General features: G+C 40.0%; 2 protein-coding genes and 1 long non-coding RNA gene across 5 annotated transcripts; 1 reads left to right on the plus strand and 2 right to left on the minus strand.

Annotated features, from left to right (window-relative positions):
* The first annotated feature begins 4,009 nt into the window (after positions 1 to 4,009).
* Positions 4,010 to 6,024, plus strand: LOC108046989 (endothelin-converting enzyme-like 1). Of its 2 annotated transcripts, none has more exons than XM_017127001.2 (2): positions 4,010 to 4,213; positions 4,267 to 6,024. In XM_017127001.2, the coding sequence occupies exons 1-2, from the start codon at positions 4,017 to 4,019 to the stop codon at positions 5,873 to 5,875; spliced, it is 1,806 nt and encodes a 601-aa protein (XP_016982490.1). In that variant the 5' UTR covers positions 4,010 to 4,016; the 3' UTR covers positions 5,876 to 6,024. The 2 variants fall into 2 exon arrangements, with proteins under 2 accessions (XP_016982490.1, XP_016982491.1); XM_017127002.2 differs by having other exon boundaries at positions 4,196 to 4,213; positions 4,274 to 6,024.
* Positions 6,025 to 7,750: 1,726 nt separating this feature from the next.
* On the minus strand, positions 7,751 to 57,791 carry LOC108046990 (sex peptide receptor). 2 transcript variants are annotated; one of them, XM_017127003.2, is made up of 6 exons: positions 57,513 to 57,791; positions 42,753 to 42,796; positions 20,069 to 20,522; positions 15,572 to 15,702; positions 12,761 to 12,822; positions 7,751 to 8,553 (listed from the first exon to the last, which is right to left on the minus strand). In XM_017127003.2, exons 3-6 carry the CDS (start codon positions 20,445 to 20,447, stop codon positions 7,824 to 7,826), a joined length of 1,302 nt encoding a protein of 433 aa, XP_016982492.1. In that variant the 5' UTR covers positions 20,448 to 20,522; positions 42,753 to 42,796; positions 57,513 to 57,791; the 3' UTR covers positions 7,751 to 7,823. The 2 variants fall into 2 exon arrangements, with proteins under 2 accessions (XP_016982492.1, XP_016982494.1); XM_017127005.1 differs by lacking the exons at positions 42,753 to 42,796; positions 57,513 to 57,791 and adding an exon at positions 20,613 to 20,682.
* An 8,895-nt stretch (positions 57,792 to 66,686) lies between these two features.
* LOC108046926 lies at positions 66,687 to 66,916 on the minus strand. Its single transcript, XR_001769403.1, has 2 exons — positions 66,816 to 66,916; positions 66,687 to 66,746 (listed from the first exon to the last, which is right to left on the minus strand). It is a non-coding gene; the product is annotated as an uncharacterized LOC108046926 (long non-coding RNA).
* Between the last annotated feature and the right edge of the window lie 5,173 nt (positions 66,917 to 72,089).

The raw sequence follows: 72,089 nt of genomic DNA on the forward strand, positions 1-72,089 counted from the left end.
CTGCTGTCGTGAATGGAGTCCCTAATTTATGAACCCCCTGAAAGTGCGGGGCATAATTTGCCACTTGGCCTGCCACACGTGAACTTCTCGGAGGAGCAGCACTTTTGGTGGCAAGGTGAAAAGTGCGGACTCATTACTTGACACCCGAAGCGGAATAGGCGACAGTCATGGCCGCACTATTTAAGGATGACTGATGACAAAGGCAGTTATCGGACAAAGATTGCACTCCACCTGCTCCTATCAACAGCTCGTTTTTGCACTCCGTTCAAATTAATAAGTAATTGGAAAAGTGGAGAATTGATTGGGGTATGGGGGAGGAAAAGAGTGAAAATTAAGTTCAGTTTTCGCGTTAATTCATTAAGAGAGTAGTAAAGAAAATGGGAAATAAAATGGTTGGAATAAATATATTATATTATTATAAATTATTTATATTAATATTAATTTTATATTATTTATATTAATATTATTATTATATTAAAACATTTTCTAAACTAAGAAATTAAAGTGCAAGCCTAATCCAGATAATTTGTTTTCTCCTAGCCATCGCTGCTCATAATGGCCAAAACTTTCCCCTGGCCATTTTGAATTTGTTTTGCCTAAAGTCGCCTTTAGAGGAAATTACAAGCTGAGCCAACCATAAACATAAACTAAAACGAACTGCCGAAAACGACAGACAAATGGCAAAAACTGTCCGCAATTAAACATAAAACCCGAAAGACCCAAAAATTCACCGACAAACCACTTAAAAATGTTCATTAGAGCCTTAATAAAAATAAAAAACCACAGTAACAAGCCGCTTTTATTTAAATTAAAAAGCTGGCAGAAACTTCAGTACTGATTTCAGGACGTAAGTACAAATTTCATAATAGGAGTCCGTGTTTAAAGGGAAAATTGCGATGCGTTCAGCGAAATTTTGAGAAACCGCAGGAGTATATTTACTGTTCTGCTGCCATAATTACATAAATTCTTTGGGCATCTAACCCAAGAAAATGCATCCACATTATGAACATTAACACTGCCAAGTATAATGAATAGTTTCCATTAATTTACGCGGTTTGTTATTCGCACTTCTGCGGTTAGCAAATTGAATAAAGCGGTGAGTTCCCGGAAAATTACGACAATTAATTGCAAATCGAGCGACACTTCACGGTGCCGCAGACCTTGGAAAATGCGGTTTTCCTTGGCATCTGGCAGCCAGCATCTGGAATTTGCGGTCAATTATGCCATTTCGGTATCCAAACATTGGGGTTACGTAATTAGTCGGCAACGAGACGAGTGTCAGCCACTTTGAGGCCTCAAAAGCGCTCGACTTTGAATTCCCAATCAAAGAAACTCAAATTTTGCAGTCGTTTCAATAAATAAATTACACTTTTGCAAGCATTTATGGATCGGAAAGAACTTGATTAAGTTTCTAAGAGATATTATTGAAACCAACACTTATGGTGGTAGTCCCAAGGAGACCAGAAAGAAATTGTGGCGTCTTTAGGGATCTAATATTAGTCGGGCCAACCTGAAGAAGTTCAATGGTGGAAAAACATCTGGTATCTGAGTTCCAAGTATCAATTCAACAGTATTTCCGGACTGATTAAAATTAGGCCAGCCATAAGAACGTCGGACTTCAGGACGATTTCCATTTGTCTGGTTTGGTAGTCAGATTAGTCACCATCGGATATAAAACGGGTTGGGATAGGATAGTTCACTGATTAATTTACTAGAATTAATTTTTAGCTTTAGTTTAGACCACTAAAGATGTATCTTAAACTTAATTCAGTCGTAAATGTATTTAAACCGGGATTAAAAAATATTTAAAAGAGTTTATTAATTAGAAATTAATAAATGCAGCTCAGCTCAAAAAAACTAAGCTCTCTGCTTAAAATATTACAATAATAATTTATTTGTGGGGGAAATCCCGCTTTGCAAAGAACTAATCAAAGGCTTATGGCTGCTTTTGCGGGTGTGCATAAGTCGTATTGATAATTAATTCGCGAGTGGCTGAAAAGCGTAATTGCCTTTGATTATACGCGTCCATCGATACTCGGGTATTACGGAGAGCTTACCCCAAGGCACACATGGGCTCAAGTCGAGGAGATGTATGGGATGGGTTAGGGGATAAGGCTTGGATATAGGGCGGATATGGGAGGGATATGGAAGGGATATGGGAGGGATGTGGGAGGGATGTGGGAGGGATGTGGGAGGGATGTGGGAGGGATAAGGGAGGAATGAGGGGCAGGCGGGGACTTGGACAGACATAAGCCACAACAGCATTAAATTGGCATTAGGTCAGGCCAGTGGACCAGCAGGCCTCTATGTTCGGGCTCAGAAATTGGATTGAACTTGACTTGTTTTTCCTTTTCCTTTCCCTTTTTCTGTTGCCAAAAGCAGACATTCGGGGGTCTGAGGTTGATGGGGCACAACATGCCACATTGTCGCTATGACTTTTATTTATTTTGTTAGACGCATTTTGAAAAGCCAATAAGCAGCTTTCTGATTGATTATCTGCTGCCCGCTCATTGTCTCCGTGTTGATTTCAGCTCTTATACACATACTCACGTACAGTGGGCAGTCGCTATGAGGCACTGATTAACCATAATTCAATAGTAATGCTTAGTCAAAAAGATTTAAACGTTTTTTAACTACTTTTTGAGAGTTGATCTGCTGCCAAATTAGCGAAAAATCCGCATAGCTTTATTGCAGGGGTATAATAACTAATGAGAAACATGGAGAGGTATGTCACTTTGAAATCAGATTAAATTTGGTAAAGTTATGGACTTTAGAAGTTCACTATTGTTCACCTTTCTACAATGGGTTTACTGAGAGGGCCCACTGTGAATGTAGCCCTGTCCATCATCATTGGGTCCTGTATGTTTTTGTGTGGAAGGCGTCAATCAATTTTGAGTGAAATAAATGAGGCTTGAGCCGCATTTTGCGTGGCCCACACTTTGGGGCCGGCAAAAAGGCTTAAAATTGTAAATTCCTTCCAGACACATATTAACTCGTTGCCCCGTAATAAATTGCTGCCATCTCATCCAAAAAACCTGAGACGGGTTCCAGGTTCTTGCATACTGATCAGATTCCCCTGTCCGCCCGCTTTCCACAGCTCCTTCAGCACAAGGGAAAAAGTTGCCGAAAATCTCATGACTTTGATGAAAACTTTCAAGTGCACTGGCATTTTCCCGGCGCCCTCTCCCCACCGAGTTTTGCCACCAAATATTTGAGCACTTAGCCGGCCTGAGCAGCGCTTTTGGCCAAAAGTGCATTAAATATAAATGAGAAAGTGTCGCAACCCTATTTGCAGCGATCCTTCCCGCACTTAACCCCTTTTTGTGGCTCCGGAAAGGCTGCCATTTTCCATGTGTGCCGTGCGAAAACTTTGTAGTTTTCCAAATGCAAAATGCAAAGTGTTCTTTAACGCTCAACTTTTCCAAATCACAATAAGAGTGGGGTGGAAAAACTCTGGTTTTCTCATAACTCTCTGGGGTTTATGAAGTCCACAAATTGCTGTTGAATTTACTGGCAAATGCTTAAGCTGTACACCAATTTATGAAATTTAAATGTTACACTAACCATAACTAGATTGAATATTATTTATCTATTTATAGTTTTCTCTCAAAGGTTTATTATTCAAAAAGTTGAAGCCCAGATACAATTTTCGTAGAATCAAATTGGTTTACTCGGCGTCTGTAATTTATTTTAACGAGAAAGGATTAGAGATTGCAGTTAAAGGGCTGCTTCGATAGAATCCTTTTGATCTGCCTTCTGAAATCAGCTGTCGAGACTAAAAGACTGGGCCCCTTTTAATGTTAGCTTCACCAAATTTTCTTAGCAGGGACTTTATATGTTTTAAAACCGTACCTTAGTGTATTAGTTTCACTTACCTGATAAGAATCAAACGTAAATGCATCGAGGGATTCCCGGGCTTCACAATCAGTCGATGAGCTTTCGATCCGGGGAGATAAGCCGCTGATTTTAATTAATTGAGTTTCTAGTTTATTTAGTTGAGTGCAACGCCTCTCGCCATGCGTTTCATCCCGAGGTGGGTGGCCATTTCCCTGGGCCTGCTTCCCATCCTGGTGATGTCCAATCCCTGCCAGGATTTCTATGCCACCGTCTGCGGCAACTGGTCGGCCCTGCATGCCGACGATCCCTACCGGAGTCTGCTGGACCAGCTGGACTACAACTATCACAAAGAGTTGGCTGAGTTACTGGAAAATGGGTAACTATCCCCAAGACCAAGTTTAAAATGAGTGAGGCTTGAATTGGTTTCAGCAAACAGGAAGATGAGCCCCACTTTGTGCAGCTGATCAGGGACTTCTACGGCTCCTGCCGACGACCCCAGACCAAGGACCAGGCGCTGGGGATCCTGGAGAAGCTGATCGGGATGCCCAGTGTGGACGATGGTGAGCTGACCGTGGGCCTGACCGCCGCCTTCCGCCTGCAGGTTCTGGTGGAGATGGAGGGCGACAGTATGTACAGCATCTGGAAGCAGTTGCTGACCCGCACGGATTTGGAGTGGAATCAAAATGAGACGAACAGGGATCCCCTGAGCCGGCAGCAGTTCGATGTCCTGTGGGAAGGTGAAGACCATCAATATAAGGAGTTTTTTTGGCGGGAGTTGAGCAGGCTGGAACTGCAGATAATGACCTTTCGAGCGGATGATGAATACCTGGAATCGTGGGATGTCCCAGCCTTCTGGATGCTGCCCTGGCCGAAGGTCAAGCCCACTTACGGCTACATCTGGTGGTTGGCCCACCTGCTGGCCCGCACGACCAACCGCTTTGTGCTCACCTACATTCACCTGAGGCTAAAGCTGGCCGAAGGACCCACTGCATCGTGGCTCATTGAACGCGCCGAGTGTGCCGAGCAGGCCAGACAGATCCTGAGCCATCCCTCCGTTTGGCTGATGGAGCAGAACCATCCGCGACTCAAGGAGGAGCCCGTCCTGCAGGGCATCTTCCAGGAGCTCAAGCAGCGCTTTGGCCAGAAGCTCCGTGCGAATAGGAACAACTTCTCGAGGCACACACAGCAGTTCCTGCTCTCCAAGTTGGAGCGGATGGTGCTGCGCCTGAGTGTCCTGCCCAGGAACTGTTCGCAGAGATCCCTGCAGCGACGCATCGATGGCCACTACGAGGGAGTGCACATGGACCCAGACGACTACTTTGGCAATCTCTTGGCCGGCCTAAGGCACTCCGATTCGCAGCAGGACCAAACCAGTATAATCGCCATGATCACTGGGCTAACTCCTCGGAAAATGGCCTCCCGGAACAGTCTGTTCCCCGTGCAAGTGCACGAGTTCGGCAGCTTTGCCTCGCCCTTTTACCTGACCGAAAGCAACATGCTGATTGTGCCCCTGTCCCTCCTGGGACCGCCCCTCTACTCACCCGGCCAGCCGGAGGTGCTCACCTACAGTGCCCTGGGCTTCATCCTGGGCCACGAACTGACCCACGGCTTCGGCCCCGACTTGGTGACCTTCAACTCGCAAGGCAAGGTCAGCCACACCACTCGCAGGGAGCTGGGCAGGAACAGGAGGTTCCAGCAGCAGCTGGACTGCCTGGACCGGAAGTTCGGGGGGAGACGCGACGAGAAGTTCTCGGACGCGAATGGCCTGGAACTGGCCTACTCCGCCTTCTTCGACAGCGCCCAATCGGATCGGAAAAGGGATCGGAGTGGATCGGCGGGCCAGAAGAGGGGGTTCTTCCTCAACTTTGCCCAGTTCTTCTGTTCCGATGTGGAGCTCCGGGAGGACAATGATGACCATGGCAGCGATAGGAAGAGGGTCAACGATGCAGTGGCCAATTTCGAGCCTTTTCAAAAGGCCTTCGGCTGCCAGAGGTCAGGCAATCGCAATCGCAGACGGCAGCAGTGTCGATTGTATTAGTTCAAATCAAATAGCCAACTTACTCATCCTTGAATACACAATAAAAATGCCTGTGCTTTCCGGAATTACGAGTAAACAGCAATCTAAAAGTGTGCCCCAGTTCAGGGAAACACACATTCGAAGGCAAAACGCAATTGAGTGACATTTAATTAGTTTATTTATTCATTATTGGATGCACCGTCGAAATATATGTACAAAAACAAACCGTAATCAGATGAAACGGAATCCGAAGCTGTCGTCACCAAATATATATATATAAATAGTTAACACATTCCATTCAGACAGACAACTTTCAGCTATAGTTATGGTTATAGATTATAGTTTAGTTTCAGTTAGGGTTGTGGTACTACAGTTTCTTCTTTGCTTAGTCATCTAGCTAGTGTACACTTAAAACATTTAAACTGGAAACAGCAATTGTAATTGTAAAACACTTGTACACATATCAACATTGAATTCCAATTGTTTATTCTGTTCTTAGACTACAAAAAAAAATGTATGCGCCTATGATCTATAACATCGAGTTGAAATTCGTTACGAATGATTTGTTATGTTATGTATTCCTTGTCATTTAAATCGGTAAACTCTGGGGCTCAAAAGGTTTACGAATTTAAACGAGTTTCCAATCCTACAGCTACCTACACTTAAAAACTGTGATTAAGTTACAAAAATATTTTACAAATGGGCGCACAAAAGGCTGCACAAAAATAAGTGTTTTTACTTAAGCCTTGTTTCAAATTTTGTGTAAATACCTTAAAAGCTAACATTAATCATCATTATTATTGATTACTTGAATTCAGTTTTGTTTATATTCCGGTAGTTGTAACTGGTGAGTTTCCTGTAAGTATTTATTTCTCTTATTCTTACTATTATTTTATTATTTTATTATTGTGAATTATGCATTCGCCCGCCAGCTTCATCAGCTATCACTTCTTCGAAATCCCCCACATTCTTAGACTTATCATGTAGATTCTGTAGATTCTTAGCCAAGAAAATAACATGTTTACGCTTAGTCTTTAACATTTAGTGAGAACATGACATCAACGCACAGCAAAAACACGGAGTTAAAGTGGATACACCAGTGTGTTATTGGTTGAACTCGAACAGACAAATTCGGAAATGACCAAGTTGTATTTATTCTACGATATCTATGTTCTTGAATTTTCAAATTGCCTATAGTTACGGAAAAAGAATATCGCTCGATGAGAAACCACCCCAAATTCAGACTGAATGTTTTTTAATATTATTTTTCAAATATCCATTATGATTTTATTTATTTTTCTCAATTACTGACTCTGAAATATGTATTAGCGTTCTTGTCTGTTTTAATCCCAGCTGAAACCTTTCTTCCTCGCTCTGTTTTTAAAATCCATTTATGTGGAAATTTGTAACAATTTCAAACTAAAGTATGATCAACCGTAACTGAAAACTTTTAAGAGGTAGTGGTTTTTTAAAAACGTCCAACCTGAGTTGTTGGAAAACCATTCAAATCAGTCAATACACCCATTCTAGTGGCCACTGTACTCCGACGGATCTAGACTATGTTTGATAAAATATCGATTCTTGCCAATCGATGGCATCAAAATGGGTTTTACTGACAAAATATTTGAATATAATGGAAAACTCTTCAAATTTGTCTGCACCTAAAATGGAAAAATAATTAAAAACGACACCTCAAAATACTAATGATAACATTATTCAAGGAAACCATAACTACCCATTAGGACTTAGAGCTCTAGACATTCCACTCCTCGGCGATGATGTCCATCGTGCTGATCCTGCGCTGCTGGCTCTGATTCTGAGTGGTGACCAGATGCTGGTGCTGCATGGAGGGCTCCCCACCGATGACCACCGCACCACCGCCGGCGATGGTGGTGCACCTGGTGGTGGTGGTGGTGGTGGTGCGACGGTGGTCGCTGCTGCCCCGCCGCGGCACCAACATCACCAATTACTAGAGGACCGTCTCGTTGGTGTTGGTGCAGGTGCGGGCTCCGTTGACGATGGAGTACTTGGTGGAGGTGTCCTTCTTGGCCATCAGCCGGCCGAGGAATATCTCCTTGAAGGTCTCCCGGAACTGGCGCGACATGCCGCAGTAGATGCCGAAGTTGATCGGGTAGCTGACCACCAGGAAGAAGTTGGTCAGCATGATGCAGATGTTGGCCAGGCCGTAGTCGAGGAACTCGATGATCAGGGAGCTCACGATGTGCATTGCGGTGACGACGGCAATGGGGATCTCGGCGAGGAGGAACACGGACACCACCACGATCAGCATCAGGGTGGTGCAGTTGGACTCCCGCAGCTTCTTGCACTCCTTCTTCCGGTTCTCGCGGAAGAGCAGCTTGCGCCGCTCCTGCGCCTGCCGCATCGCCGCGAAGAGCAGGATGTTCAGGGTCACCAGGATGATGCAGGGCAGCAGGTGGACGAACAGCACGCGGAACAGGTAGTAGCTGGTGTAGTACAGATCCACCCCGATGTACTCGTGCACCCACAGCGCCGTCTCCAGGTGGCACACCTCCGTCGCCGCCCCGTTCCACTCGATCTCCAGCGGAATGTACGTCCTGTCGAAGAAGCGGGGCAGCTGGTGCAGGAAGGCCAGCAGCGCGATGTACGCCGTGCACCGCCTCACCCGCGGCATCGTGCACCAGGTCCTGGCCATGGGGGCGTGGCACACGTAGATGTACCTGCGGAGTAGGTTAAGCAGGAGATCGGATTATAGGCCACAGAAAGGTCATTGAAATATTCATAGGGAGAAATAATGAGTACTAAGCCATTAACTAACAAGTAAGGAAGCAGTTATTAAAAATAGACTACATTTCGATTTCTATGCCTATATTTCTTAAAACAATGAAGCTATGTCGATTTTGCGCTACATGTTGCCATCGTTTCTAAGGCAGCCATATGATATTGTTGTCCGATTTTAATTTAATTAAAAGTGTAATTCCATAATATTTGAATAATATTAAATCCCAAAGAACAACAGAAAAAATTTAAAAACAACAAAGTTATAATTTTTTTTGAATTGTTTTTTCCTATTTTTCCCATGGGAGCTATATGATATAGTCGCCCGATCCGGCTCGTTCCAATTTATATACTACCTGCAATAGAAAGACAACTTTTGGGAAAGTTTCAGTCAGATAGCTTTAAAACTGAGGGACTATTTTGCGTAGAAACGGACAGAGGGACATGATCGATCTCGTCTTGCTGATCAAGAATATATATATACTTTATTAGGAAATTATAATACTCTCCGCAAGGGTATACAAATTAAAAGTACATGTTTAATAAGAAAAACTCCTCTAAAACATGCCAATCGCCGATCAGAGTTTTGTTTGCGAATGGAGCCACCAAACGGAGAGCAATGCTCACAGCCATTAAACACCAATGGACTTTATCTGGCATTATCTGGCATTACCTGCTGCCTGGTCTAATGTGGCCCCCCTCCCCTCGTTTATCCGCTCCTGTCAGGGCATTAAGACCTGGTAACGAGCTCTCTGCATTTGCCTAATACATTTTTATGGCAGGGCAACGTCAACGGAAGATAAACCGATTTCCCCAGGTGAGAATTTACGATCGCAATGTGGTGACAACGAATTGGGCAAATCCTAATTTGAGCCACCATTCCGTTTCCTTGGAAAAGCCAAGGAAGAAGCAATCAAAGGCCATCTGAAAAGCTAATCAAGTTGGCGCTTTGTAATTTCATAATTTGAGTAATTCGTCAGGGGTCGTCCTGCCATGGAATAAATTCGTTTGCTGTGAGGATTGGGCAAAAGTTTGCCGCTTTATAGTTGGCCAAAATACCACCCATCGCCCCTTGGTTTTCCAATCCGAAAAGCGAACGAACTTTGGCCCCGGTGGGTGGCTTGGGTTGTGGGCGCCCTCAAGGTCCTTGGTCTTGGCCTAATTTATGCGCATAATTATGGCCACGCCCATTGCGCTGGCACTTGAAAATGCTTTTCAATCAATCTTTCATTGAACCTTTGTCAAGCGGGGATTTCATTAAAGTTGAAAGCAACAGAAATAGCAACAAAAACGGAGGAAGAAGGATGAAGAACGATTGCCAGGCGTTTACTCCTAAATGGAATCGAAATTAATAAATTAATAACATTTGGCTGGCTTATGTTTTTCCCCCCCCCTCCACTCCTATTATCTTTGTCATTTTAACATTTTAGTTAATTTGTCTCAACAGGAAGGACCCAAAAAGGGAGAGTGCTGTGAAAGCAACCCTTAAACCTCAACGCGTCCAAGAAAACTAAGCGACACAATAAATCAATCAAGAACAACATCTCCCGAAAAGGACTAACCGATATCATCTATAGGAATCTGCAGCAGATGGACGTATTGTGCTATAGATAACGATTTTGAATGTAGGAACAGTGCCAAGGATATCCCTTTCATTCCTTTTAGCGGGATTACCCTTTGATGCGAGTTTATTTTTTTAGCAAATGGACTTTAAGTGGGGAGACCTAAAAGACAAAAATGGGTAATTTATTTCTAAAGCTGAAGAAAAATGATGTAAGATTTATTGAACCTTACTATTAGGCTATTTTATATAATACACAGAAAATCTGCCTCAGCTTAAAAACCAAATTTTGAACATAGTTTTAATTAAATTAAACCACGAACCTTTAGAGCAATACCACTTTGAAATCGGATTTCTAAGAAAAGGTTATGGGCTTAGAAGTGCAGTTTTTTGGCACTTTTCTGCAAACCTATTTTTCGTAAATTTGGAAAGGGGTAACATCATTAAAAATGACGAAAAATCGACCAAAAAAAAAAAAGGAAAGTAAAAACACAGATGTTTAGAGAATTAAACCACAATTATTTTGAGGTATGCCACTTTGAAATCGGATGTCTACAGGAAAAGTTATGAGCTTAGAAGTGCAGTTTTATGGTACTTTTCTGCAAACCTATTTTTCGTAAATTTGGAAAGGGGTAACATCATTAAAAATGACGAAAAATCGACCAAAAAAAAAAAGGAAAGTAAAAACACAGATGTTTAGAGAATTAAACCACAATTATTTTGAGGTATGCCACTTTGAAATCGGATGTCTACAGGAAAAGTTATGAGCTTAGAAGTGCAGTTTTATGGTACTTTTCTGCAAACCTATTTTTCGTAAATTTGGAAAGGGGTAACATCATTAAAAATGACGAAAAATCGACCAAAAAAAAAGGAAAGTAAAAACACAGATGTTTAGAGAATTAAACCACAATTATTTTGAGGTATGCCACTTTGAAATCGGATGTCTACAGGAAAAGTTATGAGCTTAGAAGTGCAGTTTTATGGTACTTTTCTGCAAACCTATTTTTCGTAAATTTGGAAAGGGGTAACATCATTAAAAATGACGAAAAATCGACCAAAAAAAAAAAGGAAAGTAAAAACTCAGATCTTTCGAGAATTAAACCACAATTATTTTGAGGTATGGCACTTTGAAATCGGATGCCTGTAAAAAAAGTTATAGGCCTAGAAGTGCAGATTTTTGGCTCTTTTCTGCACACCCATTTTTGGAAAAATTGAAAAGGGTATCATACTACATAATATAAAATTACGAAAAGTCGTACAAAGGGTAATAACCAAATTTCGAACACGGATTTTTAGGGAATTAAAGTACAAGCTGTTAAAGGTACACCACTTTAAAATCGGGTTTCTGTGAGAAAAGTTATGGCCTTTAAAGCAGAGCTGTTGATATTTCGCTGAGATTGACCCCTTAGATTTCCGGTCAGTTATTAATAACTGATGAATGTTTGCCCTTAAAGTGATTTCAATCACACAACTAATAAGGAAGACATTAAATATTTATAGTTTCTTAAACGTTCCCCCACTCAAGTTCCCCTTCAAAAGTATGCCAATAGGCCTCGCATAATATACATGGCTACCTATATATTTCATACACTTTTTGTTGTATGAAATTTTTATGGAGAGCGTCACTCACTCAGTTCGAGGCACTCGAGAGCATTATGCGACCCACTTCCCCACATTGCCCCGACCATCTGAAAGGGCCATAAAAACACTTGAAATACAATAAGTTGACAACAGCCACGACAACAACAATAATAACAATAAACGCTGAATGTTTTTATCGCGCTATTTGTCCTCGGGCAATTTTCAACGCATTTTAGAGAGAGTTCTACCCCGTTCCCCCGTTTCTCCTTCATTTTTTCATATATATATTATTTAGCTATTTGGTGGTGCATAAACCAGCCAGTAGCCCAGTCACCAGTAGCCAGGAGCCCAGTCACCCATCCACCCCCTCGGTTTCGACCACTTGAAAACAGCCCAAAGTCGCATAATGGCCCAAATATTTATGACTATTTTTTCAGCGCTCTTCAGCCAACCCTCAACTTTGCAAATTTATTTGCAAAGCTGTAAAATTTATGATCCCACACATGAGTTAATAGAACAAAGCGCTAGCCAGGCCAGCCAGCCCCATCATCTCCAGAATTTTTTTTTGGGGGACTCTTGAAGGGAGTATTCTATGAAGACAGGGTGAAATTTATGATTCGTATTCGAAATTAGTTTATTGTTCACATTAGTGGCTACAATTTATGGGTTTAGTGGCTGAAACAATTGGGCTTTAAAGACCAATGCGCTGTGGTTAAGGGAATGAGCTAGCAATCGATTGATTGTCTCGCTGTCTGCCGAAAGTACAACTCGCATCACTCATACGCATCACTCATACGCAGCGTTGGCTGCGCCAAGGTAAGGCCATTTGTTTGTTTTTTCCCCCTCAAGGCATTGACATTTTATTTTTACCCACACAATAACTGATTTATTGCCGCCATTGACAAGTCGACGAGTCAGTCATTCAGGCAGTCGCTCTTTCACTTACATCTCAAGTGGGAAACCAGCTAAGGGCGGTCTCACTTTTATTGGCCTAATTGCATACTTACCTTTGCACGGCGAGGGCGAGAGTTAGCCAAACGGAGATGGTGTGGCACATGGCTGGCATAATCTGTAAGCAAAAATATGCGGCTATGTAGTATGTATATATATGTATGTGTGTTAAGCAGAAGGTGGTGGCAAGTGCGAGCAGCAGAGATTATTGTTGAAATTACTCGGTTGTTCGGATTCTTGCATACTTTCGGGGAGCAAAAAGTAAATAAGAATGTTTTTGAGACAGGAACTTTATGGTTGAAAAAAAACCTTCATCTTTAAATAAGTATTTTCCTGAATATTACATTATTCATTTAATATTTATGTATATTTAAAGGAGTGTGTTTTACGGAACCATATTTCAATGAATAACTTATTGAATACCTGTATTTTGTCAAGGGTAATAATACTAATACCATCGATGCCCAAGGGAATCGGGCAATGCAATGTGTCTGCGATAAATCACCAGTCGGCCCAAGGACCTAGAAAGTCATTTCTTGGGCTGTCTGCCAAATCGGATTTGATGTACTCAACTGCATTAGCCAGCAGTGGGAATGCAGAATCCTGGTCCTTGGAGCTTTGGTAACTAGCAACTAGCAACCTGGATGGCCATTGGCCAGTGGCTGGTTCCACCTGGACAGGTGTCTGCTCCATTTATGGAGCGTAATGAGTGCGGCTCTGCGGCAAACAGGCGCTCCATGGGAATGACGTCCGACTTGGCCATATAATGCACAATCTGTGGCCTAATCCGGTTTATGTGTCTGACTGGGCTGCAATTACACCGACATGGCTAGATAAACTCGACTGGCTACTGGATATTTTACAATGAAACGGTTAACCCCCTTTTTGCATTAACATGGCCATTATGCGCACCATTCGGAGCGGGAACGTGCTGCCGGAGCATATAAATTTGGGGAAATGAAACGGAATCTTCAACTTCGAGGCTGCAATGGCCGCCTGGTGGTTATTACCAAAACGAGGAGTGCCGCTCTGCTGGATGTGAGTTGAATTTTATGGCAGTCATACGCAGAGATAGTCAAAGGACCTTGCCAACCCCACCACCCCGCCCACAAGCGGCCCAGCCAATCTCCACCCCCGTTCCTTGGAATCCATCTACCATCTACCATCTAGACAGCCAGCCCAGCATGGAATTTAGCTGCTACAAATCCCCGGAGAGTCCACTAACAGCACGTAGCTACAATGAGCCAGAACAGTGGTGCAAAAGCTGGTGAAAACTTGTTTTCTTGTGTTTAATCGGTCCGAATGGAAATAATCTTTGCGAAATGAAATGTCACTTGTTTTAATATTCAGAAGGGTTAGAGGGTTTTCTTTGATTACTTTCTATTTTTTTTGATTTTTCATATTTAAGTACTCACAGCATGCACAATTATATACTTCTGTATTTGTTTTGGTGGCTCATATTAATTATATATAAGTAAGTAATCAAGCGAAATACCCTGCACACACTTCTAAAAACCAAACTTGTAGTGCATGGAAAATGGAATTCTAAGGCGAAAATGGGTTAATTCCACTTAACGCCCTTGGCCTTCCTTTTGCTCCGCTTAGTGAACCACTATGCCTTCGGCGCTGCCAGGGGCTGCGGGCTTATGCTTATGGCCAAAAGGGGGTGGGCGTTTTATCAGCTTGACACTACTCCATTGAAGTGAGTAAACAGTTTTGCTTTGCCACCCCCACACCCCCCAACCCACAGCAACCCAGCCCAACCCCCAAGCCCCCATTCCACGCCCTTCGAGTGCCATAAATTGAAAATGTTGATTAATCAAGGCAAACGTGCAAAGGGCAGGAAAAGCGAGGAAAACAGGAAAGCGGGAAAGCCCGAGTTTGCATGGTAATGGTGGAAAAACGCTCTCGAATGAATAAGTGTTGTGAATGGCTGAATGAATGGGTGGATGGATGTGAGTGTGAATGTGGATGTGGATGGGTGGGGGATTCCCCGGGTTCCCCCGATTCAACGGACTCCGAGGGGCAGCAGGTGGCAAATGGCAAGTGGCACTAGCAGCGTTTTTCATTCTTTCATTATGCTGACAGAAATGACACACACAAAAGGGAAAATCACGGAAAATGGGGAAAATGTAACGTGGCAGCAAATGCGATAACGATAACGATAACGCGACGGGATCCAAAACAAAGCATCGTACATCAGCCGGAGACAAAGGAAAGAGAGGGGCAATGAGACCGAGAAAGAGACGGGGACACAAAGTTACAGCCGAGCATTTTATTTAGGTCAATGAGCGGCGCGTCTTTCGGTAAAATGTGGGCGAAATGGGGGCAAATGGAAAGTGGTGGGGGGGGGGTATGCCAACGTGGCCAGAAGCCAAAACAAACAGTTTTTCGCTTTTCCCGCTTCTCGACCAGCCTTGGCAATTAGTTTGTGGCAAGAAAACACAAGGAGAAGAAGACACTCCTCACACAAAAAGAAACATCTGACAATGTTCCCCATAACAAAATCCATCTTCAGATAAAAATGTACTACATTTTGGATACCTATAATATCGTATTTGATGAATATATTTGTTTTGATGACTATAATTTTTCTAATTCGTTGCAATTCATAAATACATTTATTCTCAATTAGAAAACAGTCTACAACTATCATTACTACTATATTAAATATTTTACTTGCAATCTGCCTTCCATTTATAGTTTTTCAACATTAACAATTTTAAGTCTTTAAATCTTTTGGGTAAGCTTTGAAATTCGTCTAACAAACGTATTAAAAATGATTTTCTAAAGCCCCAAAGTTTCGCGGAGTGGAAAAGGGAGGTGACCAATGGGTGGCTGGATATCTGGAGTCTTTGTTGACTTACCTCATTGAAAATGCTGAAGGCCAGACACATGGAGACCGGATGCAGGGGCTTATAATGATTGCCGAATGTGTACATATACCAGAGGCCCGGTGCCGGAAATATAACAGTCAGCATATCGCAAATAGCCATTCCTGAAAAGAGAGGGCAAGGGGGGGAAATGGAAAGTTTAAATTAGAAATTATGGTAATGCTTGTACAAATCAATTGCGATTTTCAATGTGAATTCATTGTGTGATGGGACAGTGCGGATGCCAGCATCCCAATGCTGATGCCCGGCTGTCTGTACAAATTTCGGTCGCATCTGTAATCTGATTTCAGGGCTTATAATCGATTCGCTGATCAATTATTTACGGTTCCGTTGCAAAATGGGGTAAATTGAGTGTTGATTCTAGAGTTCAGGGTTCATCTGTGGACCAACATTTGCCAATCCAAATAAGGAATTGTGTTGCCATTCATTAAATTTCCAATTTATTTAAATAAGTGATTTATCGACTTTATTCTGAACAAAAACATGAATACTATTTACATAATTAATTATTATTAATAGTCTTTTCAAAGGAAAAATGTGTTTTTAAAATACATGAGGTGGTTAACAAAAAGAAGCCCAAAAACAAAATAACAAAATATGCCTAATATTTGGTCCATGTCCTCTAAGCCTTTCAACTAATCGACTTCTGTCCCCTTTGCCTTTTCTCGGCCCTCTGACATTTGAACCGAGCGAATGTATTTAACTGACTGACGACACACCCTGATGACTTGACCTTTGTGCCCTCATTGGACGTTGGACGTTGGACGTTGGCTGTCCCGCTGTCTGCACATTTGGCTGGTTACAGAGAGAACAATGAATCTTGGAGGAATTTTTGGCATCATTTGGAACTACATACAAGTATATCATACATGTATATCTGATCATTACAAATTTAAAGGCGATGTATACACTCATACCAAAATTAACCCTAAAAACAAGAAATTCGCCCTATTTTTGTCTTCAAAGGCATCGCACCTTAAATTTTAGGGTAAATTTTTCTAAAATTAAGGGCGTTCCTTTCTAAAATCTAAGACAAAAGGCCCTAAAAACAAGAAAAACTTTTCTGAAAAATAGAAAAATATTTCTTAAAAGTAGGGCATCTAACCATAAATTTTAGGGTAATGATGTAATTGTATACAATATATTACCTATATTTAATTTACTATTCACATATAATATATGACTCTGTTAGAATATAAAAATAATATGATTATAATCAGAATTTGTGGGAGTAATGGTATAAGAAAACATTTATTTGTAATTGATATCCATATATGTGCCAGGAATATCTAAAGTAAATAGAAGTCATTTGAAATACAGGTCAGATTCGCAGTGTTTCACACACTTTGCTCGTGTATTTTGAGCCATTTCTGTTGCGGTTGCCCCTGCTGCAGGGCCAGAGTTCATTTCACGTTTGGTCCGCTGTCATTTGAACCGAATGCGATTAGCCTTGGCCTGCGCCTGACACCCGGGGGCGGGGGGTGATGGTGGGGGTGGTTGGGGTCCGGGCGGCGGTTAGGTTGCCCTTAACCCATTGACAGCCAAGGCGCGCGAGAGGAATAATTTAAAATTTAAGCCTTGTGTTTAACTCCGCCTTTATTGGCGGCGGATCGAATGTTTCGATGGCATTTCCCGCCGTTCAGCCATCGTGTAAGCCACTTACACTTACACTTACTTACAGCCAGCTTCCAGCCTCAGTTTTGTTTTCAGTTTTAGAGTTTCCATAAATCAGCGGCGAATTCCGCGCACGCAGACTATTAACTTGGTTATCAGGGGTGAGCAAGTAGCTATTTTGTAGCCATATTTCCATAAAACATTTTTTTGGAGAACTGATTTTATTATTGCATTTCAAAGAGCTACTATATAAATTGTATATATATAAAGAAGTATAATCGCAAACGATTTAATTTAATTTAATAATGTGTTTTAGAAGCCCTACCCCAAGTGCCTGTTTTTCAAGACTTGACTGCGCAAACGACTTAATTTTTTCTCCGGACTTTATATTTCTAGCATGATCTGCAGTCAGCTCTGAGTTTGCTATCGCCAGTCGGCAAGCCATTAGCATTACACACGCTATTAGAATATCTCAGCATTAGGCGAGGGGGACAGCCGCAATGGGATCATATGGGGGGCAGATGGAAGGGGCACGCACATCGCCAGCTATTTGAAATCTCACAAAACTTCTGCCTGATTTAACATTTTGGCACATTAAGCGCCAAAAGGGGCGACGTGCCGAGGCCGCGGCATGAAATGACATGGAATAAAAATAAATAATAATCATAAAGGCGGCGTCTGAATGGGGAAAATCAAAATGGGCCCAGTTCCCCAAAGTCAGGGCAAGATGGGGCGATGTCGAAAGTCGTGTCCTTGAATCGAGTAATTCGGCAGTCGAGTGACTTGCATGTGGCACGATAACGCCAAGTTCATGCAAACGACTACATGGGGATGCATTTGGGGGCATACGAAAGTGCATTCAACATCAGTGTGGGAATTTAAGTTCACTTTTAAGGCCTGTTTAGAAACAAAGGGTTTTATTAAGGTGCAATTCGGCGCAAAATCGGTAATTTTGTAAGAATTTTTATTGGCGATACGGATAGTCTCAGCTCAATTTTGGTGCAAATTTTTTGCATGTGATAGGGCAACATTTAAACAACATGTGTGAATTTTTTCATCCAAAAATATTAAAAATTGAGTGAGATACAGGCAATCTCCGGCGGCGCCTTGAACAAAACACATTTTGCGATTAACACAATATTTCTCGAGATATTGTGCATACAGAAAAAAAATTTAAAAAAAAAATACAAAACAAGAAAGGAAAGCTAACTTCGGGCGGAGCCGAAGTTGATATACCCTTGCAGAATACTCTGTAAATTATATTCTCCAAAATTATTCATATGATGCATTCTTAATACTCATAAAAAATCCCAACTTCCTAACTTTAAAAACACCAAAGTTATGACATTTCCAATCGTTCAGTTATATGTCAGCTATAGGATATAGTCGGCCGATCCTTATGAAATTCGGCATGTCGGATTGATTAGCCAAATATAAAACCCATAGAAAATCCCAACATTCTAACTTAACAAACACCAAAGTTATGGCATTTCCGATCAATCAGTTATATGGAAGCTATAGGATATAGTCGGCCGATCCTTATGAAATTCGGCATGTCGGATTGATTAGCCAAATATAAAACCCATAGAAAATCCCAACATTCTAACTTAACAAACACCAAAGTTATGGCATTTCCGATCAATCAGTTATATGGAAGCTATAGGATATAGTCGGCCGATCCTTATGAAATTCGGCATGTCGGATTGATTAGCCAAATACAAAACCCATAGAAAATCCCATCTTCCTAACTTTACAAACACCAAAGTTATGGCATTTCCGATCGTTCAGTTATATGGCAGCTATAGGATATAGTCGGCCGATCCCGGCCGTTCCGACTTATATACTGCGTGCAAAGGAAAGAAGGGTGTGTGCAAAGTTTCAATTCGATATCTTTAAAACTGAGAGACTAGTTCGCGTAGAAACAGACAGACGGACAGACAGACGGACAGACAGACGGACAGACGGACAGACGGACATGGCTATATCAACTCAGGAGGTGATCCTGATCAAGAATATATATACTTTATAGGGTCGGAGATGTCTCCTTCACTGCGTTGCACACTTTTGACCAAAATTATAATACCCTCTGCAAGGGTATAAAAACAAGAGAGAACGCTATAGTCGAGTGCCCCGACTATCAGATACCCGTTACTCAGGTAAAGGGAGTGCGAGGGAGATGGAGATAGAAACTTTGATCACGCATAACTTTTTAACGAATGGTCCGATTTGAAAAATTTCTTCTACATTTCGATAGGTATTGATAAACACAATAAAACTGCATTTTTACTTTTCCGAAATATTTAAATTTTTAAAATCGTATATAAGCGATTGTGGGCGTTAAAGGGGGCGTGGCACCTTTTTGAAACAAACTTGCGCTGCGTAGGAACTCCTAGAATCTGCATGCAAAATGCCAATCTTCTAGCTTTTATAGTTTCCGAGATCTCAGCGTTCATACGGACAGACAGACAGACAGACAGACGGACAGACGGACAGACGGACAGACGGACATGGCTATATCGACTCGGCTAGTGACCCTGATCAAGAATATATATACTTTATAGGGTCGGAAACGCTTCCTTCTAGCTGTTACATACTTTTGCACGAATACAATATACCCTTTTACTCTACGAGTAACGGGTATAAAAATTAAAATACTTTACCCCTCCCTTAATTGAATGGCCTTGATTTCAAGTTGGTTATCCTGTCAAAGCACTAACTCTCCATAAAAGGGTTTCGTATTAGAAAGACCCCTAAGATTAAAGTCCCCCATAAAAAGTGATTATTTAATAGAGTGAGTGCATATATAGTTAACCGCGTAATCAATTCCCCACACCTATAAATGTTATATAGACTCACCCATCAGCACAAAGTTGGTGGGCGTGGCCATGCTCTTCTTGCTCAGAACGAGGACGATGAGGGAGTTGGAGATGATGGTGATGATTAGCAGGAAGGGCATGCAGTATCCGTAGAGGGGTGTGGCGTAGTCGAGGGGGGAGTCGCAGGTGAGGTTCCAGTAGCTGATGTTGTTGTCCACTGAGCGGCAGGAGCCGCCGACCATTTGCTGGTAGTTGGCATAGTCCAGGCTCTCGTTTCCGTAGTCGGGGATCGGGACTCCCAGTCCCAGGTGCGACTGGTTGCCCGGCAGCTGGCGGGGATCCCCCAGCGCCATCTCCATTTCGGGACTGGCGGAGGGGGCGAGGCGGTACTGGTACAGTACGTCCGTGCTGTTGTCCATGGCGAGTGGTTTCTCGAGGGGATTCCCCAGCTAATTAATGGTGCTTTGCTCAGCACTCAAAATGTTGCATTCATCCTGAAAAAATACAGGTATAAGGGGTAACTTAGTTATAATTTCTCACTGAGGTAGTTGAACAACAAAGGTTATGCTCTTGAAAATATTAACCATAATAATATTCAATATTCAAGAGCAGGGATCACTATATCACTATATATGTTGCCCTTCTCGAGTTCGGAGCTGCACTGATCTACGGAAAACTAAATCCACAGCCAGCAAAGCTGAACTTACAAAAAGATAATGCCAAAGATAGTAATGTTAGCTAATGAGAGGGGCTCATAAAAGCTTTGAATGGAGCTGCAATGCCTACATTGTGCTAAAGCTAAGTAAACATCAGTCAGAGGCATTTGCATTTACTAATCTTATTTGGCGTCTGCTTCCAAACAATTATTTGTATTTACTTTCGACGACATTGTTGTTATCCCAAGTTTATGTAAATGGGATTCCTCCCATAAAAATCTTCTAAAATGTAAATTAGAAGAAAGAGTTTTGCATAGTTTGTAATTGTAATGTTCTTCCAATGGACTTTGCTCTATTTGCAAGTTCATTGCGACTAAGCAGTTCCAATGTCCCAAACTCGACGAAATCTTGTTGGTGAAAAAGTTTTGGCATTTTCCGCAGCATTGTGAAAATATGCCATCTAAAGCCCAAAACGCTTCCGCTTTGGGAATTATCCAATCGAAAAGGGCAAACTTTCATTTATCTGAGCGATTTCGATTTGCTAAAAGGCTAAAATGATTTTTTGTTTGCCAGCTGACTTGAATATTCAAATCTGTTATGATTATTTTAGTTATTCTAAAAGCGTTCCTTGTTTGAGTTTTGCTGCCTGGGGAAATGCATGCTAAATCAAATAAATTTGGTATTTCACTTTTGATTTGGCTGCGTGATTGATAAATTATGAAGTTGTTTATTAAATAAAGTGATTGCTTTGTTTTCTTTTGAATCTACATACAAACACATTTTATATTTCGAGGCTTTAAACATTCGCCCGACTTTTAAAACATTAAACTCGGAATGGGTTATGGCCATTTCTAATCACTTTAATCGTGAGCTATGTTAACCATTTCGTAAATAACCCGTGACTTCTGGGCAATAAACATTATGTCAGAGATGGCAACTTTTCGGGCTTTTCGTCCCCCATTTTGGCCATGATCTCAGAAGCCAACTAATAACAGAGCATTCCGCATGTTTATGTCATGTTTATGCTGCCTTTTTAATGGTTTTATTTTTCGCATTGCCAATCCGAGAACTTTCTCAATATTTTCGGCTTGCCGTTTGCCAATTTCCACTTCTTTTTTATCATGGCCACATTGACCCACATAAGCGCAAGAAGAAGAAGAAGAATGGGCCCAGGGGTCAGGGGTCGTGGGTTGTCTCCCAAGAAGAAAATTGAATGTGGCCGAGAGACCGAAAACTCATTCATTGACATATTTCTCTGGTCGCAGCATGTTCTACATGCCTAATGCGACTTAAGTGGGCCATTTGAGCGTGGACAGAAAAGATGAAATTAAAGAGAAATTGCGAAATTGGATTGACAATTTCACCTATACCATGGCCCCTTGAAATTTCACATTAAGCGACTGAAAGTTTTAAGTTTATCTAATATAATGATAAAATTGCGAATTAAAGAATTAAATACTGACAATTTCAATGAACATAAATACGACATAAATCATTAAAATAAACATTTTTTGCCGGTTATTTGGTGAAATGCCTCAATTCGGATTTACAAATTTAATTTATGTACAATGGCTGCATCTGCAGTTTATTTATTTTAGATTAATTTGTTGAGCTCATCAATAATGCGAGCACAATGCGTTTGAACACAATTGAATGAATTATTAAATTAGTTCCGGCTATTTTGACGCGGATTGCTGGGCATTAAAAAAGGATCAGAAAATGCGAGAAACATCCAAACGGAATAATCTACTTGCCATAGATTGCCGACTGCCAATCAACGCTAAATCGAATGTCGTGGGAGCATGCAAATGCAATCAAGGCCGTCTGAAATGCCAGAACGGAAAGGAAAAGTCCCTGGGAAATCCCACGGAAAAACGCTCCAAAACCCATCACATGCAGCCGCAAAACCGCAGTGGAAATAACTCAAATCCCGGGACATCTCGACTCGTTAACCCACTGGCACGCTGAGTCCTTTTAATTAGCCCTAGAAAAGCTGGCTCTGAGTCGAAGGAAAAGCCCGGCGGGAAATTCCACTACCAAGCTGTCAGTCATCTGTCACTTGCTTTTCCCTTACAGCTTTAGTTTTCTGCACAGCGAAAAATATAGTTAACTATGATATAAATGTTTATCAACCTTCTTTTATATACTTAACGGAAAGCGATTGGTTTCTATGTTGTGAGCCAATTAACAATATCTAGATGGAATAAGTAAAATCCATAATCCCTTCCAAACTTACTCAATCTGTCAACTCCTTTTGCTCTGTCTCGTATTGAGTGGAATTTCCCTGCCTTCGCCTTCATTTTCACTACCAAAAAAAGGGTGCCAACTGGTGGTCGTTTCCCAAATTAAAGACACTCGAGTGGGCAAATGGCGTCCGTTTAATTAACTTAGGTGTTGCATATCGATTTCCTGGTGGCGCACTAATTATGCCCTCGGCCTGGCTTTTCTTTTGACACACGCTCTGATCTATTTTCCATCTCGTTTTCCCACCAGCTTTTCCGCCCCGCCCCGCCCCGCCACGCCCCGCTTTTCACACAGACATTAGCCGCCATCTTTGATCCATTACTACATGAGCGAGGAACAGGCGAGAAGACGTTGATGGAAAACTTTAACTAGGACATCGCAGATGCGAATCTCACTTGCAAACAACACGTGCACACTTTCGATTGCACTTCCAGAAAATATTAGATCATTGGGTTATATAATATATTGTGGCATTAAAACGAATTACAGAGGCATAACTTAGGGTGACAATCATTTTGTCTGTGTGCCATAACAAGACATATTGAAATATATTTTGTATTTATATATATTATTTAAAAATATCTTTATATTGAATAAATTTCCAATGCAACTTTGGCTATATGAAATCTTTTTCATTTCATAAATATTTCCATTTAAAAAGATAACAAATTTTGTCTATGTTAAGGCTGTAATTTAATACACCCCAAATAAAATTTGAAATACTCCTAAAATGATTTCTGTACTTATCTTCTTGCTCTAGCATTTTTTTCTGTGTACACACGTACACTCACTAGCACGCTCTCACACTTTTGCATAGTCAAGTCATCATCATAAAGCGATTAGTGAAACTAAAACTGCCATTAAAATGCCTTGGCTTCCGCCTTCATCGCCCTGTCTCTCTCTCACACTATTCCTGCCTCTTTCTCGCTAAGGACATCTCTGTCCAAATGAATTTCCAATATATAGTGTAGTTTCGCCCACAAGGAACAGACTTCAATGGTATCAATTGAGCATTACCTCTGAGCTGTGAGTAATTGATGATGAGAAGGACATTTGAACGCTTTTTACTACTTTTTAGGCTTATCTTAAAGTCGTATTCATTTTTTTTTTAAATGTTTCGTTATGGTTTCAAGAATTTATAATTCCTTGAAGTTAAAAACCGCAGCCAAAAAAAATCAATTCCATTTTCGAAGATGTGCAAAATGCAAGGTAAAGGTTGAAGCAATGCATCGATGTTTGTGACATTTTCACACCATTTTACACAGCCCGGCCACGCCCCCTTCCGCCCTGTGCCGGCTTCGTTTACAGGACTTGTTTTTATGGGGCCAACAGCAATGGCACCGAAAAAAGTCGATCAAATAGAACGATGTCGTCGCAAAATCGGGGGAAGCGTGGGTTGTTGCTCTTGGTAGATGAACTTAATTGTACTTTTTAGCTGGGCAAAAAACAGAAAACAGAGAACAGCATATTCCCCCGAAGGCCTGTATAGCTGTTCTTGGCAAAATAGGGCGTACTAAAAGTGGGCATGGTCGTTGCCCCAGGGCCAAATGAATGAACGAGGAGGGCGGTGGCGGGGGCGGGGGCGCGGGTGTGTGGTGTGTGCCTTCGAATGGCTTAAGTAATTTTCCATTTTCCATTTAGGCGACTCTCTTGGCATTTTTGTCTCTTGCCCTTCATTATACCCTTGCAGAGGGTATTATAATTTTGGTCAAAAGTGTGCAACGCAGTGAAGGAGACATCTCCGACCCTATAAAGTATATATATTCTTGATCAGGATCACCTCCTGAGTTGATATAGCCATGTCCGTCTGTCCGTCTGTCCGTCTGTCCGTCTGTCCGTCTGTCCGTCTGTCCGTCTGTCTGTTTCTACGCAAACTAGTCTCTCAGTTTTAAAGCTATCGGATTGAAACTTTGCACACACCCTTCTTTCCTTTGCACGCAGTATATAAGTCGGAACGGCCGGGATCGGCCGACTATATCCTATAGCTGCCATATAACTGATTGATCGGAAATGCCATAACTTTCGTGTTTGTAAAGTTAGGAAGTTGGGATTTTCTATGGGTTTTATATTTGGCCAATCAATCCAACCTACCAAATTTCATAAGGATCGGCCGACTATATCCTATAGCTGCCATATAACTGATTGATCGGAAATGCCATAACTTTGGTGTTTGTAAAGTTAGAAAGTTGGGATTTTCTATGGGTTTTATATTTGGCCAATCAATCCGACCTACCAAATTTCATAAGGATCGGCCGACTATATCCTATAGCTGCCATATAACTGATTGATCGGAAATGCCATAACTTTGGTGTTTGTAAAGTTAGAAAGTTGGGATTTTCTATGGGTTTTATATTTGGCCAATCAATCCGACCCACCAAATTTCATAAGGATCGGCCGACTATATCCTATAGCTGCTATATAACTGAATGATCGGAAATGCCATAACTTTGGTGTTTGTTAAGTTAGGAAGTTGGGATTTTCTATGGATTTTATTTTTGGCCAATCAATCCGACCTACCAAATTTCATAAGGATCGGCCGACTATATCCTATAGCTGCCATATAACTGATTGATCGGAAATGCCATAACTTTGGTGTTTGTAAAGTTAGGAAGTTGGGATTTTCTATGGATTTTATTTTTGGCCAATCAATCCGACCTATCAAATTTCATAAGGATCGGCCGACTATATCCTATAGCTGCCATATAACTGAACGATTGGAAATGCCATAACTTTGTTGTTGTTAAAGTTAGGAAGTTCGGATTTTTTATGAGTATTAAGAATGCATCATATGAATAATTTTGGAGAATATAATTTACAGAGTATTCTGCAAGGGTATATCAACTTCGGCTCCGCCCGAAGTTAGCTTTCCTTTCTTGTTTTTTAATGTTTATTTTCCTCGGCGTTTTCTTCTCCTTTATTTTTTGTGGGTGGTGCTTTCTGTTGGGATCTCTTTAATTTGTTCGTTTTGCAATGAATAAATTTCACAGCTAGCGGGCATATGAAAAATCATGTATGCATGTCAGTGGCGAGGATCTCTTAATTAATTCCCATAGAAAATAAATGGAAATATAAAAAACTTAAGTCAGTAAGGTGAAAATATAAAATTTGCTGGCATTTTTTACATATCTATTAAATTTTAAAAACTGTTATAATTGATAAATTGTTTGTCAAATTATTATACGCAGTTTTTATGTTTTTTATCACTGACTCTCATCTCTTATAAAAAGTATATCCAAATAGCAATGCCACAAAGTCACTTCTCCTTCCTTTGTTTTCCCGATAACTTATGGACCTAATCATTTTTAATCGTTTAGGAGATAAGAGGTTCTGCATTTTTCCGGCTTTTCCCACTTTTCCTCGAGCTCAAGCAATGAGATAAAGCAGCGACATCAGGCCGAGCGGCAAAAAAGAAACTTCGCAGACATGTTGAATTAGTAGTTCACATACGCTTTACCTCCGCCCCCGCCCTTGCCTACGATTTTCCACGGCTTTTCCACCGAAACGCTTAAGGCGTTTAGAGTTTTGCTCGCCGTAATCGCCAAGGCGAAACTTTTTCGATTTGGGAATTAAAATAAAAGGGCATCAACAACAATAGCTGGCTGGCCTCTGGCTGAGGGGGATTTTCTTTTTCCCCTCTTTCCGATTTTTCCGGCACCCTAGCTAAATTTCCGCCGCCACCCCCCGATGAATTTCCAGACCCCTCTGGCGATCCTAGAGCCGAAACTTTTGCCGGCCACTCTGCACGCATCGCTAGGGCTTTCCCGCCACTCTCGACTTTAATGGGAAAATCCAGGGCGTATCCCCCGCCCCACTTTCTTGTTCCTCGTGGAAAAGCCGCCTAGATAAGTGATAAGCCGCCACACACAAATTGGCAGCACCACCCCGCGAATTCCCCTCTGCCGCATTAGGGGCACCTTGCGTGTCTGGGTCGCATAAAAAGGATTAGATGTCTGCCTCGACATGACAGGCCTCGAAAAAACCGAAAAGAGAAAATCTCAATCTGAATCGGGAAATTCGCTCTATTGGGAAGATCAGTTTTGGGGGGAGGTGGGCTATATCCGCACACTTTACAGCTACATTTCACTTTTGCCGCCGGAAAAAAGCCTTTTAGCTTCCTCAGGAGAAAGCACGCCCCACGTGAAATATTTTTTTTTGGCCACAAAGGATATTATCCAACACTAACTTATTTACTTTGCTCTCCTAAATATATACATATATAAATCTATGTTAATATTTGGCTTGATTTTTCAATTTGGTAATTAAAGTTATAATATTTAAGTTATATGTACTGATACATATTTAAAAAACATACATATTTACAAATTTAACAAGAAAGGAAAGCTAACTTCGGGCGGAGCCGAAGTTGATATACCCTTGCAGAATACTCTGTAAATTATATTCTCCAAAATTATTCATATGATGCATTCTTAATACTCATAAAAAATCCCAACTTCCTAACTTTAAAAACACCAAAGTTATGGCATTTCCAATCATTCAGTTATGTATATGGCAGCTATAGAATATAGTCGGCCGATCCTTATGAAATTTAATATGTCGGATTGATTGGGCAAAAATAAAACCCATAGAAAATCCCAACTTCCTAACTTAACAAACACCAAAGTTATGGCATTTCCGATCAATCAGTTATATGGCAGCTATAAGATATAGTCGGCCGATCCTTATGAAATTTGGTATGTCGGATTGATTGGCCAAATATAATACCCATAGAGAGTCCCAACTTCCTAACTTAACAAACAGCAGAGTTATGGCATTTCCGATCAATCGGTTATATGGCAGCTATAGGATATAGTCGGCCGATCCCGGCCGTTCCGACTTATATACTGCGTGCAAAGGAAAGAAGGGTGTGTGCAAAGTTTCAATTCGATATCTTTAAAACTGAGAGACTAGTTCGCGTAGAAACAGACAGACGGACAGACAGACGGACAGACAGACGGACAGACAGACGGACAGACAGACGGACGGACGGACAGACGGACAGACGGACATGGCTATATCAACTCAGGAGGTGATCCTGATCAAGAATATATATACTTTATAGGGTCGGAGATGTCTCCTTCACTGCGTTGCACACTTTTGACCAAAATTATAATACCCTCTGCAAGGGTATAAAAATATAAATAAAGTTCACACTTTTCCAATCTCTATATTTTTATACCCTTGCAGAGGGTATTATAATTTTGGTCAAAAGTGTGCAACGCAGTGAAGGAGACATCTCCGACCCTATAAAGTATATATATTCTTGATCAGGATCACCTCCTGAGTTGATATAGCCATGTCCGTCTGTCCGTCTGTCCGTCTGTCCGTCTGTCTGTCCGTCTGTCTGTCCGTCTGTCTGTCCGTCTGTCTGTTTCTACGCGAACTAGTCTCTCAGTTTTTAAGCTATCGAGTTCAAACTTTGCACACACCCTTCTTTCCTTTGCACGCAGTATATATGTCAGAACGGCCGGGATCGGCCGACTATATCCTATAGCTGCCATATAACTGATTGATCGGAAATGCCATAATTTTGGTGTTTGTAAAGTTAGGAAGCTGTGATTTTCTATGGCTTTTATATTTGGCCAATTAGTCCGACCTACCAAATTTCATAAGGATCGGCCGACTATATCCTATAGCTGCCATATAACTGATTGATCGGATATGCCATAACTTTGGTGTTTGTAAAGTTAGGAAGCTGGAATTTCCTATGGGTTTTATATTTGGCCAATCAATCCGACCTACCAAATTTCATAAGGATCGGCCGACTATATCCTATAGCTGCCATATAACTGATTGATCGGATATGCCATAACTTTGGTGTTTGTAAAGTTAGGAAGCTGGGATTTTCTATGGGTTTTATATTTGGCCAATTAGTCCGACCTACCAAATTTCATAAGGATCGGCCGACTATATCCTATAGCTGCCATATAACTGATTGATCGGATATGCCATAACTTTGGTGTTTGTAAAGTTAGGAAGCTGGAATTTCCTATGGGTTTTATATTTGGCCAATCAATCCGACCTACAAAATTTCATAAGGATCGGCCGACTATATCCTATAGCTGCCATATAACTGATTGATCGGATATGCCATAACTTTGGTGTTTGTTAAGTTAGGAAGTTGGGATTTTCAATGGCTTTTATTTTTGGCCAATCAATCCGACCTATCAAATTTCATAAGGATCGGCCGACTATATCCTAAAGCTGCCATATAACTGAACGATCGGAAATGCCATAACTTTGGTGTTCTTAAAGTTAGGGATATTTTATAAGTATTAAGAATGCATCATATGAATAATTTTGGAGAATATAATATCAAGAGTATTCTGCAAGGGTATATCAACTTCGGCTCCGCCCGAAGTTAGCTTTCCTTTCTTGTTTGTCTTTATACAATACCTAATAAGTAAAAAAAATGTCATGCCATCCGTCGACTGCCTTAAAGCGAAATATATTGCCTGTAGTTTTTTAAGTTTCGGCACCACTGCGGATGAGCAACCTGTTTGAAGGTTTGTGCAACATTGCTCATCCGCAGTGTTGCCCTAAGGGAAACAAGCTGCCGCAGTAATGAATCCGCCCAACGGCTCTCACCTTCTGCTGCAGCTCCCGAACAAATGAATCATTCAAATAGAATTGTATTATTTAAGCAGCTGATGCAGCTTCTCCATTTTATTACCAATTCAATTTGAATACCATCGGCTAAGCCGTAAAATGGCAGCCATCCGGAATCCGCCTTTTCTCTACGCCGGAAATGAAGTTCGAATAAAACCAAAGGCACACGGCTCGCGGGCGGTTCAACAAACCCTGAATTTATATATTTATTTCCATATATATCGCGACGGTGCGTGTGGAATGCAGTTCGTTATTCCAAATGGCACGCATTTACATTGCAAAGCCGGCTAAGCACTTACCGTTACCGTTACCGTTACCGCTACACTTACACTTAAAGTTACCTTAGCTGTGCCGTTAGCAACTGCAAAATATGCAAATGGCCGCCCAACAACGATGGCAGCACCGCGAAGAAAAGGTGTCAAATAATGAGAAAATAAGTAGACCGAAAACCGATTGGTGCTTGAAGATTTCGTAGGGATCAAGAGATATTGGGTCTGTGGCATGTGGCATTCTACCAAAACTGATAACCCTTAGTAAAACACCTGAGAGTCCTTTGATTTAAAGTAACATTTCTACAACAGCGACTTTCATTACTTGTTTCGGATCCTGGAAAATGTGAGTGTATTCAAAGAAGAATGGTTTGGATCAAGGTGCGACCCACTTTCAGTCGGAGGCGAGTGGATTTCTTGGCCAGCTTTAATATTTGATGTGGCGCCGCAAAATGAAATTATAAAATGGGGGCAAAATAAAGGGGGCCAAGCGCTATTCTAAATCTATTTAAATGAAATGTGGCCTGCCGACTCAAATCACTGCGGGTTGGCTTTCCAGTCAAGAAGAGTATTTTAATATGCTCATCACAAGTTGCTGTCAAGCTGTGCAAATCACTCCATTCCTCGCTTATTATTTACAGAGTTTCCCAGGAATTCGCCAACAGTTATTAAGCCAGGACTCGAGTAATTTAGCAAGCGTAATTGCCGTTGTCAGAAAGTTCCCCAGTGTTTGCCCGGCTTAAATCCATGGGTTTATTCTGTGAGTGCAGTGCGAGTGTCTTTCCCCTTCGAGAGCCTTTAAATTTCGATGGGTTCGCCGGGGTTGCTCTCCGTTTTTACGTAATATGAGTTTAAAATTTACCATTAGTGTGGGTGTACTTCTGAGAGGCAGTGTCACCATTGCAGACGTTGGCGGCACGTGCTGGATATGCATAACAATGATTGGGACACTTGAATGATCGACTGAAATATACTTGGCACTCCCTTTAAATCACAAAAAAAAACTGCATTGAAGTATAAGTCTTAAGTCATTTTTTAAAATGCCTAAAAACAGTCATATTATTATGTGCTTTAAGAATTCTTGGGGTTCCTCATTATTTATGTTGTTTCTTTAAAATCCTACCTCACTTTAGTTGTTACATAACAACATAATTATCCTTATCTCAATTTTAAAATATTAATGCTATAATATATTACATATATAGGATATAATCATGCCCTTTTCATTATCTTCCAGTACAGGGTGTGCTGAAAAGAACCACTAAAAGGGGAAGAGGAACACATCCGGCAGACATCCAAAGGCAAATGCGTCGTTAACATATGTTGTAGTCGAGTTTCGCAACCAAATTTATCCGCATGTGTATTCCCATGTGTGTGTGGGCTTTTTCTATAACAATTTGCCAAATGTTTGTAGAAAATGTACGAGTTTTTCATACCTCCGCAGACGGATGGAGGGAAAACCGGGGGGGAAAACGCTGCTGGGAGCCAGGCTAAATCTTTTCGGCCGTCTCCATTGAAAAGTGGCTAAAGTGTTGGGCGCACTGAGTGCAGGAAAAGCGGAAAGCCAGAGGAAAACAGTGGAGAGCGGCAAACAAGCTCTCAGCTGAATATATGTGGTAAACACTCGCACAAGCCGCAAACATGTGTGCAAAAGTTAAACACAAATTTAAAGCGGCACGAGCTTTCGCAAAATATAATATGTTGCCAACTCGACGAATTAAACTAAAAGTTGACAGCCACAATGCAAATAAAGGATATATCACGAAACTTTTAACTGCAACTTTTCTTTGATTGTAAATAACATATAACAGTTAATACTTAATTAAATAAGGACTTTTGAAACATGAAACTATTTTAACGGAAATGTGAACTCTGGCATTTAACAGGAATTATAGTTTCTAAAAAGTGTATGCTTATTATTTCCCTTTTGAGTCTGCTAATAAGGTAAAGAGGCAAACAATTTAAAGTCCTTTTAATGTTAGTAAATAAAATGGCGCATATATACACTTATCGCAACTGATGACAGGATCGGGCAATTAATCTGCACATAACAAGTGAAAAGTTTTCAAAGCCCCAGAACCAGCCAAAAAACTCGCAATAATCCCGGCAAACTTGTTCACAAACTTTTTGCCTTTCGCTAGTTATGAATCGAGGACGCTAAGCCCGCTGCCAACTTTCCCGTTTCCCAAATTCAGGGCTTTGTTATCCGGTTTTGGCCTAAAAAAAACACCCAAGAGATGGCAAGAAATCCTAATGTTTCACAACATTTTTGGCTTCTGTTGCCGGCCACTTGGTGCACAGAAAAAAAAGAGAATATATATATATATATATACTATATATACTATTGCCTCCAGACAGGGTTTAATGTGCTGGAAAGCCACTTGGCTGCCAAATTGAAATAGTTGCCAGTTTCCTCGGTCACCTGTTCGATTTTACGGAAAATTAAGCAGCCGTAATAGGCGAAATTGGCCTAAAGATCTTACCACTAATTGAAAAACTGATCGCCGGCCATGAAATGTTATGGGCCGAGATTTATCAGGGTGTTCCCAGGTGCCATATATATATATATATATATATATACTTTTATCTATGTGGCCCACAATTTAATAACAAATAGTGTCCATCAAGCAAACAGACAGCAGCCAAGATTACAGGGCCAAAAACACATTCCTCCGCATTTCTAAACGTCACTCACATTTGACAAGCATTTGATAGCAGATGATACGAAAATGCTTGATGTTTATTTTCTCCTTCTGGTTTTTCATCGCCCGATTTATGGCTAAATAAAATATATTTCCGAGCTTTGTCTCAATTAAACCAGCCGACAGCAATTAAAATGCATGCTCGAAGGAATGAAGGAATTTGAAACCACACGTAAAAAATCAATAAATATGTAAACACCAGTGAAAAAATGATTCCTGAACTTTGCCACAAAAATGTTTCATTGAAAACGCACAAACTGTAATCTAAAACGCCAGCTGGAAGCGAACTTGAATTGAATAATAGATGGACGGGTTGGAAATAGTTGACAAAACCGCAGGAAGGGCAGCAAACAAGCCAACTGCACTCAAATAGAAGTGTGAAATTTAAAGTTCAGAAATTTGACATGAATGAAGTTCTTGTTTAAGTCCCATTGGGGAAAATTTGAGCTATTGTATATGTGGGAATAGACTCGGACTATTTTGCGAGCATATTTATGTATTTAAATATACAATTCTCTGTTTTCCCTGGAATATGACTGTGCAAGACTGAAAGTCATTAAAGTTTTTTTCCCTGTAGTCTAACTTAAATGCTTACCAAATAATCTCATTCGCTCTACTGCAATTTGGATCCCTTTCACACAAATCTCAGTTGCAGTAAAAACAATTGAACGCCATTGGCTCGTTGACTTGGCCAAAAACCTCTCCTCTGAAAAACCGCAGGCCCATACCCATCGCATATGTAAAATAAATGAAATTCAGCAAATTATGAAAATACTGCCAGCAATGTTTTCGTGGCCAGCAAAGTCTGACTATGAGTTCAAATTTCCTTATATTATAAGTTTATTCTGGCAGAACTTCGGTAGTACACTCTACATTAAACACTTTGATTTGTAAAGCCCTCATTATTTATTTTTCACATTCAATAGCTGCACAATTAAATTTTTTTAAGAAAGCATATCATAAGATTCCCTATTTGTTGATTTAAATAAATAATTATATTTATATTCATAATTATGCACACATATTTTGAGCAGCATACATGCAAGAGGTATTCGTATTAACATCGATAAAATCTATGTGCTTGGCCTGCTCAATTTCGTCTATTTATTTTCGAGAATGGGGCAACACTCTAGTCCTCGAAATTGAATTGCGTCAATGGGCTTAGTAAATCAATTTTAGGAGACGCAGTTGGATAAACAAAGAGATATGCTATAGATAGGCCATAAGTACATATAAAGGTGTATTTCGGGGCATTGCGGGCGGTCAAAGTGGCAAGCTATTTACGATCTCACCGGAGATATATGCCCGGGAGCCGGGCTATATCTATATCTATATAATTTGATTTAATTAGTTTATGCCCCGCTCGCTGGCTGCCAATTAGTCTTCCTTCGTTGGCGCTCTTAATTTCCCTCTGACTGATTTTTGCTATTTTCACTCCGACTTTATTCCGTTTGCCATTGGCCGCTGGCCAGCTGAGCTGTGGGCCAACTTTTGATTGACTTGGCCCCATGTCTCCCTTTTTGGCCAGAAAGCTGCGAACAAAAGCTGCGAGTTGTGCGCCCAATTGGATTTAATTATGCAAAGATATTTATCTAGCCCTCTCCCATTCTCTCCCGCTGTTATTGTTGTGGGAAAAGTGGGAAAGCGGGAAAGCGGGAAAGTGGGAAAGTGGGCTAGGGGCGAAATTGGGAAAAACGGCAAGGAGGAAAAGCCCTCAGAGGCGCACAAGTTGGGATACAAAAACATCTAAATCCACTGCAAGCTGTTGGATATGCAAGAAAAACTTTTACTATAAATTGCCCCTACAAATTGGAATACAGAGATCCGCAACGAAACTTTACAAAACAAAAAGATTTTATTGGCCAGATAGGGAGTAAATATGTTGAAGTTCCTAATACAAAATGGGTGATTTAAAATAAGACATTTTATTTATGTTTTTATGGCTTGTTTAAAAAGGGATTTGCACGTAGATTTTACAGCTTGAGAAGGGGTTTTTTTTTTGCTATATCTTTATTTTGCTTTTTGAGTACAAAAACTAAATGAAAAAGTGTTTTCTACATTCTCTGTCGACTTAATTAATGTATTTATACACCCAAATACTGGAGCCAGAGCTCCGTTTTCCTGGATCCAACTTTAAATGAGACCGAGTGGCACACCATCTCATTATGATTACGGCACAGATAAAAACATACCTTCAAGGGAAACCGCTCCCAGCGGAGATGTACTATTATTCGGACTCAGCATCGCTTTTGTCCAAGGGCGAAACTCATTTCCATTGGCCTCCCGAAAAGAAAATGTTGGGATTTTCCAAAGCGTATTTCACAGTCGAACACTCGCGTCGCCCGCTTCATTTATTATTCTCGTTCGGTTTACAAGTCGCAGTGGCCCCAAAACAGACCCCAACCAGGGGCTATATCCAGAGAAACATCGCCGGAACAAAGGGCCAGATGGAAGACCTTCGAATATTGTCACGAATTGTGGGTGAAATGAACTACAGTCCGGGCCACGTGTCTGTCGAGGCGGTGGGTGGTGGGGGTGGTGGGTGGAGGGGGTTGGTGTGTCCTGTGGGCGGGAAGCCTGCTCCCTAATTAAGTCAAAAGTAAACATGAAAAAGATGTCAGCCAAGTAGAAACGAATCAAAATGGCACGCTGAGAGCAATGAACTAAATGTGCTTCTACACAAGCAAAAATGCAGATCAAAGATCAGAGCAGAGATCACTTATTTGCTTTGAAAGTTTTCTAAGAAGGAGCAGCTTGAAACTAAAAGGGAAAGCGGAAAAGTATTATCTCAAAAAGAAGTAAAATATAATATTTAAATCCCCTTTTATATGAAATAATGTAATTTAAAGACTATTATATCATTCAATAATTTTGGTTTTTAGTTCTAGATGTGTATGTCAATCATATTTGATCATATTTTTAGAAGCTGAACATTGTTTTTCCCCGTGTAGTCTCCCCTTGGGCCGCGCTTCCCAGTGGCCTGTCCATAAATACCTGGCAGGAGTATCAACTGAAACTGACGAGAATAATAATAACAATAATCAAAAGGAGCAGTTCGGCAGACAGCTGGCCAACACGACTGACCAAGGCCAAGGCACTGGGCTCTGGGACTTGGCAGCAGTTTTCGCTTTTCTGATGGCGAACAAAATCACTTAAGTCTCGGCAAACTGCTCCCAGTGGCCACATAAATATGAACTTGAAACCGAAGACGGCCGAAACAGGCTAAAATAATAAGCCGAGGAACAGCTAGACTAACTGAATATCAATTGCCCTTCTTGGGAGACATATTCGCAGGACTCGTGTAGTTATATTTATGAAAATACAAATACATTTGTAAATATTCAACAATATTGCTCTTTGACAACCGAATAGCCAATTTTTAAAGTATGAGAGTATTATTTTCATACTGCAAGATAAAATATTCAAATTTATATATTTATTCTAAATAAAGAGAAATAATTTTGAACTATTTTTTCCTCAATTTTTTTCGAAGCTTACATTTTGTACCAATCATTCGGTGTACCCCACATAGGGAAATCCATTGAATGTTTCATGAACTCGGTTAGAATCGGGACATAAGGGACTTCCCCTCCATCTCCCAAAGCTCTACAATTATTTGGTTCACAATCTTAAGTTACTTCTCCTGGGGGAGTGTTTACTGGCAGATAATAAAAATAAAGGGCACAATCGACCAAGACTAAACTACACACTTCGAGGCACCAAAACACATAAAGATAATTAATATACAAGGCGTTAAGAAATTTTAATTGTGGTAATACTGTGAATTTTAAACATAATTGAGCATAATTACGGTCGTAAAGAGAATTCGCAGCTTCCAGATGGGGAATTGTAATTTAGGATGAGCCCAACAGTACGTATTTGAGAAGGTTTTCAATATAAGTCTGCAAGAATTTAAATTTAAGATTGTTTTTTGGGGAGCTAACTGAATTAAATATTGTTTACCATGCACGTTGAAGCCGTTTGTAGATGCGGGAATTTATAAATACGAATGAATGAATGGTTTTGTGTCATATTTCTTGACTTATTTCTGCAGCAACATTCAGTTTGTTTTACCATTATATGTCACTAGCACACACATTTTCCTCCCACACTTTCTGACACTTTTCCGATTTTCCCCTCCGGGTTTTTGTTTGGGGTTTTCTTTGAGGCTTTCCTCTCCTTTCCAGCCATCTCTCTCCATTGCCACACATCATCGGAGTTTTCCCTAACTAGTTTGATGCCTCATAATGAGCATTTGTCGCAGGCCGCATAAGTACGTGGCAAACTGTGAGACGAAAGCGGAAAAACCGGGGAAAACCGGGGAAATGGCGGGACAAGGCGAGAAAAGTCAGTAACCAGCAGACCCAGCTGCTGACCAAAATCAATCGAAGTGAATCAATTACGCCATTTGGCAGTATCTGCCTCGAATCTGCTCCCTTTCTGCTTCTGTCTCTTTCGGCGGCCCTCTCCCCGTCTCTATCGGCGGCCCTCTCCCCGTCTCTTTCTGCGGGCCATGCCCCTTCCCTTTCACTCCTTCAGTCCGTCACTCAGGTCCGAGGTCGTCGGACGAATCGGCCTGAAGTGAAGTGTATATCGAGTTTGGTAATCGTGACAAATTCCCCCGAATGATGCGCACACACACTGCGATTCCACTTCATTGAAGCGTCGGCATCGAAAGCCATCAAAAGCATCGAATTGTGCGGCATCGATGCCAAGTGGGCATAATTATGTGTACGCGTATATATATAGTATGTAAAGCATTGCCACTGGGTCCATGAACTGTTAATTTCTATGGAAATGTCATTTGGTCCAGCAGCTGCCTTTCCTTTGCCTTTGTCTTTGTCTCCGATTTTGACTTCTGCTCATTTGACTTTCGCCCAGGGTTCACTTAACCAATTTGGAGCGATTTATTTCGGGGGAAAGTACATGCGAATCTTGAATCTTTTGAATTCTGATTGAATTCATTTTGTATAATTTAAGTATTAATATTTATACTTATTAAAAATATATATAGGACTTAATTACTGGGCTCACAATTTGCCATTTATGTTTTTGGTGACCTCAGCGATCTAAGGTATACATCCTATTAAGATTTTAAATGCTGTTTCCTTTTTTCCTAAGGATGCTTCCACTTTCCCACTTCTATGGGGTTTTAACTGGCGTTGCTTCTGTGTTTTCCTTGCCTTTTCTAGTTAGCTGATGTAGCAGTGCTTCTATTTTTCTGCTTCGGCTTCAGAGTTCCTTCTTGTTTGCTTTTGTGGTTTTTTGCTTGTTTTTCTCTAACTGATGTTGTTGTTAGTGTAGCTGATGTTTCTGCTGCGCAGCAATAAATTTTCTGAGAATTTAAAAATGCAAATTAACTTAAATATAACTATTCCGACATATGAAAAAATGATTCGCTCGCAAAAGTTTGTACAAAGAAAAAAACAAACAAGCGACCATTACATATATATTCCTAAAACTGCACATTTATTTTCATTTAGTATTTGTGATTTTTCTGTGTGTTCCTGCTGCAGCTTTGATTGCAGTTGCTCCTCCAGAAGCTCCTTGCTCTCCCCCTAAAAAGCCGGGCTAAGCTGATTCTGCTGTTGTGGACCTCCTTTTTATAGGCCAATACCACAGAGGATGTTGTTGCTTCGGGCCTTCGAAGTTGTTGCTGTTCGCTCCGCTCCGCTGAATGTTGTTGACAGGCTTTCAAGGGACTCAGAACCTCAGGACCTCAAGACCCCAGGACAACCCAACACCCCTCAGTATATATGTATTACGGCAAACTTGGCATCCATTAAATTGAGTTTTTATATTGAGACGCTTGGCAGACGACCGGGCTAGCGGTAATTGAATTAGATGTCCCCACTCGCCCCCTATCTCATTTTTTCTTAGTTACTTGCCGGCAATTAAGTACGATTTATTAATATTTTTATGACATAAAAGTACCGGCGGTGTTCTCCTCATTTAAGTGGCAGTTGTCGTTGAGTGTAAACACAAACGGCCGTAAACGAGGCAAAATTTAGATGCAAAATGTTTACAAGCATAGAAAAACGAAAGCTCCACTTGTCACTGCTGCAAATTAAGTACTTGGTTGCTTACGTAAATATTCGTGAAGTCAACTTATCACCGAAGCCCATTATTAGTTAGGAATTCAGTTCAATTAAACCAAAAACCAATTAAGAAACATGAAAAAAGGTTACTTTCGATATCCCGACTAGAAGATACCCGCTATTCACTGTACAAAATAAGAAACACATTAAAAACCAACAACAAGTTTTAATTATATGAACAAACGGTTAACGGATCATCTTTGATATAAAATTATATTTGCCTTTATTATATTGTGATTTATCCATTATTTTATCCATACAAATTAATTGTAAATTGGCTGTTCTGACTGTCTCAATAATAAATGGTTCTCTTTTTTATGATTTTAATATTTGATATAATTAAAATGTGCAGAGAAAATACTATTTTTCTATGTTCTCCAACCATTTATTAATATAGGACCATCAAAATCTGCACAATTCACAATGCTCTCACAATTCTAGTAAATATGAATACAATTTCTTACCTTTTAAATTTCTCGAAAGTATATTAAGCACTCAGATATATTCCACTGTGAGCCTTTCGCTCGAAAAAAACGTATTTCTTTGTCCGTCAAAAGCCCAAGCTCAACTAAATGCATACTGCATCTCAAGATTTTAACTGATAAACGAGCCAATATTTTCTAATCCTCCCGTGTCACCAGCTTATCAAAAGTAATTTAAAATATGACGCAATGTTTTATTGTCCACTCGGAATCCTCGCACACCACTCTGTATCTTGTTTATTAAGTCATCAGTTTATCGCATAACTTTATGCGGAAATTCTAGCCATTTGATTTACACCTTTCAACGCCTCGAAGTCTATACTTGAGGCGAGAGCCAAGTGATAAATATTCCACATACGCAGTGGTGAGCGCCCTAAGCCGAGACACACTAGTAAAAAGTCCAACTCGAGTGTGCCAGTATATCCGTGGGCAGTAAAGCAGTCACTTTTCAGCAATTTATTGTCGATCATATGCACAGATATCTCCATTGAGTCGTATAAAACGAACAGTGACTGTGAGTGGTTTCGGTGTTAACTGGAAAACTGCTTCTGGCCATTGTTTGGAGTGCCTCTCAGTTTTAGCGGTAAAAAATACACAAATATTTGAACACCGTGAGAAATGTAAAACAATTTGCTGATAAAATGTTCATTTTTATATTCCACAAAGGACCTAAGTCAGTAATACAAATTCGGTTGGAATTGGGCTTGAAAAGATTTCCCCAGCAGCCCCGAATAAAACCGTAAAATCTTTGCATTTTCTCTGACATTTTTGGCGGTGTTGGCCAGCCACTCGCCAGTTGTCAGCCTATTTGTTATTGTTGACCGATATTTCCTCTTTTTTTGGGCCTGTCCAGTGCGAGCACTCAACAAATATGCAGGCTGTATGGAAAAGATAGCAACGCGACATCGTGTGCACTGTTGGCAGATCCCCCGAAAAAAGGAGGCACTGGAACAATAAGGCAATATTGGATGGGCCAGCGGCATTTCCCCATTTCCCCGATTTCCCATTTTCCGCTTTTCGTCCGGCATTTTCAGCGGCCCCCGTGGAATCTGTGCGGGCATGTGGGGATGTGTGTGTGGGTGTGTGTGTGTGTGTGTTTAGGGAGATTTGCCTTAATTAAATTCCGGCATAAAAGGATTTTTCTTTGGCCAGCGCTTTAAGCTCGCCTTTATATCTTTTGACAAAAGTCTTAGCGGCTTATTCGAGCCAGCCTGCAGCAACAGATTTTAATTACGGCTATAAATCATAGGCAAGTCAGAGGGAAACCCCGAACCGACCCTCTCACTCCCCAGATCTGTCGTTCTAATCGCAGCCATATGGGGATTCTGCCACCGAGGTTATCTCATAGTTGTCTATCTAACATGCTAATACACGTGAAAATAAGTGAGATCTTTTTATCCCTTGAAGAGGATATTATAATATCAGTCACAAGTTTGCAACGCAAATATGATATATATTCTGGATCTGCAACAATCAGCTTCATTGTTTTTAAGCATGTACTCATACAAATTGAAATATATAATACTAATTTTTTTAAAACAGCTGCAAGGGTTCCTGAACATTAGAATGTCAAGGTTACATCATTTTAAAAACATGGATATATTTCAACTAAGTATACACAGTTAGCTTATCTTCTGAGTACATTTACCTCCTAATTTCCAATATAAATTTCATTTGAATCACTTCAATTATTCCCAGTGTATTTCTATTTCAGGGGCTGTAAATTACCAGTCCGAATTACTGCCGTTTCATTGTTCCTGGGGCCTGCCAATCATTCTGATGCCTTCACAGTTCGTGGCCCTAATTTACAGCACACAAAAGTTGCGCATTAAAAAGTTCACTTAATAGTTGTTAGTTATCCCTTAACCAGCACTCCGGATGCTGGATACTGAATACAGGATCTAGGACCCCTGACCTCTGACCCCTCTACCCAATCGCAGCCAAAACGTGCTGGGGATTCGTCAGCAGATGGGGTATGCTTTATGGCTTCATTGCGGCGCAACTCGGATAATTATTGCAAACTTTTCGGCACGAGCCAGTTTTCAGTTTTTAGTTGGGACTTAACTAATGGAGGAAGTGTGAAATATTTATTTTTTTTTTGTGGAGTACGTATGTTGAAGTAGATCAGTTGCTAGCCAGTTGCTTCTATATTTTCTTTTAAGGTGTTCTGCTAACACATGGAAAATTTATATATTATTTTCTATTTAGACCCAGTTTAAACTTAATATTTGTGTAAAATTAAAAGCAATGTTGCATTACTTTTAATGCAGTTAATTAATGATCTTAAAACTTTAATCGGAATCACCCCCTTTTTGCCATTTCTCAAAAGCTTAGTAACAGGAAAACATTTTTTTCGACAACTCGGAATCCAAATGATTCCGGATGAATCCAAAGTCATGTTCAGTTCGATGTCCCAAGTTTGGGGCCATAAAACTGTTTGCTAATTGCATACAACACCCACATCTTCGCACTTTACAACTTTTTTAATGGCTGTCAGCGACGACTGAGGAATCGCACATATATACATATATATAGTGGCGAGTCGACTAAATGCCTTTTTGCGGGATTATCTGCGGCGAAAGATCTTGGCCAGACTGGCGCGTGTTGCAAATAAATTCCTCGTTTTTGGTTTGGCCTTTGTTTTTGGCTATTTTTTGTGGCAGCAACAGCAACAGCACCACTTGCCACTTGTTTGCTGAAAATTTTAAAATAAAAAACTTGCACAACCGCTCGTCAGCAGCAAAGGTCACGAAGCCGTTTCGTTTGGCATCTTACCACCCACCGCCCGCTGATCCACCCACTGTCACGCCCACTGCCCACCGCCCACCGCCCACTTCGAAAGGGGCTGAGACAGATTTACAATTGACCAAAAGTCATCACACCGTCGACTACTTTAAGTTCATTCCATTTTATTGTTGTCTTTTGGCAGAAGTATTGACGACCACATAAAATGCATAATTTGTATGATTTACATAAAAAATACATACATAAATTTATACTACATAACATCATTAAGGGATGTCTTTGATTGATAACAATAATAATACAAATTTAAAGCCCAGTAGATGGCAAAATATTAGGAGGTGTTGTGTGGAAAAATAATTATACAATTTCTAATTTAGCAGACCAAAATCATTCCGGAACCAATTTTCTTAAAGTCTTCACTACCTGTGGTACAACTTTTGTGAACATTTAATCTTTTATATATATATATATATATAGCCACTTTACATATTTTCAAATATAATTATACAATTTCTAATTTAGCAGACCAAAATCATTCCGGAACCAATTTTCTTAAAGTCTTCACTACCTGTGCTACAACTTTTGTGAACATTTAATCTTTTATATATATATATATAGCACCTTTACATATTTTCAAATATTAAGTTTTCCTTTTTATGTTCACTACAAATGTTGCAGTTGAGTTTCGAGTTTGTATTCATTTTGATTGAATTGGAGCCTCCGATTTTATTTCGCTGCGCCGCAATGAATAAATACCCGTTGTGGACTTAAATATAACGCGCAAATTGAATTCAGTAGTGGGAAAAGTAATCATCAAAATATTCAATGCTGTTCACCTGGTTTTTATGCAATCCGATGTAAATTCATTTATATGTTCGAAATGTTGTTCCTGGTGAAAATAATACATATATACTGCGCTTACCTTCTTTAAATTGTGGCTGTTAGTTTTCCTTTGCGAATTCAGGGCTGCAATGGAAATATGACAAAGTGATTTAGTTTCCAATTTACAATTAATTTACAATTAAGAGGGGTAAAAGCAACGACCTCTATGGCAGGACTTTAAGTATCGCGGGGATGCATAATTTCGGATTCACTTGATGAATCTTCTGGGCATCGAAATTGGGGTCGATGACTAATGTGCTGCTCGGGGTGATTTGTAATTTATTTTCGTATTTTCGGGTGTGCTAAGAGCAAATAAATCGTCGCAACCTCTGGCCCCGGCTAGTCATTACATTTTAAATAGGGTCAACAAAATATTTCGGGGTCCTGCTAATTGCTACAAGCCCCGCATTTCTTTGGGCTGCACTCAAACACTCAAATGGCCATAAATTTGCTCCGTTTCGGGCAAAAGAAGGGTCAAAGTGTGAACATGCAAAACACAAAAAAAAAAGGAGCAAAGAATCGGTGGAAAATCAACACTGAAACACTGGGGGAAAATTCCGCTTCTCTGTTTGGTTCGCTGCCCCGCCCATTTGCCATCTCGCCGCCCCCTTCTTCCCTTCAGCTATATTCATTTTATTTTTCTCTGTCAAGTCGCATGTCACTCTAACAGCAAAAAGTGTTAATCGAACTACAGAAAAGGTTGCCAAATATTTATACACATACAAAAGTGATCAAAATTTCGTTTAGCTGACAAAGTTTGCAAGTCTGTCTTTTGGGTGAGCTTAACAAGTTAGTTTTTGCAGATTGCGCAAACTTTATCCTTAAAAAATTGCCCATACGCCATGTGGTTCCCACAAATCAAATGAGTTTTCCCAGGCTAAGCAAGTTATTGAATAGTGTCGTTGTAGTAACCGTCTATAAGTGCTAATTATCTTAAATAAATTTAAGTTTAACAATGCAATTTGTATGACATTTATTCAAGCAAGAAAAAACAAAACTAACGCAGTTAACAAAACTTGTTCTCACAACTATTTTCATTAAACTTTATATACCTAATTATATCCATGAATATCATCTTATATATTTGTTTTTTCTTAGCAATCCAACGGAATATTCTGCCATTCAAATAGACTAAAATGTCAGTCACAAACTTCTAGTAAAATTTGGCTCCGTTTTTAGGGCGACGTTCATTCGGAAAACTATTCCTCAGCCCGCATTTAATTGCTGTCCCAGAAATCAGAAAGTCGAAAGCAAAATGCTTCAAGACGTTGTTTGATTTCGTTAAGCGATTCCCCAACATGATAGTAATTGCACTTTTCTGGCCCCCGGCGACATTGTTTCAAATTGAAACTGGCAGATGGACATCTAGACAGGATCCAGGGAAAGGGAAAGGGACAAGACAAGTGCCAGTTGCAGGGGAAATGGGAAAAGGGAAAGTTGGGGAAAATCTCTGCGTGTCTATGAGACTAATGTGCAGACACTGCGATTTGATCGGTCAGTCTGGGAATCAGGGAATCTGGGGAATCTGGGGATAAGGTAAACAATTTGCATGAACGCCTCCAGACTCCGGGCATATTAGCAACGTTTGACCAAACATTACTTGGCATCTCAGATGTGTTAATAATACAATTTCATTTGTCTGCAGAACCGGGAAGGGGGTGGGGGAGGGGGATGAGCGGAAAAGTGGTAAAACGGGCGGAAAATTTACGATGCGTGCAGTGGGGCCTCAATGTCCTGGACAACGAGCGAATTTCTGTGGCCTCCTACAGACTATTTTTGAAAAGGGTTTGACATTTAAGGCACATTCGCACACACATGGCCCCAAAATGACAAAACGATGTCTAAACGAGCTCCGAACGAGCGGCAAAGAAAATACTCGCACACACAAAAATAAACGTAAAATAAAATAAATAAAATAAAGCAAAATTCGGTGGGATGGCGCAGCTGTTCGAAAGGGGTCGCAAAATCGGTCGAGGGCTCCGAGGATATCAATTCCTCTGGCCAGTGCTTAACTCACACGAAATAACCCCCAGAACACACATCTCCATCCGCCTGACCATCCTGACCAGCGTATACAAAATTGAACACTAAACGCAAGCGAAAACCGTTTTTCCACAAAAAGTATAATAATAAGAAAACAGTGGTTGCAAAGTGTTCAAATAGAAGTAGTAAATTAATTCATGAATGCTTTTGTGTTGCTCTATGGTAATAAAAATGTTTATTTTTATATTTGAGCGATTAAAATATTTTTAATAAGGCCAAAAGTATTTTAAAAATCAACGAAACACAAGATCAGGTCCACTGTTATTTCTTGGGGGCATTCGGGAAGGGGACTTCAAAAGGATATGCAGAGCGGAGCGTGTTATACATTCATTACACACACTCGCACACTCACACACTCGCACACTCACGCACTAAAAAAGGTAAACGGACCTTTTTGTTAAATGTCTCAATTGACGCAGAAGTGGCGGGATGAGGGTTCGTTTGATGCTTAATGTGCTTAATGTTTTATGCAGGGCAGTCGGACAAAAAAGTAAAATAAAAACAGATCACAAGTGCCACAAGTAATACGTTTAATTTATTCATATAAAGACGGGCCCCCCAATGTCCACTTGGCAGGCGTTATAAATGATGGCACAATCTTTTTCAAATTTTGCCAGCAATGCACTGAAAAAAGCATAACAAGATGTAATTGTACTAGTTTCTTATATATGGATAAAATATCATTTTTTCATTTGTATACATTTTTCAAATGGATATCTCATTTTAATATAATATTAAACACATATTTACTGCTTTAAATAGAAGCTAATATCAAAATGACAATTTTAGGTTCGAAATGTAGACAGGCACAAATGTTATGACAGGATAAAATGACTTCTTAGTCCTATTTTTGTGCAGTGCATAGTTTCCTGCTCGTGTGTGATATTGTCTCCTTTGATTCCTTTCATTTCGCCTTTATTGCTGATTACATTATTTATTTGTGGCCGTGTGCAATCTCCTTTTGTGGCACCCTGGCCCCTTAATTTTTGGTCACGCAATCCTAGGTGATACAATGAGGGGCGCTGGGGGCGTGGCAAATGTGACAGCTCCAAATTACACATTTTTGAATTGAGCAATTTGTATCTGGTGGCCCGTTTGTTTCGCAATAATGCCAATAATAACAATGGGCGCGTGTTTGCTTGTTCGCCACTTGATAAATGAGATGGCCATCAGGGGTTAAGGGGGCGCAAGGGGGGTTAAGGGTGCCAAAGGGGGCGATAGGGGTGCGGCTGCCCCCGAAGGTGTTAACTGTCATGGTCGCTTGGGCTTTTCCTATTTTCGGGCTTTCTTTCCTTCACTTTCCATCACTTGCCTTGCACTTTGTTGGTTTTGGCCTTTGATTAAGTTGTTGGGCGTGTTTCCCACTGCCAGCAGCTGCTCTTTGGGCGTGGCCACACCCCCCGACCACTATAGTTTTATATATATAGCGTATACTATATAGGTCGTCCGGAGGCGGGGTCGCAAACTATTAGAGGGACAACCGGCAATTTGAATTATGTAATGGCGGGATACAGTTTGGCCAGAAATTCAAGATTAGTCGGGGCTTTAGTTAAAGCAATTAAATGTTAGTTCAAAACACCACCATATTCCCGACTTTCAACCCGAAAGATACCTATTTTATTTTGATTTTGTTTTTAAAGTAGATCTTCTGATTTATTTGGTGTGATTATATAACTGAAAACCAATTTGGAATCTGACTGCCACGAGCCATTTTACAAAGGTAACAAAACACTACATTTCCAATACCAAAAAATATTTATTTAAAAGCATTAAGTGAAGTCAGCCATTTAAGTCGCCTTAAAGATTTTCTCGTCTCCTATGCAGCATAGCAAATTTCCTTAAAAGAATATTGAGTAAACATTTTCTTTAATCCGAATGGAAAAATATTACAGCACTCAGCTTTAAGCTTTATGACTGAAAAGGTCAGATATAATATTCCCCACTAGCAGATTTTCTATGCATTTGTAATGCCTCGTAATCACACATTGGCAAAGAAACTTTACTTAAAGCAAAAATTATGCAAGGAAAGGCACTCGAGCCAATCGAAGTCCTCCCTTTCCCCAAAGTTTCACTTAGGCGCCCATTAAAATCGAGTGTAACAGAAACAGGATAAGCAGATTGCACTTAAACTCATTTGGACGGCAATTGTATGAAGAGGCCTATTAGTCGAGAGCACTAGGATATATCGGCTCAATATCCCGGCAAATCGAACGAAATAAATATGTAAATTGCAGCAACAAAAAGCCAGCAGATATCGGAGTTGTGGGAGTGGGGTATGTGGAACAAGTGGTGCGTAAAACTGATGACTAGACACGTTGACAATCCAGTTTGCCAACGACGACAAGTTGGGCCATTAAAATGCCCGGAGACTGGGGAATAAAAAAACAAAGGCAAATGAAGGCGCTGCCCTTGAATGTTTAATAATATCGGGGCGAAAAAGAAACGAGACTCAGACGCAGCATATCTGCAGGATAACTTCGTCAAGTATCTGCCAGATACGCGTGTTTGTATCTTAATGACGCACCCATAAAGCGAACAGATTAGAGAGGTGACTTTCATATCGACAATGTCGACTATTTGGATTGTTGCTTTTGCTGTGCTTAACTTTGGTGATTTCTTTGATTGATTTTGCTAAATTCGCATCTGCTTTATTTTAATGATTAATATGACGGTACTAATATAACTAATTGTATTTCTTTTCTATTTTTTAATTGACAAATATGGTTTAAGCATCAAATAAATTACAGCCTTGACTATTTATTAAACTAAGGTCTTAGCGTTCGGTCAACTTTGAATGACGAATATAAACTAGTGCTTTTATTTCCTTGGCACTTGACATAATAATCAATCTAAGGTTGCAGCAGTGGAGACCGTGGAATACCTTCCAGCAGCGCCCTAAACTTAATTTTCGGCTTTTATAAGTCGTATCTCTGCTGGCAATCAGCTCTCGTTGCAACAAAGTGGCACGCAGCGTGTTGCACATTGCTGGGGGAGTGTTGCAAGTTGCTGCTGGATTTTCCGCGGGCAACACGCTCATTTAACAGCGCTTCCACTTGGCGATGTGCGTAATTTTTCAACTGGTTTGCCCTGGCTTTTCCGCTTTCCCGCTTCTCCGCTGCTCCGCTGCAATCTGCAACTTTGTTCGGCTTGCCCCTGTTTTCATCTGGGCTCCCCCAAAGTGCTTCCTCTCAATTGTTTTCCATGCTATTTTCCCCTCGCAAGTAAATGTTTTATTGTGCTCTACGAGGGTCTGAGTCTGACTTGTATTAGCGTAATTCCCGGGCTCATCTGGCGGCGAACTGTGATTGTTGTCCCTCCAGCAAAAGTCCCTCCGTTGGCAGCAATCTTTGGAGTTCATTAATTTTTATGCCACAACTTGGCATTCGAGTGGATGAAGCTTAGGTTCGGCCAGCTTACTCGAATGCAAATCTCAGGTCGCCTTTGTTGCTGCGCTAATAAAAAGCATAATTCCCGGGAATTTTCATATTTATGGGCAATGGCCTTTCCCTCTTCGCCTTGCCACTCGCTCTAAACCAAATCCTGCGGCGCGTGTTGCCACTTCAAAATTGTTGCAGTCATATACATAATGCCGGGGAACGTGAAACTGTTGCAAAGCGCAATAAATTGTAAAAAATATATTATCCCAGCACGAGCACTGACAGCGAGACGACCACGCTGCGTATGAGTGATATTTGGCGAGGAGTGAGACTTTTTTGGCGAAAGTGAAAGTGAAAGTGAAAGAAAGTCGCTCGCAGACGGTCAAATACAAATAAACTTTTGCCAAGCTCTGACAGCTCGGTCTTGATTATAAGCATATTTATTTGGGAAAGCAGCCGAAACACATCAAAAAGAAAATTTAAATAGCAGGTGAAATATTGGCGGAGAAATGCTGAGAATTAAATTTTCATCTTTTAAAAAACTATTTAAAAAGTTTGAATAACAACATCGAAATTTGCATTTCAGCATTATATTACATTGTTATTACATTTTTGAGGTGATTTCTTCGCTTTAGCCTAGTTATTATTGTCGAAATTTCTTTAGCTTGTGTGAAAGCGATAAATAATTGAATTTCCCGCTAGGCAGTGTAATGTCTCGAGCACAGATGCACTCCAATTACACTTTCCACGGCCTTGAGGATTTTGGTTGGGGAAAAATGAAAATACCTGCGGCACGATTCAGTCACCTGGTTTTTGGGGTGACAACTTGGCTTAAACAGAAACTGAAACTGAAACTGAATCTGAAACCGAGTCTGCTGGTAGTTTCCGCTACCTGTCTCGTGAAGAAACGAGACACGGCAAAACAAATGTCGCTCAATTACGCCAAAGACAACAATAATAAACAGGTGACAGACAGGAGGGGCGAATGTGGCGGAGAATGTGGCCAAATTGAAGCTGCCAGAACGTTAACAAGGCCAAATCACAGTCGAGCCTGCGAGCCATATCTTTCCCCAGATATATCTGCCCCGCATACTATATACTATACTGTATACTATATGGATGTCTGCGACAATGGCTGGTTATATCATACATTCTCTCCGCTTTCATTTCGCCCGTTTGCCAAGCTCATATGCAAATTCAGTTTTGCCTTTCATAAAACCCGCACATAAACTTTTTTATAATGCCTGCATATGCCAATGAAGAGGTCGTAACATCCACCAGCAGCTACAATGACTGGGGGTAATGGGAAAATGGGAAAACAAGAGGAAAAGCCCTTGCTATCAGTTGCCCGCCTCAATTTTCCTCGCTCACTCACTTTAATAGTTGATGTTTCTTCCGCTCTCTTAAGTAATTAAAACATTGTTTAAACTTATACTCAAGGCTCGTGTTAAATGGCGATGAACACATTCGTAAGTAAGTAAATTAATAAGTTATCTGAGCAAAGAAATATTTCTTGGCTGGGACAGCAACTTTTTGGACCGAGCTTTATATGTGTGTTAGCCAGATAATTGTAACAAGTACATAAATTTCCTGGCCAACTAATTGGCTCACATAATTGTCAGAGGGTGTGTCGGTTGTGGTTCCCTTATTTGTGTGGCTATTTCCTTGGTTTTTTTTCTGCCATGAAAAAACCTCAAACAAATAATTGACGCTCTCCGTTCATAAAACTTGCCACTTTTCCCGCACTTTCCCGGGATTTACCACCCCACTTTCCTTGCACCCAAATTAATACATTGTCTAAGTGCTGCGGTTACTGAATTCTTGTACTTTTGTTTACTCTAGTTACATTTTATGCACAGTTTATGTTTGCCCGCTCGCAAATTGTTCTACAAATATAAGTTTGGCTGCGTTTATATTTTTAAGGGGAACGTTTATTGGTTCGTATCTATCTGCCCGCAGCTCAATTTTTTATGGTGCGGTTCTGCTCGCTTTTAATGGCATATTGCGTAAAACTGTGGCGGTAAGTTGGGTTTATCGTTTCTTTGTTTAACATTAAACAGTAAGCTTACTCAGCAATTAAACTCAAACTGCAACAAAGTTGCATATGCATATGTTTATTAAAATAGGATCTTATGTTAATATATATAGTTCTGAAAAATATTTTAAAAAAATGATTCAACTACCTACTCAATAATAAATTATTTATCTAAGTTTTTAGTCTTTTGTTTGCAAAATGTAATCTTTACTTTTAAGTCCTGTGAAACTTTTGGAAAATAGTTTTCAACCACCTATCAGATTCCACCATACCTTCGAACTTCTAACATCATTTCCTCCCTGGGAATCGGAGAATTTAATAGCTCCAGGTCCATCAGCATTATCTTCATAACTGCCACCATCATTATAATGATGTAGAAGAGCAACTAGGTCTTAATCAAGCTCCAAGTTTTCCCTTGGCTTTTTTGGGCAGCCAGCAGAGGTGGAGGGAAAATGCTTTTCTGCATTTTAGTTGCAGCCAGTTGGCCAGGATCCAGGTTTTATGGCCAAATTAATAAGTTTGATAAAAGGCAGACAGTTCCTTTGTGCGGAAACTTTAGTGGAACAAATTAAAATCAGTCTAAGGGGACTGAGTGTTCCCGAATCAGAACTACACTAACACATTAGTGTTAAGACACTTGTCGACCAGCAGCGGAAAATCAATGTCGTAGGCCAGGTTACGCCCACCACGTGGCCACGCCCACTGCGGCGAAGGTCACGCAGGTGGTCTCATTTAGCCGGCTTCCATGTTTTCCACCTGCATCCCTTTTATCCCTTTCATTCCCGCCAGGTGACAGTTTTTAATGAGCATTCATTACGAGTCGCAGCCAAAAAAAGGATATCACTCAGGGCATATCAGGCATGTAATGTGTTGCTTGAAAAGAGTTTTCAAACTTATACATTAAATATAAATCAAGCGTTATATTTCGCATTTTATAAACGTTGTACCCTTAGTACATATTCATATTTTCATAAATTCAAAAAGGATACCCCTAAGTCCAGGCGCAAATTGAAATGGTCGTGGAAAAAACAGCAAGCCAAGCCAAGCCAAATTGTTACACATACGCCATGTGCGCCAGAGGAAAACTAAGCGACAGCAGTTGTTGCTAGTTGTTGGTTTTTGTGGCCCAGTCAGCAATCTCAACTAGATATTGTTTATGTTAACAGCTTTGTGTTTCTTTTTTGGGCGGCAACCGAATGTTTGGAGCTTAAATTTGTGTGCAGCATGTTAAACATGGTAATGCTAATGCGCTAATCGACATTAGATGCAGACACTGGACCAATTCCTTGGCGAATTCAATTAATGTCTGGCAACGAGAACTGATAAACTCCCCAGTAAACGCAATGAAATTTATGGGTAAACACACAACCAAAGGACATAGTCCATACGCATAAATCAAACAAAACATCAATAAATCAGAAACTGTTGACGTCCCATCAAAACATGCCCACATGAAGGACCTCAACTGCATTCATGTCCAATTGTGTAATTTAGTTTGCACTGAGGGGTTAAAACGGGGGCCAAAGTAAACCATAAACAATGGCAATTAATACACATTTTACATTGACAGCAATTTATTGGCCAAACAACAAGCCAACTAATCGGAATTGCGATTGATTGTAAAATACATCTGTGCATCTGTGCGCTTCTTATTATTTTATCTAAACGTTTACAAACATAACAAGCTCGAAACATCATAATCAAGGTATAAAGTGACAAGGACCCTAACAAAACAAATAAAAGAGGAACAAAGTTGAAAAGAAGACGGAATAAGAAAAGAATGAACTAACAAAAAAGGGACTATTTAAAATGAAAAGTTGGCAATGAGAGTTAGATGACTCTGTTCCTTTTAACTTAGAAAAGAAAATAAGAAAATTTTGCCAATTTAAATGGTATTATTCATGAGAATTCTTGCAAGAAAACATACGAATTTCGGACAGTTTTTGTCTACCTAATGAATTAAATAATATTATTCCTTAATAATAATTTAAAGTAACAAGCATAACAATAATGATCTAGTGAAATATATTGCTAATAAAGTTATTTCTTAGAGTGCCTTTAATTGTTAAATGAAAATGCTTTAAGGTGATGAAACGATAAAGTTGACGTTAAAATAAAACGGTAATCGTGGTTGGTAAAATTTAGGGAAAATCGTTAGATGGAAAATGGAATCAGAGTCCGAGGCCAAACACTTTATTATATGTGATGCGTGTGCGTGCCAAATATGCGTTGGCGTTTCTCCGCCTGACTTTCTGCCTTTTTTTTCTATGTTGGTTGCATAATCAGTAATTTGATTAAGTAAATGATTAAATAAAATTGATGGATTGGATAGCCACAAACACCTTTTTTCCACCGAAAACCAAATGATGAAAAAATCCCCCTCGCTACCGTCATTAATTTCTTTTTTCGTTTCAGGTTTTATCTTCGCTTTGCACATTGATTAATTCGATTGTTGATTCAATTAATTTGTTCGTCATGGGTACAGTGCGTATGCGTAATATGGTTATTCATCCGCCAAGAATCAAATATATATGCAGCTCCGCACAAGCTTTTAAATACGAAATAAATGCGATTCGCCCACAAACTTTGGTCTAATGATGTGCTAATTATATGGCCTTCGACACATCTGAATTTAAGTCTCGAGTATGTACGTATAAATATTTTATTGCTTATGCTCATAATTCAGGTGAATTAAGTCTATTCTCATGAAAGGTAAAATATGTCATATGCACATATGCAATGCAGAATAATTACTTTCAAAATTCGGAGGAATTATTATAGCCTTACAAGTTCTAAGCCCTTAAACAATCTTAAGCCGTATTTCAACATGCATGCATTATTCACAATGCACTTGTCTCACATTCACTACAAATTTGTATGCTACACATGCGTGCACTCGTTAATTAATTAATTTTGTGACTGACTTGATTGTGTTATAGTCCTTTGTCCTACAGTATTGTAATTGTAAACGGTTCTGGCAATCTATTTGGCTTTATTATGGTTCTATTTATTTCCTCTTACAACAAAAATATGAATTTCTTACTTGGCTTGCTTTTAAATTATAGATTATTTAGATTTAAGATGATTTTGTGGCTTAGAATAAAAGACAATGAAATCACAATTCAAAATGAACTCTTGTATCTATCTTTTCTAAGATTTCTGAATAGTAATGGCTATTTTCAGTGGGCAATTACCTTAAAACCATCTTGTCCTTTTAACCTTTTACACATCCAAAAATATTATTTACCGTGCAAATCTGCTACCGGGACTTTCTTTGTCTATAGTTTTCAGTATTCTCTGAGGATACGGTAGGAATTCCCGCAGTGCCCCTCCCCAAAAAGCAAACGAAGGGCCTTGGTGGCAATCTTAATTCCAGTCGCAGTGAAATGCTGAGACTGCCTGGCGAAAAAAAAAGGAAACCCAACCTGTTGCCAACCAGCTCCTCCAGAGGATCCACCGAAACCACAAGGTTTCCTGCCCCGCCGCTTTCCACTTTTCAGGCATTGTTCGGCTGCTCCTCATCAAAAGGAAAACCCAGCGAATTCCCTTTCCCATTTCCACTCCCATTTTTCACTTGGCTGATGTTTTCTTTTCATTGGCATTTGTTGAGCCGTGTAATAATTGCTACACTGCGTCCTTATGTGAACTTTCACAAAAACTCAACGGTGCACAAGAAAAAACCGGACTCTTATAAAAACTTCTAAATTGTTTGACTCAATTTATAAAAAGTTGGCTTAATCCAATAGAAAACCTACTTCGAACAAAGCGCTGTATAGCTCTATCAATTATATTACAAAATATTTATAAAATTAAAAAATTAATATATTAATAGCTAACTTAGTTTTAGTGTACATTTTACCAAAGAATTTAATGTGGGACAAAAGCAATAGTTTTTCGTAGTGCAACTGAGAGGTATAATTAGCCCGAAGAAACATAGAAAGTTTGCCTCATTGGCGGGGCATTTCCTGGTATTTATATTGAGGAGCACTTTCTCTTCCTGGCGGCGCTGGGAAACATGTCCTTGCCAAGGATGATTTTGTTGCCGCTCGAACACTTTGATGTCAATGAACCTGGAAGGCTCTGGATTCCTCCTATGACAGCATCGAGGTTGTTTACAAAGGAGCCCTGGAAATCCTTGTGCACGCGCTGCTCAGTTTTCGATGGCTCTGCTTTTTCGGCGACACTAAATCTGAATTCAATATGTTGTCGGTTTAACATATTTCATCTCTGGCCAGCCTCGTTTGCATAGTCGCTCTGTGTGTGAGTGTAGGCAAACAACGTGTTGTGCCAATATTGACTGGGCCCCAGGCTCTTCTATGAAAACACACACACATTCACTGAGGAAAACAAAAAACGAAAGACACAAACAAATGGCCGAGCAAAAAATTGGGCAAAAAAAATTATTGAAATATTGCGTTTCTCTGCCTTGTTTGTAAAGGAATTAAATTTAAGCGATTATATTACCAAGGCCAGTTCTTGGCTCTAACGTTTCACCGGGGGCCATTGATTGGTAATGAGATCACAAAGTTGATTTTGATTGCATCGAGTTTATGTTTGAGTTTCGATTTACAGGCCAGATTTTAATTGGTTTTTTAACCCACTTCTATTAAAATTAATTCGTGGCCCGTAAGAGTAACTAACTAACACATAACCTATTTATAGTAAATAATCTGCATTAAAATTGTAAAAGAAGAAAATTAATTATAAACAGGAGTTTTGACATAGGTAGCGTTTTTCAAAGGCTAAGTGTCATATTTAAATTGATGGACAAAGAAAATACAGTTCATTAATTATTTACCTTAGCGGCGGTTTCTAATATCTACATTATTTCACAAGCAGAAAATGATCTGATTATCTGAGTACTAATAACTAATTCCATATTTTCGTTAAACAAGTTGCCCCATCTAAGATCCTCAGCAGTTATTAGCGAGTACATTAACGCTGATAGTGGAAACGGGGGAAATAACTTATTAGGGATCCCTGTTATAATGGCCAGATTAGCAACAATTTACTTCCAGCCCCACAATTGCACTTTTAACACTCAATCAGGAGGGCTCGGGAGAAATCCTCAACAACAAAAAAAAAAAAGAGAATCAACACAAAGACAAACTTTGGCTGTAAAGCATTTAAAAAATTAATTGTAACCTTTTTCTTGTGGGTCAGGCGATGCCCGATAAACCTTTCGCCGGCATTCATAAACAACCGGGGCCAGAAGTCATTAAAATCATGATTAGCAGGAGCCACAGGTGCCATTAAGTGGACCCCAAAAGGAAAGTGAAGGAAAGGCGAGGAAAAGCGAGGGAAAGCGAGGGAAAGCGGGGAAAGGCGAAAGAAGGCCTCGGGATCACAAGGAGCTTTGTTTGTTTGCCGCTCGACTGCGTGCAAATTTAGCTGGCATAAAAAAGTGGCCAACTGACCGACCGCAAAACCAAACAGAGGGCTCTTAATGTTTTTCTTTCAATAATTCGGCCCAAAAAAGGGGCGAATCGGCCGAGTTCAATGAGGTGGGTGGAGGTGCAAGGTCACAGGATGGTGGCCAAAAGGGTTTCGGCCATCCGAATTGGCTTCTCGACATTTGCCTTTGTGCGTGCTGCACTTTCCCCGGGCTTTTCTCCTTTTTTTTTCTGGCTTAACTCCTTCATACTTTTGTTTGCAACCGCACTTTCTGCCTTTGCTTTGTCCGCAGGTCAAAACTCAAAAGGTTTTTCATGTTTTTCGCCATTTATTCGGACATACCATTATAAGTACTCCATTTAGGCAACGGAATCTGACCGCCGCTGAAAAGCCCAATTTTTTGCTTTTCCAAGTTGGTGCAGCATCAATGCGAATCGATTGAATGTCGGCTTAATTATGTAAAAGAAGCAAAGAACTTTTCCTTTGACATTAATAACAGCTCTTCTCCAAATGCATATTAAACAAACCGTATTTATTGGGAAATAAGTCGAGCAAGTGCCAGTATAAAAAATAAATTAACTCCTGTTCGCAGATTAAATGACAAGTCCCTAATTGAGTATTCGCCAGTGATAGTTTCTTTAATGGAGCTTTTCCTCTTCGATCCTTAACTCTTCATTAATGTTTTCACATGAATGGGTGCAATAAAATGTGAATTGGGAAAACCAATCGAGGGAGAGCAAATTAATTCATTGTCAGTGCAGCCATTTTCCCATTTCCACGACCCCTGATTTTCCATTCGCAGCTGGCCATTCCCCCTTGACCTAATCGCGCTCTCAGCTAAGTGCATTAAATATAATTTTAATAGGTTTCCGACTCTGATAATTGCCAGTTGTCGTTGGCCTGACCATTGTGGACTCAAAAATCGATGCCACCCTGCGGGAAAGTGCGGGGAAAGTGGCAACGTCTTTGGAAAATGCTGGGGCGAATCGAAAGGAAGCCCTGGCCGGCATCCTGTCACATGAAAAGCGCACTTTCGACAGTTACCAACACAACAAAGGAGCAGACTGTCAGCTACAGGAATATTGGACAGTCGTACACTGGAAAAATTAAGAGCCATGTGCTATTTCACTTCCGCTGGTTAAATCTATTAGTGCAATTTTAAACTCATAGTCATTGTTAGCTTTGAATTGTGACATTAAACACTTGAAATGTATGTTCTCTTTATCAAATACTTATGTATTTGTTAGTTAATAGGTATTAACAAATATTAAAAATAATGCTAATAACTATTTGCCATTTTTTCAGACAGCGTACATTCTGTTTTAACTCAAACTTAGAGAAAAGTCAAGGCAAGTGCAAGTTTACTGCCTGATAAGTTTCAAACTGGAAATTCTCTAGTTCTTATGTTCCTTTCATATTAAGTTTCGTTCTTCACTGTGTTTTTTTTCCTATTTTATTCAACTTTAAGCTGTTTTGCCAGCGTTGACTGCGAAAAGTTTGCGCCGGATAAGATCCACAAAACTATGCGGGCCAAGAAGTTGGACAAAAACAGTTTAAAAATTCAATATTTTAACTTTCGAGAGCGGGGAATTCCGAGAACATAAAGCAGCGAAAGATCTTTGGGAAAAGTCAGGGCCACAATTATTTTGCCGAGTTAAAATCAATTTGTAAACTTTGCACAAAGGGCGGAAAAACTATTGTTAAACCCATTGGGCCGAGACATATTATCATAATCTAGGGCAGTAATTCCCTGTGATTTGTAGGGTCCACTTGATAAATGGCCAGAGATTCTGGACAAGGAAAACATTTTCTTTGATTTCGCCGAGGAATTCCGGAGCTTGTTTATGCCTTCGAGGGCCAGCTATAAATATTTGCCATTGTTTGGCTGTCAGTTGGCGTTTCGCATGCCTATTGCGTTAACAAAAAATAGCCTGGGAAAAGCGATATTTACCTGATAAATTCCCGGCATTCAGGAAATTTTCTATTTATTTTTTCATGAGTTTTTATGGTCACAAAGCACAGAAACAAAAATGTAGAAAAAAATGTATTTATTTTGTATGTTTTTTTAAGCTTTCTCAATTTGTTGAAAAGTTTTCCACATTTGTTATGTTTTTTTTTTTCGGTGATTTTGAAAAACGTTTTTCAGTTAGCCGGAATTCGGTTTTCGGTTATTGAATTCTGTTTTTTTTTTGGTCTCCGGTTTTCTTCTCAAGGCTGTGTGTTCGCCTTAAAAAACCCGCAACGACTGAATCAAAACAAACAAATTTCTTTGGTTTTATTCGAAAAATTGTTGGCGGACATTTCGGCAGCGGCTTGCCGTTCGTTGGCGTTCGGAAAAGCGTCGGAAAAACCTCGATGGAGTGTTCCCAGCTGCTGGATATCCGCCGCTTTTTATCCGCCTGCCTTGAGTTTCCACCTTATCCGCGCGTCTGCGCTTTTCCTTGCTCGGCGTTTTTTGTTTACATGGCCCCTGCTTGACTTCACTTGTTTTTCTTGTTTTCCCAGCCGTTATTGTTGCCCGGCATTGTTGCTTTTGTTAATCGTTTTTAATCTCTTAGCGCCGCGCTTTGTTTTTGAGTTTTTCTCAGCTGTTTGCCATCGACCAGAAAGTATAAAGGTGTTTGACACTTGGCTGTGAAATCCCCAAACCATCAAGAGCTCGTGAACATCCAGCCTTAACCGCATCTCGGCAGAACTTACTCAATCAAAGGATTTCCATCGTCCTGCAGGCGAACGGCAGATGCTCTTCTCGATTTTACCGAAAAATAGAAAAGGTGGCTTTGTGGAAAGACCAACTTTGAGTTATTAAATGCTATAAACTTTGCAGTTATTTGGCTTGCTAAATGATAAAATAACAGTCGGTTTTCCTCAACAGTTTATCCAAACATTTCATGAAAAGCCAAACTCGTGAGCTGTGTTATGATACGCTTTCGCAGGGCATCGGGAAAATTTGTTTTATGATTTAAGCTATGCGGCTGCTTTTTTATGCTTTTTTATGCTTTTGATTTTTTGGTCATTGACTTGCCGGGGAAATTCGCAAAATGGAAAAGTCATTAACTTTTATGTAGCGCAGAGAATGTCGAAATGCAATTTCCTTATCAGTTTCGTTCGGGTCCTTTGTCATAGGTCCTTTTTAATTTCATTGCATGTGGCTGGATTATTTCTGGGCGATTTCTATTGAACCCTGATTCGATTTGCCACTGATTGATGCTTTGTTGCTGCGGATTTCTGCTGCCTTTCACTTGCGAACCAGGTGAACAATTAGAAGTTCAACGACTCGTCTGCGTAAAATTCCACTCCAGGACTCAAGCAAAAGGGAAAATTGACTTCCTTGTCATGTTTCCGACTTGCGACTATATATCGCTATCAGTAGTGTTGCTTTGGTTTCCATCCAAAGCACTTGAGTCGCTCAGCCACTCGATTAGATCCCAGTTTATGAGTGGAACTGCCGGAATCAATAAGCCCATTCACCCAGCTCAACTCGTCGCCCAAGTGGACGACTTGAGCCCCGGGAAAAGCATAAAGGGGCACTACTATTGTTAACAAAGCAAGCTTTGCATTGATTCACCTGCCCGTCCTTCTGGATTACCAAACACACCACACACATATTGTCAGCACCATCAATAATTTTTGTCAAGCCCTTTAGTTCATGTCCGTATTTATGTAGATTAGATACTATGAAGCTATTGTGTTATAGTGGTGAAATTTATGACTTATAGTTGTTTCACTGTTGTGAGAAACACATATATTTTGTCCATATATTGGAGACCAAAAATATCAGTAAGCTTTAAATTTCCCGAACACGTTCTGCTGTCAACTTTTCGTCCCTCTGATTTCGCCCGGGGACTCTCACATACGCTTTGAAATGCAAAGTTGAAGTTGCAATTTCAATTGCAGTTGCAGTTGCCGCCTGGTGGGATTATAATTGCATTTTTGCGCTGCTGAGGAAGTCCAAAGTCTACTCGCATCAGTATTACGGTCAGGAAGACCTCCCAGGACTCGACAGAAAAAACACATAAAGCAGCTGAGTTGGCAAGTATGACGACAGGGAAATAGTAGACAGAAAAAAGGAAAGAAAATAAGGCGGAATAATTTGGGCGTTCAAAGAGATTCGAGCCATGGTTTTAAGTACTTAAAACAAATAATAAATATTATCCAACTTATACAAATATGTTAACGAGATTCAATTTTAATCATAAGCGAATCCGTAAGATTACAATGTTTGTTTATTGTTTATTTATTTATTGGTTTTTAGATTGACATTTTTTTTCCCTAAATTTATTGTTCACTTAGAAAGCATTTATATACATTTATATATAACTACTAATTTTATTTAGGAAATGTTCAGTAGTTTTAGGTAAAATTCAGTAGTTTACATAACAATTTATTCATTCATACCCGAATTTTCCGAAAACTGCTGGGTATTGCTTACAAGAGTGATTTGAAATTCATAGGATTTGGTCAGCACAATTGCGGCACTTGGGATCCGAGTGATTGATATGCCTCTGGGACTTCGCTGGCGAATCTCCGAGAATCCTGAGAGTCCTGGGAAAGTGCGCCAAGTGTGCTAGTTCATTCGACGGTGTCGGTTAATCCGATTGGAAATTGTACGTACACTCGAACGGACGTAAATCGCACAAGAGCTCCACAATTTGCATTGTTCCAAATCAGGTGTCAAGTGCTGAATCCCCAAAATTCTTGCTTCGAACACCTTAATACCACCTTGATAAAGACTCGCAGCTTGCGAATGTTTTTAAGGTGACAGCCCAGTTAATATACCAATACCAATATTCCCTTTTAAGTCCTCCTCCTATTCGCAACACAATTATCACCCATTTGTGCTTATTTATTCGACTTATCAATGTGTATTAAAACAATAGATTTAACTGTGTTTAAATTAGGTAATTATATATTTACATACCCATAACGGATATAATTAGCCTATAATTGTTAAGCCATATTATCAACATTATTTTTAAATACTATTAACATTACTAAAATAATTAAAACATAATAATTAAAACATTATTTTACAAGATGGCAATAATTGTTTAGAAATCTACGTTTGATTCCTTTCTTCATACATTTTAAATTCAATTTTCCACATATAATCAATCAATGAGAGCACACCTTTCTCGGCTAATGTATGAAAACTATGCATTATTAAACAAATACAAATATTTGTATAATTTGAACTGTGTAGACAATCAATATGTTTTGGACGGACGCGTGCAACGACTCAAATGCCATTAGCCGGGAAAACTCTTTGGGGACTTTCCTTTTCCGCTCTTTACTTTGTCATTCAAATTTCGACTCGCTTGAAAACTTGGCGTGTGTGTGCGTCACGGGTGTATATGTATTCTAAATTTATCTCTTTTGAATCATTTATTGGTTTTCTTTACTCTTTTCACGGACATGATGGGCAAAAAATTATGTTTCACCTCCTTTTTTTTTAAAGATTGCCATTCCTATTACAAACTATGCCCTTCACCTAAAATCATGATTATTTCAGCTGGTAAATTCAAACAAATGTCGACACGAAGAGTAGGAAAACATCGGGTATGCCATCTTAGCTTTTTCTTAGCCCACGGCCTTTTCCCATTCCTCAATTCAATTTTGGTCGTTGGGGGTTAAAGACGGAAGTGGCAAAATATCTGCTCACAATGCGTGTATTTGTCGTATTGGTATTTCTTTGACAACCAACAAACAAGAACACCCCTTCCCCCCCTTTTTCGCACTGTGTACCTGGCCACATGTGTGTGCGTGTGTGTCCCACCCACACAACCAACCCCCTGGGGGCATTTATAAGGTGTTCGCGTTTGTGTGTGCGTTACAAATTGAATTCAACATATTTGCTTTAAATGCCTTTTTATCCCGTTTCGATGTGCTACCCACGGCGAACTATTTACTTGGGGCATTACTCTTTTGGGACCCACAATTTTTTATGGGATGATTTTATGGAGAAACATTTTTCATTTTTTGTACATATGTATGTATTGGAATTGGTGGAAAAAAAACAGCAGTATTTTTAAATCACTTTGCAGGATAAATAATTATGTTAAGTGCATATTTTTATTGTTAGTTATTTCTACATATTTCTGGTTAGTTATTGACTGCAAAAAGGATTTAAACTAATATTCCTTTATATAAAAACACACATTTTGAATGCATTTTAGAAACATCGATAATAATATCCTAATAATATTGAACCAATTGCACAATGAGTATATTTCTGTTGTGATCTTTGAGTTCCTGTGCGAGTTCCTGCCTTATCTTCTCGGCTTAGTTTGTTCATTTGCATAGATGACATTCCTAAGGACACGTACGCGCATATAGCTCCCGATCTGTGGGGTAACCCCTTCGTCCCCCCCGCCCACAAAGTGGGCGTGGTTGGTCTTATGGGACGGATTAACGCTTAAATCGTGATTACCACAGCAGTGGCAGTAATTAGGAGACACTAAACGCAAAGTGTGGGTGTGCGTATAAATACTCTCAAGATTGCAGTCTATCAGCTCCCATCCACGAGGAAATCCCCCGGAAAATGGGGAAATGGGGTGGGAAAGTGAACGATGCCAGCAATTTGCTATTACTTATCTCGGTTATTGTTATGTGCGTGTGCGTGTGCATGTGCGTGTATGTGTGTATGTGTGCATGTAAGGATGTGTGTACGGTCCCGTTATGCATTTGCTTATGCTGTGTGCGTGCCAATATCCCACCGAGGACCACAAACACAACTCCACATGGGACCAACTCCATGGCACACACTTACAAATTATATAGATGGCATACGAATTTGTCTGGCAAAAGGGAAAGAAAAGCAGGCATTTGCTTCCGCTTTCCCTTCGCTTTCCCCCGCTGTGGAAAATTCTGTACTGCAGTGAAAAATGCAACTTAGTGGTCGGTAAAAATAAATACATATCTCCCAGATAAGCAAGAAATTCATGGGGGCTTTTGTGCCCGATGACTCGACGGCGGAAGTTAAAAAGCGATATTACAAAATCATTTTAAAATATTAGATGAACTACAATGTGCAATGTCATTAAAAGAAAGTAATAAAATAAATCAAAGTAGAAAATAAACAGATTTTTGCTAGGGTAAAATTGGTATTCAAGAACATCTTATTCTCTATGAAATATGATTGAGTCATAACAATATTATATTAATTTTAAAAGGCGGTCCTATCCTGTTTTGAATACACGCTGAAAACGAACACAAAGGATAGTAATTAAATTGCTGCTCCTTTTTTTGCTAATATTTTCGTTGCAAATAAATCCCCAGTTCAAAATGGAAAGTAAACCACAACTGTGAGTGAGTTTCATGAAACCCAACTTTCATAATTATTCATAATTCCGCAACAATTACAAACAGTTTGCCCGCTTCAATGGAATTTCAAAGGGCTTACGGCGAGTCCAGTGTCCAACAAGCCGGACTTTTCCGGGCGGGAAAAGCAAGAAGGTCGGACTAAACTAATTTAATGCGAGCTGCCGCTGAAACCGATGCTGCAATACGGAGGACCGAAGGCCAGGAGATAATTTAATAGTGCTCGCATATGTATATATTTAATGTGGCTTTGACCGAAGGTCAGATATAGCGCATACGCCGCGTGTGCAGCGGCTCCCGTTGCAGACAACTACCGCTCGGTGGGCGAAGCCCACGCTTTTCCCGTCCGCCAAAGGGCAATTTGATTTGGTCTTAGCTCTCTGCTTTTTACCAGCAGCCACCATAAGCAGCGGTTTTTCCGTTGCGCATGGCAACTTGCAGCAAAAAGCGTCTGACAGACCCACTGACAGATGGCCCGGCGGAGGTGGGCGTTCTCCAGCGAAGGTGGGCGGGGCACCAAGGCCGACCACCTGCCACGAGCAACCTTTTTATAGCCACTATACCCTGGAAAAGGAAGTGCTGTGGAAATGTGCATTTAGTTTATATATTGCTTTTCTTGGATTCGGGTTATGTTGAATCTAAACTATATACAAGAAATCTATTCTATTATTTTCATTAAAAAAGTGGTCGAACTATATCATAAATTTATTAGCAATTTTCTTATATCCTTTATTTAGGTGAGCCACAAAAAATAGATAGCCTAATAATAGAAAAACTAACTTTTAGATTATTCCTTTGGTTCTGAGTTAAGCTGTCTTCAAGCAACAAATTGGAAATCTACCAGTTTTGCTAAGTAAACCAACCTCCACATTCAAAGCTATGCGCTAGGGTATCGCACAGTCGAGTCCTTGTCCTTAACATTCAAACAAATTTTCGATTCTTTCATGTAGCAACATGCGTCTAGCGGTTTTAATTGAAAAATGGCGACTCCTGGCACTCAAACCGCGATTTCCGTGTGCTGAATATTGCCCTCAACGGCTTATGGGCGAAATTAAAAGCATTAAGCTCAAGATTACTTCGATATTAGCGAGACATAATTGTCTGATTAAGTGAATGCCGTGCGTATTTCTTTGCATAACCCCAGCCAGCGGAATGCTCTGTCTGGCAACGTGGCGTATGTGTAATGTAATTTGGCAGCTTTTGCGAAATGTTGTGGACTCTGTGTTCGCTGGGCGGAGAGCTCGTTCATGCTGGCAATTAGCACGTCTCGTTCGGTTTTTGGTCTGCTGCTCCTTTGTATCCCGAAAGCACTTTGATCACCAAGATGTTGTGTGTGAGGAAGGTAGTGCCTAATAGGTCCCGCTGCTGCTCCACAAATTGCAAATGGCCTTGATAATCGCAAATGATGAGCAATTGTTCGCAGTACTCAAAACGGATGAGCCAACACCTTGCGACTCCTGTTCCTGCCATTGTCTTCAGCTGCCGGATAATTGGGATTACGAGGCTACCCTTCTCCGCGAGAATCTATTAAAAAGTTGTACTCGTGTCCTCGCGAGGATGTGCTCTTAATGACTCTAATTACGGAAAACAATTAAAAACTGGTGAACATCCTTGCATGGCTTTCGAAGGACTTAGACTTTTACGGCTGACGATACAATGTGTATATGAGGAACATTATCTCTTCAAATATTTAATGTCAAGGGTTAAAATACTTGGAAGAAACTGAAATACTTGGAAAATATAATTTAACTATCAATCTAATTGTTTTTCAGTGAATAAGTTCACAGTTTATTTATAGTTTAGCTCGCATTGTGCAGCATAAATTAAATTTTGTTACATGTTATTTAGCAGTTACAATTATCATACAAGGAAATCTTTAAATTCAAGCAATGCCTTTCTCCCGTCCACCAGTCTTTCGCACTGGAAGCAAACATTAGGCTAATGTCGAAGAATCCTCGAGGGTCTAATAGGTCGCCTTAGTGGCAATGGCAACTTCAAAACATTCCGCTCGTCTAGCCCCAGTCATAATTAAAAGCAATTCCCTTTGTTTTGCCACTGATGCCCCAGTAAGGAGAAAAAAAAAGTGGAATAATAAGTTAATGTTTTAAGCGGCTTGTCAAGCCATGACCTCGGCCAGGCAGAAAAAGCGAAATAATGGAAAATATAAGCATTTTGTGCCGCCCTCTCATTACAATTTAATGCGCTTTGCTCAACAGCTTAGTAAAGATTTAAATGGCGCCTTGCTTTCGCATCTCAAAAGGAGCCATTAAAACGATTTAGTTAATTAACATGCCATCCGAGTAGCTCGGTATGTGCATGTGGCGTTCAGCTCATTGTAAATGCATGGAATCGATTCCAGTTCCCAACTCCGCTTTTTCACCAGCGGAAAATTCGATCGGACTGGCTCTGCGCAGAATTTAGCTTCACTTATTCGGTGGTTTTCCAAGGTTTATGCGCTCAATTTGTTGCAAACCCGACATTTCCGTGGGCACAAAAGGAGGGGTAAATTGCATTTCTTTTAGGTATTTTAAAGAGCTTTGATTTAGCTCCTACTAAAGTGTTTTAGATAGTTTTAAGGACCGTTTATCTATTTTCACTGTTATTGTTTTATTTTATTACGTTTTTACTTTTAAAACACACATATATTTTTAAGTTTAGTTTTATCATGGACGGATATTCCATATGTTATGAGCTGCTAAATAAAGTAAATAATTTATGAAACAAATTCTCTTGAAGTTCCGGAAGCTCTTGTATTTTGAAGCCTGCTTACTGGCATTTCGATGTGACAATAAGCCGCTTGTCTTATCTCGGAGAATGCAGGAGAAGTGCTTTTCCCGCCGGGAGCAACAGTTTTCCCGATGGCCGGATGTGTGTCCAAGTCGCTGTGTGTGTCTGTGCAATTTTCACAAAGTTAACAAAGTGAAAAGTCCTTGCTGGTGGCACGTAATTTATGCATGGCATAAAGAAGGATGCACTCGGCAAACCAGGACAAACTCAACTCGACTCGACTGAGTCCTCGTGGAGAACGGAAGGCAATCTGCAGTCGCCGGGTCAAATGCTAAACATCAATCACGCCCGTCGCCCCCCGGCTGCATTTACCCTTATGTGCCGCACTGTCTGCCTCCGGAGAGGTCCTTTAGCCTGCCGTTCGATGTCACAGACGGTATTGATTACCTATTTGTTGCGGCTGGCAATGCAGCTTTTAATTGAATCGGAGAGACTTATCGGTGGGAGGATTAGACTGCAGCCATAGAAACCGAGAGCTGCCACTTCAGACGAAAAGTATTTATATGTAACAAGTCCTTGGCTTAATTAATGTGCGAAGGCTCAAGGACCACAAGCAAAGGAATCAATAAATGCTGGAAAGTGAAATGTATTTTTGGTTCTAAGGGCTTAAGTCTGCTATAAATATATCTTTATTTTTTCTTAGAAGGGCATTCGTATATACATTAAAAAAAGAACAGACTTTACTGCAGCGGGTTGACTAAACAAATTTTAGAAAATGTTGTATTTGATTACACGAAATAAAAATCATTTAAAATTTTTTTTTAGGAAAATAAGCTTGGACCATGTTTTTAAAGAAACTTGCACCCAAATGTTTCTGGCACATATTTTACATTTCGGAACTATGACTATCATATTTAAATAAATAATTTTAAACGTGTTTAATTTACTAAGTATAATAATAATACTAAGTAATTAAATAATACTATAAGTGGTACTTACTCGGAAAGGTTCTTGAAGCACTGCATCGTGGATTCCAGTTTAAGTAAATGGTTTCCATAAGTCGCCTGCAACCGTTTCATGCCGATCCATTTCATTGGTACCCAAATTCTCCGTCTTACCACTCACTTACACACTGAACCTGAAATTAGAATTTAAAAAATTTAATTTAAAATAAATTAGTTAATAAATTCGTATTAATACTGCCTACCATAAAGGTCCTTGATCCTGCATCCTGGTGTCCTCTCCAAGTTAGAAGCATCAGCATACATCATCTGCATCTCATCAAAACACATACACACTGACTTTCGGTCATTCGGGTCAACTCAAGTATCGGGTGCCACAGCCGCCAGGTCGTGAATTTTTGGCTAGAACTGATTGGGAATTGTAAAAATGTTTAAAAAAAAAGTGTAAAAATATTAAATTAAAATTAACAATTCCGATGACGACGACGTGGCAATTAGTACATGTTTTTAACATTGAACAAGTGTTTTGTTTCTTATTGCACATTGCGTGTTGGTTGCACGTTGTATGTTGCATGTTGCATGTGGTATGTTGCATGTTACATGTTACATTTAGCATTTTTTACTGCATGTTTTGCGATGGATGTGTCAAGTTGCATGTTGCATGTTGCATGTTGCATGTTGTATGCTGATTAGATTTTTGAGATGTGCGTCAGTCGTAGGCACCGTTTTCGGTCTCAAAACTTTTTTCCAAGTTAATGTTGCATGTTTGTTGTTCTAGGGAATTAACTTAATTAATTTGTTTAATTATAATAATTTTATTTAAAATTTGGTAAATTCACATTGTTTTGATGATTATGCAAGAGTCGGAATTAAAGCAAATCAATTAAATTTTCAATTTAAGATAATTAATTTTAATTAAGTAAATGTAAATGATTTTCATACCGCAGAATATGCAATTCGTTACGCAGTAAATAATGAATATACATTTTCTTTGAGCCCGTGCAATTAATAATGAAATATGGCTTATATATTATTAATTCACTGGTAAAAAACAATAAACTCCGTCAATGAACTCCCATTAAACAGACATGTTCATCCGACAAAACGAACAATTAAACAACAATTAAATATCGCTAGCTCCGAGTCAGGCTCCACGGTAAATCCGAAAAACTCCCCAAAAAAATCCCCCCATCAAATGAATGCCACCCTATGTGTAATGAGGCCAACCGCATCAAACGATAAAAATGACAGGAGGCGTTTAATTAAAACCGGCTTTGTTTCATTGGCAATAAAACAAGAAAACGGGCGAAGTAAGTGAATTTTCCAATGCGTCATTATTGAGCCCAAATAAACTAGCCGCATTTTTCGCTTCCCCACTTTTTTCCGCCTTTTTTTTCGGGGGCAGCGTTAATTACGTCGTGTTGACAGGCCGAAAGGCCTTGGTGGGTGGCTGTTGGGGTGGAAATGCGGGGGGAGGGGGGTGCGTATGTTTGTATTGACAGCAAATTAAGCAGTTTTAATTACAATCAGGCAGCAGCCGCCCAAAAAGGGGGATAAACAATAACTGTCCGCCAACGGACACACTCGATAAAGTGTTTTTCGCACAAGCATCAATTATATATCGGGAAAATTAACTGTAATGCAACTTCTCAATCATTTCTATTTAAATTATTTTATACGCTAAAATGGGATAAAAAAGTTTGAGAAAAAATAAGTGATTTGTTCTTGACACATTTAATTATATTTAAATGATTCTAATATATTTTCAGTTCTACGTGTCTATTTCCATTGGTATTAGCCTTTCAATGAACTCAATATCACTTGTACATTAGGCAATCAATTTTATGGGAGATTGAGAATAAAAAATGTGTCATTTAAAGTACGAATAAGTCTATTAACAACTTTAATGCTTTATGCAGTTTTCATCATTAAATTAATACACATAATTTTGCATTCTTTTTGACCATTAATCCATCAGCGAGTTCTCTGCATAAATGAAGTTTTATTACTGCAAAGGGCCACTGCGAGTAATAAAATGGAAATACTTTGTGTTTCTGTGTGTACAACACGTAGAAACATACACACGAACGCGCATGACATAATTTTTGTATTTTTCATTTATGTTGTAAATGACCAGTGCACAGATATCGCCTTAATCAATTTATGAAGTGAAACGTCAAAGGAAAATATTTGAACCGGCGTCGACTGCGGAAAAGCGGGCGGAAAACTTTGATCTTCCACGTTGCATGGCTGCAAGTTGGCAATCAATATCTAATGAAATCTGAAATGCCAGCTCGCATACGAAAAATAATTTACGAGACCGGAAGTGAATGGAGACGATACCCTGAAAACAGCAAATTAAACGCTGAACAACCTTTAATGTTGCTACTAGAGATATTGGTTAAAAAACTATATGAATTAAAATAAATATATTTTGTTGTTTTTAAGGAGTAAAAATCATTTTAAATTCATGGAAAAAACATATTACATGTTTTAAGTTCATATTTGTTGTATAAAGACCTTTTGGCTATGTTATATTTTAGAATAAACGAATTCTAAAAGCAGTGTTCTGAAAATACCTGCCAAGAAGTGCAATCATCGCACCCATTTAACCCTCTTCTGCCAGTTAATTTAGCAAGGACCCATCAAAGGGTAAGGCAGAGTAAACTTTGACAATGGCCAATTTGCGAAGTCAGATGTGGGGTCTGTGGTCAGGGGTCAGGGGTCAGGGGTCAGTCGGGTGTTGTGGGTCGGGGGCCAATCGTCGATTACGAATGCTATCCATGCTCAATGGCAATTTAATGTGCTCCAATGCGTAGAGTGATTTTTTCAAAAACAATCGAAAACCGATTGACCAGGGCAATAAAAGCCATTAAAAAGTACATTAAAAGCGATCCGAACGTGAAGTCGATTCAAAAGAGAATATTTAGAAAACAATTTGGCTACTTATATGCGTTATATGCGTATTTAAGTCCAAAACGTTTAAACTAACATTTAAGCGGACCGATGGAGTAAACAAAGTGTTTAAGCGATGCAGATTGTAAGGCATAATTTAAATGGCAGCGCTAATTGCAGACGAATGTGAAATAGCCGCGGGGCTTAATGCTAATGGACCGATAAACAAAGGCTATTTCTGCCCACAAAGAAGCTCTGTTTGTTGCCAAGACCGAAGTTATTCCTGACCCCTGGCAATCCCCATAATGCCACTGCCCCAGGACCAACATCCTTGGGCACTGGCCAGTTTGCATGCGCCACCTGGACAGCGGATCGAATCCTTGGAATAATTCCAAGTCCAATTCCTTTGAGGCAGTGCCCACCTGGTGTGACCAAATGAATTACCCGAAACTGGAGCAGTTCCGCCTCGGTAAATCAGACTGCCCGAATCGATAAGTCCCCTGTGGGAATGGAGCTCTGACGAGGATTTGGGGCTCCAAATATTCCACTAAGCCCCAAGAAATAATAATCTAAATAATAAAATAATAATGTATATATTTTTACAAAAATGAACAAATTAAGTCATGGTTTTTAGGCAGTAAGTGAAAGCACAGAGTGGCTAAAAATGCGTGATAAACGGCTTTTGAAAAGTTTCCTCCTAAAAATGCATAATCTAAACAGAAACGACCACCACACTGAATACATCAACTCCAGTTAAACTACGACTTATTCAGCCTATTAAGGCGACCCAGATTTAATTTTGAAACACCCGCAATTGAGGCGAATCCGCTCCGTGTAGATGAAGGACCCTTCCTCCAGTTCCGTGCTCATTGCCCAATTCAGTGCTAACTCAATTTAGTTTACACTCGGTGAGTGCCTTTCTCCCCGCCCCCTTCTCCCCTGCCCCGCCCCCTCCATTCAGCGCCCACTTGCGCAGCCGGAAAGCAACATTGTCATCTACATGTACATCTACATAAAGGTACTGTAGATGAGTTTCCGTAGGCTGGGAAAACTTTTTGTGTGTGCGCGCCCGAAAGTATGCAGCTCAAAAGGAAAATGGTGAAATGGGAGAAAGTTGAGTGCACAGTGCGTATGTGTGCAGCCGAGATTCGGGTGACTTTTTGGGGGAAACGGGGAAGTTGTTGAAAATTTGCCGTAAATATTAAAATTTCATACGTTTATGCAAATTCACTTTCGAGAACTTTACTTCCTGTCGTGCTCTTGGCTTTCACCTTTTTTTTCTCACTTCTTACAGCTCCTCCTGCCGTCACTTTACTCATTGTCGGCTTCCATTCCGCCTGCTAAGCACTGAAAGAAATACATAAGCAACTTAACTCACTATCACTATATTATACATACATCTAGTTCACGTATTCCATTGAAACTATCGCACTGGTTCACTTATTTTTGAGCCAGATTGATTGATGAGTTGCTTACGTATGACCACTCGGCCCCCATTTGTCTCAGTGTACGCACACACTTACCTGCTGGCGGTATAAAATGAGTTGTCGCTTTATATGAAAATGAACATTTATTAAGTTGAAATTACATTACAAATAATTTTCATATTATTGTAATGCACACACACGCGTATTTGCCTATGAGGCGGGCGTTGGGGCGTGGCACTTGGGCGGCGAGTAATAGCCTTGTAATATTTATGCAAATGTGTAACTGTAGCTGTCTCCCTCGCCCAGACTATCTCCGTCTCTATCTGAAACGTCTCTGACGGCTGTCAGTCAGTTTTCCTCCCAATGTTTTCCTTCTCTGCCTCTTTTTTTTTCCTGTCCGCCACTTGCTTATTTATTCATTTGCATAAAATGTTTTAATAAAGATTTTGATTTAATTTGCATGTGGGTGTGTGTGCTAGCCGAGAGCAGGGACTAAGTAAATGGAATAATTGGCTTTTATAGCGTCAAATTTGTCACATCTCGTATGCAGATTTCGCACAGGCAAAGTTGCCCCGCCTCAAACTTAATTGCCATAAATTGCTCGAACGTGGCGGTATTCCAAATCGATATTATAATTCTTAAAGAAAGTTGGAAAAGGAAATAAAAATAATTCTAAAAAGAGATAAACATGAAACGAATTCCAGGAATATTAAATATAGAAAATACCCAAGGACTGGCTATCCATTTCAATATTAAACTATAACAAAACACCTTTGGGAAAATAAATTTTAAATAATTAAATCGAAGTGCATCAAAAAGTGTTCAGAAATTCCTTTAAGCTAGCTGGTATTTTTAAAAGCTTTCGAATATTGCATATATTTGAAGCACCGGCTTTTCATAAATTATTAACAAGGCTTAAAATGATAGTACTCCTCTTTTCGCTTGGGGAGCCGTTCAATCTAATTGCCAATTCCTGGACACATATATTTGCAAATAGCACTGGGATAATTTATTGTCTGCAACATTTTGACAACCGACCAGTCTGCAGGCAATTTAAACAATTTAATTTTATTGCCGTTTCGGGCAGCATTTCTCATTTTGCGTCGCTTTAGTTTCGATTCTCGGCACAATTTTCAATTACCCAGTTTTTAATACCCAAATATTTATGGCTATTTTCGCATTGGAATTTCCCCAGCA

This window comes from Drosophila rhopaloa, unplaced genomic scaffold, assembly GCF_018152115.1.
Source record: "Drosophila rhopaloa isolate 14029-0021.01 unplaced genomic scaffold, ASM1815211v1 contig_3, whole genome shotgun sequence".
In the NCBI taxonomy this organism is placed as follows: domain Eukaryota; kingdom Metazoa; phylum Arthropoda; class Insecta; order Diptera; family Drosophilidae; genus Drosophila; species Drosophila rhopaloa.

Excerpts from the sequence above, each read along its gene's own strand:
- LOC108046989 (XM_017127001.2), top strand. The coding sequence starts at position 4,017 with ATGCGTTTCATCCCGAGGTGGGTGGCCATTTCCCTGGGCCTGCTTCCC. Across the intron at positions 4,214-4,266 it reads GCTGAGTTACTGGAAAATGG|CAAACAGGAAGATGAGCCCC; the intron begins GTAACTATCCCC and ends AATTGGTTTCAG.
- LOC108046990 (XM_017127003.2), bottom strand. The coding sequence starts at position 20,447 with ATGGACAACAGCACGGACGTACTGTACCAGTACCGCCTCGCCCCCTCC. Across the intron at positions 15,703-20,068 it reads CACCAACTTTGTGCTGATGG|GAATGGCTATTTGCGATATG; the intron begins GTGAGTCTATAT and ends CTCTCTTTTCAG. Across the intron at positions 8,554-12,760 it reads CTCGCCCTCGCCGTGCAAAG|GTACATCTACGTGTGCCACG; the intron begins GTAAGTATGCAA and ends CCTACTCCGCAG.